The 72,089-nt window shown below is 45.9% G+C and overlaps 1 protein-coding gene across 1 annotated transcript; it reads right to left on the reverse strand.

Moving 5' to 3' along the window:
• Window positions 1-23,720: 23,720 nt before the first annotated feature.
• Window positions 23,721-57,136, reverse strand: LOC135896591 (prolyl 4-hydroxylase subunit alpha-2-like). The gene is made up of 16 exons (XM_065425054.2): window positions 56,005-57,136; window positions 54,334-54,789; window positions 44,259-44,456; window positions 42,342-42,496; window positions 41,577-41,771; window positions 40,394-40,554; window positions 38,778-38,811; window positions 38,143-38,288; window positions 37,416-37,589; window positions 36,165-36,229; window positions 34,913-35,024; window positions 32,847-32,927; window positions 30,575-30,628; window positions 29,425-29,493; window positions 28,191-28,287; window positions 23,721-23,941 (listed from the first exon to the last, which is right to left on the reverse strand). Exons 2-16 carry the CDS (start codon window positions 54,351-54,353, stop codon window positions 23,853-23,855), a joined length of 1,650 nt encoding a protein of 549 aa, XP_065281126.2. The 5' UTR covers window positions 54,354-54,789; window positions 56,005-57,136; the 3' UTR covers window positions 23,721-23,852.
• Between the last annotated feature and the right edge of the window lie 14,953 nt (window positions 57,137-72,089).

A 72,089-nucleotide genomic window follows, 5' to 3' on the forward strand; every position in this document is an offset into this window, starting at 1 on the left:
TTTTATTGACCAGCAACCATTGATAGCTGAAATATTTCAGTGATTTAGAATGCGGTCTCAAAGTTTCTGAAATGTTATGACAGCATTGCGGCAATATTGCAGTGACATTGTAACGTTGCATGTGTGCAAATAAAAAGGTGTAGCAATGTTGCATTTATATTGTCTCCAGAAGTTGCTTTAACATTGACTGAAAGTTGATGTAACATTGGAGCAATATTGTCTCAACGTTGTCTTATGTATGTTGCGTTAACGTTGCAAAAAGAGGACACTAGCCACGTTAAGGCAATGTTAGAAGCTAACGTTGTGGCCACACTGAGGCAACAAAGCGTGCTACTAGGGTTACGAAGGTGCTGGTAGCGCGCTCAAATGTGGTGCGGAGAGCCGCTACCGCCAGAGTACGGTGGCTTGATCCTGTTCTGAACATGACCTCCGCCCCGAACCCCAAATCTCCTTTACCCCTGCGGTGTTGGAGACCTTGCTTGACGCGGTTGTACGCATGATGATGGTCGGCTGAGATCTGAACTCTCAATAGGGGACAGCACTTTTTGAGCTGCCCTCTATCCATCTGACAAAGCAAGGGGGGTGAGGCGGGGGAGGAGGGGTGTTATTCTCCGGTGGCTGCCAGGGTGTCTAGATTCCTCCTCGCCCGCTGCTTCGTACAGAGTGGAGACATTGCGGCGTCTACTACGGCGTTGCCCATGCGTATCACAGACGCCGTAGTAGACGCCTTCGGTGGACGCCATAGGGACGCGTTTCCGGCGCTCGTGTGTCTTGAAAGCACGGAGGCTTGAAAGTAATCTGTGACGTAGCCAAAAACCGCGCCCTCGCGGGGCTCATGTTGAAAGCGATCTGCGATGTTTGCAGAGTGCGCGTAGTGCCGGTAGCCTCGTATGCGCGCGTTTCGACGTTTCGTTCTCGTTGAAGTGACAGACGCACGGAAGTCAAGTGACTCGCGGCTGCTGCCGCGATTCCCTAACTCCAGCGTTTTTACAGACTGTTTCCGCTGTCATTGAGCGCGGTGTGTTCATGCTTACCTGTGCGCGCGTGATACAGGGCCGGTTAATTTAGTTGAAACACGTTGACGGATTTGAATCCGTGATACAATCGGTAAGCGCGACTGAACAAGGACGTAGAAAGAAGCAGACACGCAAATGCAGCGCTGTCTCTGTGTGTCTGTTTCTTTCTACGTCCTCGATGAGTGACGCTTACACATTCTATCATTGTTTATTTAGTTCGTAAGCGAATGTTTACATGCTTATACGGCTGATAAAACCACCATTCTTACTTCGTACAGCTATCCCCTAATGTGCTATTGCAATCGGTGCTTCGCCTTTGGGGTCAAACTGTGAATTTTTTGCAAGCCTCAGGGAAAGCCCGGAAACTGCTGACGACGCAAGAGAGCACGTAGGACGACAGAAGGGGACGAAGACACAGCGCTGTGTCTCCGTCCCCTTCTGCTGCCCTACGTGCTCTCACGCGCTTTACCTCAAGTTATGCAACATCAACTAGCCCACCAGTCTGTGCTTTTGTACTGACGAAGAAATAACGTGCTCATAATTGCGGAAACATTAATGTCTTCCATAAACTGTGTCGTTAAATTAGTAAAAAATTATTAAAGGGCAACACCGTGAAGGGCAGATCATCTACATCGGGCACAATCAAATGTCGTCAACTCATTGCAATAAATAGCATGCATGAAAAATCACTGCCCAAGCACTGCGTACAGATGGTTAACCAGTGAAGCTGAAGCCTACGGCCACGGTGCTTATCACTTGTTTAATCCCGACGGTTCAATACACGACGGCTTCGTAGGTTGCCCGATCGTCGGTACGCAGTTGCATGTATGCGCTCGGCTGCACGAGCCTGTTCTTCTGCCAGGGCTGCAGTCTCGGCACCGCGTGGGCGAGCTCGTTCGCGGTTGTGCTCGCGGCGTTGCTGATGGAAAGCTGCCTGCTCCTCAGGAGTACGTTTGTCGCGTGGCCTACCTAGCCGGAGAGAAACTGCTGCGTGCGCTCTCGGCTATGACGGAGAGCAACGACGTCCCTACTGGCGCAGCCAATAGCGTGCCTCTCTTTCTCTTTTTTTTTCTGGCATGCGCATGGTGTGCCGCCGGAAGAGTTCTCGGCGTACAGGCGACAGACGGAGGGACGAATCGGATAGCCATGTATAGCTTCGCTGTAATAACCATGTGACGGAGAGTTAGAATACTGAACAGCCAATCTGTTGGTTACAAGTCCGGATACTCACGACGCAATGATAATCTTTGCTCTTTCTTTCTAATTTTCTCGCGAAGGATTTTGGGATTCCAGCGACGGCACCAAACCGAAAAGGAGAGCGAGCTCATAAGTGCGGTTGCGTTATAGGACAGAGGAGGAACGTCACGTGATAAAAGAAGCCTAAATGTAGAGTGGTGCAAGGCTAGAATCAAAAGCGGAGCTTGTGATCATCTAGCTTTTACGTGGCTTGCCTAAGTTGTTTCTAGGTTTTGCGAGGTTATGTTAGGCTTTGCTAAGTTGTTGTCTCGGCGGGCGTGACGTTAGAAGTTTTCGAGCAGTCGCAGACCGGGAGTAGTCGCAGGCTTTCTCGGCGACGTCGAGCGTGCAGGCACCTACTCTTGCGTTCCCTGGACTGAAACTTGGGAACCTCGACTCGGTGTCGCTCGCCTCTTCACAGCCGCAGCTTCGGCGCGGTGTTCGGATCAGCTCAGCGGTGACACATCGCTTCTCGCTTGCCAGTGTGGCGCTGTCCCTGGTAAGCCGCTTCTTCTTCGGGCGTCCGTACTTTCTTCGGTCTTCCCATGGCAGCAGCACGTACGCACGGAGTAGAGGGGGCGAGAGGTGTGTCTGCTCCGAGCTTTTACTCGCCTATGACATCACGACTCTGCGCTACTCGTGCAGGTTGCGCGGAGGTTAGGTGGCTCGGTGCTCTCGCAGGTGGTTGCTAGGCAACGCGAGGTGGCGCACAGCTGGGCTGAGGTTTCTGGTAACGTTTCACGGCGGAACTGAAAGCTTAAACAGCTCCGCTGTTAATAAAGCCGCTTCGATTAAAGCCTATCATAAACCAAGCATACTGGACCGAGTGCGCCGAGCGCAGCGGATGCTGAGAGCTCACGTGATGGGCCGACTTTTGGAGAGACAGGATGGAGAAAAGGCGAAGAATACGGCTTTACGCGTATTTGGCTTGTGAACATTGGCTGCGGGACGTCATGCTGCCACCTTTCCTGGCCCCATGGACGAGGACATTCGGCGCCAAGTTCAGAGAAAATGCCTTAGCACCTTTCGCAAATGGTATCGGAAATTATCAGTTTATTTACTCTTTAGACAGTTTTGTCGTAACGGAAAGATAACGTTGTCTATACGCGTATAGTACACCTCCCACGGAGAAAGGTGAGAGTTAGGAGAGAGCGTGACGCCATGCAGCCAGCCTTCACAAGCGAATGCTCCACGAAGCCAGTTCCTTTGCTCAGTGGCGGCTCAACGCGTGACCTCTTGCGTCGACATCACGGAGCAAAAATAAATATTGCTGAGACGTTTGGTTCCCAGTAGATATGCCAGTAGTTTTTATTCGGTGCGTGCTTGTTCGGCTGCTCTGCCGCGGCTTTGCCTGCACAGCGGGAACGCTAAAACCAATCTCGCATTTTCACGTGCGATTACGTGGTGGGCCGACAGGTGCGGCTTCAATGGCGTTGCGTGATGCTCCAGGGCTGGTAACTTTTTCCTCCCTCCATACTTTCCAGCAAGGATGGCTTAAATTCGCGGCGGCGATTCGCCCCCCCCCCTTTTTTTATGCGTTGCATATTGCAATCACTAAGTTCAGCCCTTGGGCGCGGCCGGGCAGCCACCAACCACGTGACGTGACGTCACGACAGCCGGAGGAAAAGCTGGGCCCCAACTCGCGCTGTCGCGCGCGGCCGCCGCCACCACCTGACTCCCGCTCCTCCCGCTAGGGGCGCTGCGCCAGCGCGTGACGCGAAAATCGAGTGCCGCCAAGCAATACCTCGCCCTCAAAAAAAAAAAAAAAGACCGCGCAATATGCAACGCATTCTTGGCTTAACCAAGCTAAGCCTGGCCATTTTTTTTTCAGGTTCTCTATATCTTGTTCAGCGGTGACAGCTGTACAACAGGCGCGGACCTATATGAGAGCGGACAACTGCACGCTTTTACCGGAGTTTGGGCCAACCCAGCCTGCACACGTGTCAGATGCGTCCCGCAGACAAGACCAAGAAAGCCCAGTTATACGAAGTGGAGCTCGTGTTAGCCCTTGCTTTGTTAACTAATGCGATGCCTCAATCGTTTTCTTTTTCGGAATTCTGCTCTTCCCATATTACTCTTTATGTTCTTCAGAAGTTGACAGTCATTTTACGCTAAAGAGGATGAAGTCGAAAGCTTGCGCACTAACCAGACATTTATTAACACCAGAGGTCGTGGGTTACTGTGCTGTAATTAACTTCGTCATAATTAACAACAAAAGCGATGGCGTCGAATCTCATCAAAGATCGTGAGTTCGAGTGCCCTAATTAACCCTATCTTAATTAACTTTGCCTTAAACGAAAGGTAGTTGGTTCGACTCCAACCAACGGTCGTGGGTTTGGTGTCGCGCTTTGGTGGCTCGCAGTTTTGGTACAATAACGCCGGACATCAGATTTTTCGACCCATGAGCCATCTAAGGTTTGCGCCTTAATGAGAGGCACACGCCATTGATGCAGACATATCACAAACGACTTGGCACAGCGCGATGCCGAGACACATTCTAGGGACCTTGCTAACGATGAATGCACGTTACTTCTCGCAACAACTGCCGTAAGTTAAGAAAAGTGATTGTGAATTGGATAATGCACATTAGTCAACGAAGTCCCCAAACGCATGGGTGGATGTAAGCGCGAGTAAGTGCTGCACCGCCCATGAAATTCCGCTGCGCACGTCGACGAATTGGCTTTCCCGCTGCAGGTTTCGCAATTTGGAATTGCCTTCGTGACCTGCTTGGAAACGTACAAAGTCAGACTATCCAACGTTGGAGTATTTCTTTATGTTACGGAAGAGTGAAAACACACGATAGATTTGAAGGTGGAGCAGTGCCGGCGAAGGTATATCGGCGCTGGCGGCAAAGCCGGGCTCCTTTGTGGCGTAGGCATTGCACTCCTACGCCGCAAAAGATAATAAAGAAATCAATTTAGTTCAAAATTTGCACATAAGATGGCAAACCGGAGACAAACAAAACACTCCGCGTGGTAAGTCTTCTCAGCTCAGAGAACGTCAAGGTGTAACTACTTCACAAACATGGCGCGAATTGTTCAGTGAAAATCGAACGGCAATGCTGCATACAGCAGCCAACAGCAATTTTCACTCACAGCTGCCTCTTTTCAAGCAGTTCTGTTCGATACATTGGGAAATCTTGGGAAATCTGTTCTACCTTGTGGTTAAGCACAATGTGGAAGATGTCCTTGGGCGAAAAGAATAAAGCTGTTAAAGAGGCACTTGTCTTTGTTCGTTCCGATAAAATACAGCGTTGTTTAAGCGCCTTACAAACTTGCCAAGGCGAAGACCTCTTACTTAAAAAAATCATCATCATTTCTGGATGGCGCTACTAGCAACAGTTCAGCATGCGCGAAGCCTCACATGAAATAGATCCAGAAACATGAACTGCGTGACAGCTGGTGCGACAATTTAACGGCCACATAAACCGAACAAGATCACTCCTAGTAAGCCTCAGCAACTTCGTCACACCACACGATGCTCTCGTACGGTCATGCAACCTAGCTAGAGCAGCACCGTAAAGAAGCTGCAAGCGGCATTCAGAACCTGAGCAAAATGCATTTAATCCGTATGTAGAGCTAAAACATGCGCAGGCCGGGATCAACTTCGTAAACGTGATTGAGTGCAATAAACACTGCGATGAAAAGAGAAAACTCTCGTGGGAAGAAGACATTTCCCGCGGAACGGCGGTGATGCATTGCAGCCATTGCTCCCTCCCATGGAAGTCCATTGGGAATGACTAGAACCGGGTCGCCGGTGGGTTATACCAGGTATTTGTGAACCTCACTGCACAAAAATGCTTCTCCGACATTCCTTGAAGCTTTGGCCGCCACACACATGCGACAGGTTTTGTTTGTGCTGCTCCAAAAAACGTGTATCAAACGGAGAATCGGGAGCAATGACGCAGAACGCTTTGGCGGGTGGCTGCTTCCTTTCCCGAGTGCACTTACGAACGCTGCCACCAGTGGCGCGTACGTCGGCGGGCACTACGCGCATAGGGCTCCAGATTTAGGAACAAATAAAAAAATTGTAGGAATAAACTTTAAAGAAATGCGGGAAAGAACTCAGTTTGGAGCCTTTGAGTTTGTCCCGTTCGTGTTGTTGTGCAGTAACCTCGCATGCGGCTTTGGCAGCCTTGGTAACTTTAGATCAACGTCAACTATTCTGAACAATAATGTACTGTGCAAAATACGATAAAAAGGGTGGAATTACAACAAGAAAGCAAATATGGATCATTCCTCACAATTGGTTGCCTGTGCGTGTTAGTTTTATAGTTGGTGTGTAGAAGGAATCAGTTTTGCCAAAATTCATATCTGTTTTGTAATCTTTGCGGCCCGCTTTTATTTCTTTTGCTCTCAGGGCTAGCATCTCATTCCAGATTATTGTTACACTCGTGCGTTAAGTTAGCAGTCAGTAACTTCCCTTGTAGGCCCTGGATCGCATCTTGGAACATATCCTCTTAACAAACCGCAAGCAATCTTGGTCATCTGTATCGCCTCTGTACCCACTGATATTGTGCCGTGGGTTGCGTTTATACTCATGATCATTTCTCATGTGGGCGTGTTGTTCATTTGTGTACCCTGCATTTTTCTTGACGCTTTAAGGAAGTGCTCTTTACCCTATGGCTGAGATCTTGCCTCCCTACAATGAATCTGCGCTACTTTCACGGTGCGAACCTAGCGGGAAGCTCTTATGAAAGCTCTAAACCAAATTGTTCGGAATTGCGACCGCAATTGACTGTAAAGCTCAAGCAACGTACAGTTTCCGCTTGGATTGTGCTTCGTATTAGAACAAGGCGTCTTAAATAGTGGATGTTCGAGCAGAGAGAGAGAGAGAGAGAGAGAGAGAGAGAGAGAGAGAGAGAGAGAGAGAGAGAGAGAGAAATAGAAGACAGGAAGGGCAGGCAGGTTAACCAGACGCACGTCCGGTTTGCTACTCTGCACTTGGGGAAGGGGGTATGGGGATGAAGAGAGAGAGAGGGAGACAGAGACAGACAGAGAGAGATAGATAGATAGATAGATAGATAGATAGATAGATAGATAGATAGATAGATAGATAGATAGATAGATAGATAGATAGATGGAGAGAGAGAGAGAGAGAGAGAGAGAGAGCACAGTTTCGCGCAAAGTGGAAGGTTCGCACCGAGTCTACACACGGTTCCCAAGATTCATTTTACTCCCTGGGGGTTGTGTTTAGTGGTTCGTCCCTGTTTAAACTAGAGAGAATTTTAGCTAAAGATAAACACGGTGCACTTCTGACGACGTCTGAGTAAACTAGGGCACTCAAAGCACAGCGTTGATACGGTTAGATCTGTTCTTTTTAATGAAGTGAAGAATTACAATCGAAATCAGCGAAATACTTCTATTTTAGGGTAACATTACCTAGCTGCTTAAAAATGATGGTAAGAAGTTTCGGCAATCGATTCTTCCAAGTGGAAATGGCAGCAATTAATGAAGAATCTGCAAATAATCATTACAATATTGAACATGCTTTCAACCAACACTTTCAATACGTTTTTAGTAGAGATAACTTCTAACGTCCTCCATTCCTTGCGTAGCACGTGCAGTCTGTGATCACTCTACATGTGTCGCTTGACGGCGTTTTGAACGTAGTTTTAAAACTCGGTAGTAGGAAGCGCACGGATTCTGCTGTCATTTGCAATGTTTTCCTTGTTCGTTACACCATTTGGATAAGCAGTTATCGCAGTTATATTTAACGAGTCGTTATCAACTGTACCTGTTTCTTCTTCGGGGAAATGGGCTAAAATCCTACCTTTATGCAAGTCTGTTAACAAGCAGATGTTAACTTATGATCGATCTCCCTAGTCTCTGACCCTTGCAAACTATACTAGAACATATAATTTATGGTCATGTCATGACGCACCTGGAATCCAAAAACATACTAAGAAATCGTAAAGGTTGTTTTCCTCTAGGTTTCAGTAATGTAACACAACTGGTTGAATTCATTCACGACATTTCTTAATCTTGAGATCTCGATATGAAGGTTCACGCAATTTCTACGAATTTGTCCAACGCATTCGGCGCAAACTGCCTCATCCTAAATAATCCAGAACTTATTGAATGGATAGCCAGCTTTCTTTATGAGTGCTCTGAATGGGTGTCCTAAAGAGCTTCTAACTCCCCTGTTGCTCATGTGTCATCTGGTGCACCATTAGAAACTGTCCTCGGCCCTCTCCTTTTTCTGCTGCACATTAATGAGTTACCACAGATTATAACTTCTAACAAAAGTATCTGATCTTACGACTGCGAGCTATACCACAAAATTACCTTTCCTGAAGAGCATGTTGCTCTTAACCATGCATTCTGACACTTTCGCTCATAGTGTGGCACCTGGCAAATGAGTGCTGACTTCAGAAAAACTGCCTTTGTGTGGTTTACTATGGCGTTTAGCTGCTTCTGTTTGCTCGCTCTGCTTCAATGATCTCCTACGACTAAATGCTTTTCAATATAAATGTTTTCCCTCCTCTTCTTTCATAATTCATCTTGGATCAAGCACATCGAAGTAATGTACGATAGATAAAAAAACTTAAATACCCTCAACGCACTCTTCGTGTCCCTCTTTAAGGAACTAAACTGCAAACATACAAAATATGAATCCAAGTCCAGGAATATGTATAGGTAGACCGGCACCCCTTCCAGAAAAAAATTTACAATAAAAAGATCGAGTCCGCACATGAAGAAGTTGTACGTTTTGTCTGTTTTATTTGTCTCAGATGTGCTAGCGTTTTCATCTTCCTCTAACGCTTCTAGTCTGATCCTAAACCCTCTGTCAGCACGTCGCCATACTGAAAGCCAAAGGTTTCTGCTCACCCTGAATGATTCGTCACTCTGCACCATCTTAGTTAAATGTACTGAATTCACTGAACCTTCCTGTACTCGGAGCTATCACGGCCCAAAACCATTCAGCGTTTTAACGTAGAACTGACACGTGCAAACATAGTTTTTTTTCTTCCTCCCTTAACAATAGAGTAACGACATGCATTGCCTGGAGGTGTTCGATCATCGCCAGTGACTAATGTTTTGCCCGCATACCATGTGTGACGTTCTCCTCACTTCCGGAATAGCCGTAGCGGGGCTTGCAGTGTGCAAAAAAGAAATAAATAAATGGATCGATAAATCAGAGTCGTGCGTCACGGCCGAAGAAGCAGATAAGTCAAGGATCGCAGCAATGCTAAAAACTACAGTACGGCTACGCGTGCTTTTGCATACCGTTGCCGACGAAGTGCATCCGCGGTGGCCGCGAACTGAACATGCGACATCGGTCTTAGCAGCGTAGTGTTATGCGGCTACTGAGCCACCATGGTGTGTGTGTAATTAGGGTTAACAAATAGTGCCACAAGCGTCGCCGACAGAAGCGGTTCTTATGGAAGGTCCTTCGTTTTCGGGTAAAACCCAATAATTACCGATTTTCTTTTTCACCTTGAATAAGTTTTACACAATATTCCACCCTTTTGCGAAGCGTAAGAAATAATGGAGGTGTTACAAAAGTCATGAAACAAACATTGCCCGCCTGAGCAAGAAGTCAAAGCATATCACGTTGCGAAAGATTTATCGCGAAAGATTCCGGGCGGAGGGGGGGGGGGGGGGGGAATGGGTGCGACAGTATGAGCAAGAATTCAGCTGGGAAATTGCAGCAAAACTGCAATGATAAGGATTACATCGAGCCTACGATCTATGGAGACTCGGCGCGGTTTTGGATTCCTGTAGGCAAAAAGCCGGTTTATTAAATCATTTATTGACTACGTCTCTTGCCGTATTTTGTCTTACCTCACGGTGGATGTACATACTCTAAAGTATGAGTTTGAACATCTGCTAGAACGAAGCGCCCAGGGCAACATTCCCGTGCTCGACTGCTGGCAGGACGAGACCATTCTCCAGACTAGCAACCGCGCCGCTTGAATTGCATTGCAAACGGCAGCCGTATTTCGGGGAGGATGTCCTTTCAACGAAAATGCGGGTACGTTGGCCCGACAACTATGGAAAAGACGCGCAACTATTCAAAGTACAAATGATCATGTACGTCAGCAAGGGCTTGTGAGATAAAGAAAAGCACCACATCTATTGTGAAGCGCGCCCCTGTGAACTTCCATTTGTGCTTTTCCTTTTTTATAGTTTGTAAAATAGGTGCAGAGAACGAAGTAAAAGGAGATGTGGCCAAGCATCTATGCAGTGTGCTTGTATTTTTTTGTGGTTTCATTAAAAAGTGCAAATAATGCCTGCCATCAAAGATTTGTATGTAGGTAAGCTTGCTAGCTTCTATACACACACACACACACACACACACACACACACACACACACACACACACACACACACACACACACACACACACACACACACAAACACACACGCATTATATATATATATATATATATATATATATAAGCAAGTATGGCAAGTCGTATTTTCCTGATATGACTTCCTAGCAGCTTTCCTTTTATAGTATCTTCCTGTGAGTGATTTCACTCGTTTAATTAAGACGTTCCTACCGAACAAGAAACCATTGCTTCTAATAATTGTTAGCCAAAAATACCTGAAACATCTACAACCTACAAAGAACAAAAACCTCGATTTCTCTCTAGCTTTTTTCTCTTCAGAAATATCACCGAAAAAAGAAAGAATATAACGCGTAAACAAAGGACCCTCTTCATATGATGTTTTCTTTACATATAAAAACGTCACATTAGGAGTATTGAGACGTTCTCGTCTTGGAATTTGTATTTACAGTCATTTAGCGTTACTTTTGTCTCTTAAACGCTTTTTTTCGACCATTGCTGTTAATGTTCATTCATTCTTTTTATGCATTGGCCTGAGTATAGAAATTTTAGTGTGAAGCAAGATGTTCATTTTGTCCGCGTTTCTGTTTTTCCAAAGCAGTGCGAACATCTGGTCAGGCTGCATCTTAGCAACTTTTTCTGCTTCTCATGGCATCCTTTCTCTGTATATAAGACAGCCTAAAACACAGTTCGAAAATTAATATTCGTCTTCAGATAGCATACCTCTGCACGTAAAGTGAGATCCGCTGTTGAAGTGAACACGTTAAAGCGAAGTATTCACGTTTAGGGCCTTCCATACCCACAAACGCTGGCTGAAATTTTGTCCGTGTACTGCACAGGCGCACAGAAAGGTGCCAGCGTCCGCAGCCACAAGCCATCTGCTGCAGAACCGGGCGATTGTGGCGAGAAAAAAAAAGATTTCACATGTGCAATAGACTTGTACGTTATTTTTAATGGTAGACCACACTGTTCATTGCACCTCGTAGAGACCAACACGAGGCACATAATTCATAACGTCTCTAAACAGAAGCCCACGTTCGGAACCGGGCGCGTTCATGCTGCGACTCACAAAAACATGACGTCAGAAAACGGGCCGCAAAAAATAAAAAAATAAGCAAAGAAAAATAATACAGACAGGAATAGTTCACAAATGAGACAATGTGCATTCAACAGCACTCCTTTCGGGCAGCCCAACGCTTTCTGAACTGTACACACTACGCTGCCCGGTAAGAGGTAATGAAACAAAAACGCTGGTATAGGAATGGAAGTTTCCCATTTGTCACCTTTGCGTCATGGCCCACGTAGTTACGTCGATTGGTCCTTCACTTGCGTTCACTTGCACTTCCTCACTTGCACTTCCTCACTGCACTTCCTACACTTGCACTTCCTCCGGGTCCTTTGGTCGAAACGGGTGTACTTTCTCTGAAAGTTTAATTTGGCGCCTGGAGTGAGTGTGCGGTACGGTTCCCGAGTCCTAGGCTTTGCAAACTGGATTTGCTCCTCGTTTGAGCTTGCCACGTATTCTGACGCCGAAAGGCATAGCTGAATAATTTTGCTACTTCGTAGACTTGCCATTTACTTGAGTGAACAAAGGAAAGCGCTCAGTCAAACCACATTCTTGTACAGTCAATAGCGGTACTTTGACTGAAGTACTTCGACAGAACAACGCATTGAAGAGAAGCTATATCGCTGAAGAAAGGTCACCTGTCAAATATTCCTACAGGAAAAAAAAACGTTATTCTGGTGCTGTACAAGGTGTTGCCACCTGCCTGGCTAGTCCCATGTCGGGACCGGGAGGTCAAGCCTCCTAGCCCTATCACGGGCGTACTGGACAGCCAGGACTTGAGGGATATGATCTGAAGATCTGATCATTCCTAAAAACCGATTCCGGGAATTGCCAGGGCGGAGCGTTCCGACGACATGCCATGTCCTTGACAAGCCTCACAATAGCCCTGCGTTTTTGGTTTTTACGTATGCTGAACTTTGAGCATCTGCTCTTTGAAACTGTTCTTTTTTGAGTATCTGTGGTCGCAACAGTTTTGCAGGTCCTACATGCCTGTTCGTGAACTTCGTTCCAGGGCTCCTTTCGGTCAGCTTACCACGTGCACTTGTCCCGTATGCGAATGGATTAGAGCCTGCTATGTTCATGTTATCTCTATGAAGTTGCCTGTAGAATTCTTCGCGCTAAGTTTCCGAAAAAATGTGAAAGATTTCGTACACGATTTGCTTCTGTAATGTATATTTTTTATTTTTTACTTTAATGGTGTGCAGCGTACTTGAGTAGTATTGTGTTTTTATTCTTTGATATGTAGTACAATAACTAATGTGTACTTCTGTGTATGTTGATATAAAAAAAAAAACATTTCTTAATTTGTTATTTTTGCATGTTTTTTTGTTTATTTTCTATTATTTTTAAAAGTGACCGGCTGTTGACCATTTTACTGTGAACGGTGTTGCCCGTTGCTGCTTGTCACCGTCATTAAAGCCACAAAGGCTTTGGCAGGTCCAAAAATGTCTCTGTACATTAACCGATGAAGATACACATTATTGTTAATTAAGAGAGCCGTCGCGTGTAGCGGTCCGACAAAGGCAAGTTTCTTTGTAGAAACTTTGGATCGAAACTGAATGTTTCTGGGTTCTGGCGCCGTTAATCAATGATCAACGACCAAGCATACCAATGTCCCCTTCTCTAAGCTCTTTCAGCGCCATTTAATTCTGTCCTTTGAAATTTGAGTCTATCCCCATTTCTTGCATCTTCCGAATCATGAAAATCACAGTGGTGCGGAACTCACTATTATCTTCAGTTCGTTAGTGACTTTTTTCCTTCACCTTTACAGAATACGGACGCAATGCGAGAACTCTCTATACGGGATACCCAGATATGAGAAAACCAACTATTTTGTATCTACCATATTCTGAAAGCAATGATATCAGCCACATGAAAGATATGCCTGGCGTAAGACTTTACAGGAAGAAAACAACACTGAAATAAGTACACCCGAGGCAAGACGATTTAAACTGAGAGAAAATACCCACCCGTAATGTCCAAGTCGTTTTTCTGCAACACTTTGCATGTATTACTCAACCTCTTGTATTGAACTGTTGCATTGATTTCTTGTCCAACCCCACTTGAATACGACATGAGCATGCTCAAACTTCTGCGATTCTTCTTTGAAGTGTGGTAGCGTTGCAAGAGTAACGTCAAGTTCCTAAATTACCAGCGCGTAAAAAACGGCGGATGAACGTAAAGAGACATCGAAAAGACATACACAGAGCTGTGTATGTCTCTTAACGTTCGTTCTTTGTTTTTCACGCACTGGTATTTGACGATCCTGAATAACAAACTAGCCTTCATTTCAGCTATAGTAATAATGTCGAGTGTTGGCAGCTTTTTTGTTGTGTGTACAACAAATTCCACTATATCTTAAAATACGCAGTAAATGGCTTGTGCATGGCTCTTTAACAAAATTTACTGACGATTATGATACTCCCTAGTGCGAAATTTGAGCGCAGCTCTATAGGAGTTTTCACTTCGCGTGTCAAAATTTTGCCTTATGATTATGCAGGTTTATACTAGGAAGAGAACGCTGTGAGTAGCTTGCCGTACAGACGCTCGCTACTCTGGCGCCATACTGTAGCCATCGTCACAGCCCGTCTTGCGCGGCCACTACGCTTTTCTTCTCGCGCTTCCTTTCCACCAACGACGAGGACGGCCCTTCGTCGTGGAGAAATCGTGCCACCAGTGTCAGTGGCGACAACACTCAAGGGGTCGTCACATTCAGCCTTACTGGTAGCCGCTCGCCACTACCCTTTGCAGGAGCAGTGATACACGCCACAAACGCTGGTACTGCGGACTGACTTCAGCAGCGTACGACGCGGACTATAGCATAGCCCTTCCCACGTCACGCCACCCTGGCTTCCCCTCGAAAGCGCAGATTAAATCACCCACGTGGCTGCAGATGCCGTGGCCGCCAGCAACTCAGAGCATGTGCAGGACGTTTACCCTCCGCTACTCCTCCACTTTGCGCCTCATGCTTTCGCTGTAGCCTCCTCCTCCTCTTTACTCCTCGCGCCCTCTTCTTTCATCTCCCGATGCGCTCCGCGTTTGCTTTCACCTTTCGCCTGAGCACAAACCCCATTCACTGTAGTGTAAGACGAAGTTGCTGCCCGTACCGGAGCGAAGGCTACATGCTACCGTAAACGGGAACTTCTTGCGGTTGAGGTAGGACTGTGAGAGTTCAGCCGGTTTGTTGATCTTTGTGTGGCACCCGTCAATACAACCTATTTGGCGCTGCGCGGCCCTTTAATCGACCTCTACACCAGGAAGACCACCTTGGTCCATTGCCTGTTCGGCCATGCAGTGACTTCTCCGCTTATGCTGTTTAAACTGTTCAACAGTCGCTCAATGCACACGTATACCGAAGATTCGGATGACTCAAACCTGTCAGCCATCCGTGCGCGCCCTCCTGAAGAATCAGAGAGGATGTACTGCTCCAGGGAATATGTGATAATAGGAACAAGTAAATTCATCAACGTTTTAACGGATTTCCTGGATCGGCACATGATGCCAGGGTGTTTCGTGAAGGCCACTGCTTTAGAGGTTGCAGAGACGAGATGTGCTGGTGGTAACTTGCTCGGATAGTCTACATGCCCCCTGCTTCCATGGTTGTTTACGCCGTACCGCGACAATGAGCACAATCCTCCGGCATGGAAGGAGCGCTATAACAAGTACCACTCTCGGCAAAGTTCTTCTATTGAGAATGCCTTTGGTCTGCTAAAACTAAAGCGTAGGCTTTATTTTGTTGACGCTGCTACGATTCAGCCATGCTGTCTCACAGTAATGGGCGCTTCTGTGTTGCACATGTGCAACGAAGAGAGAGGATGATTTTATTGAGCTGCAAGAAATTCCAGAGCTCGAATATGTTGGAAACGATGATGAATATGACATTATTGACCGAAGTTTGGCTGCCTACAGGGAAAATTTGAGGGAAGCCATTGCACAAAAGCAGTGTTAGTGTCCCGTTTAATTAAAAGAGTAAATATGGAGCAGAAACTTGGAGAGGGGACAACAAAGAGGCTTGAGAACAAGTTAAGAACCGCTCAAAGAGCGATGGAACGAAAAATGTTAAGCGTAATGTTACGAGACAGAAAGAGGGCGGTATGGATCAGAGCAAACGGGAATAGACGATATTCGAATTGACATAATAAAAAAGGATGAACTGGGCAGGTCATGCAACGCGTAGGTTAGATAACTGGTGGACCATTAGGGTTACAGAACGGGTGCCACGAGGAGGTAAGCGCAGTCGAGGATGGCAAAACAGAAAGCGGACGATGAAATGAGGAAATTCGCAGGCAGCTAGTTGGAATCGGTTGGCGCAGCACAGGGATAATTGGAGATCGCCTTCGTCCTGCAAAGGAGTAAAAAGATGACGACTCTGGATCCATTGCTCATTCACTTCGGCTCCCGCTTTCACGCTTTCTTAAGTTTTCAACGTGATATTTGTATACAACGGCATTGCAAAGACACAGGAACTTTGTGGACGCATTTTTGGACGCAGCAAGTGTTTACTTCCACGTTTTTCAAGGACTCTACGATGGTCGCTCGACCGCTGCCTCGCTAGCTAGTGCTCCGACTTGGCGCGCAGTCGCTATAGCGTGGCCCCGCAGCTGGCACGGTGCTCTCTTCCACGCTGTCGCCGCCGCTTCGGCTGTATTTTCTCATTAAACAATGGAACATCAAGTGTCGGGGGAGGACATTGCCTTGCAGAAAATCACAACAGATCAAGGCTGGCAAACAGCCGCGTCTCGCCGCTCAATATGTCAAAATATAGGCGCTAACCCCACTCCGACATATGGCCCGCTGAAACGCGGCAAGAATAAGCCCCCGCGGTTGAGAAAATGTTAAAAGCAACATCATAAGAGCGAGCAAAATACCGCAACTGCTAAAAGGCGATATCCGCATCCTTATCAGGCCCAGAGGGACTTACTATCTCCAAGGTTCGCCCAACGGCTGTCGCCGACGCCATTGCCACCTCGGCCGGTATATCAGTGCGGAACAACACTCGGACATGCTTTGCCCTAGCAGCAAATAGAACATCTTAAGTGGCGAGCAAGCCGAAAAGAGAAAACACGAACCGATTCATACGGGTAAAACAAATCTGCATCGGTGAGAAGATCTTCGAGGTTAGTGCCTACGAAGCGGCACCGCCATCTACGTGTAAGGCGTCATCCTTGGCATCCCCGTGCAAGGCGGTTCGGCAGACATTGATGCAATGATCGTCAACGACAGAAATCCACTAGTCCTGGCCGCCAAGCGCATCGGCAGTACCACCGCAGTAATCGTGGCCTTCGACGGACATCGCGTGCCCAATTGCCTACGATATGGGTCGGCGCTGGTGCACTGCACGCTGTACCGCAGGCAGATAGAGATATCTGCTACGCATGCGGTCGGCTTGGCCATCGCGCGGACGTTTGCCCGAAACCCAGTGATGCCATCTGCCGAGGCTGCGGTGCCCCGAACTTCGATGGGAGCATCTGTGTACACCAGAGTGTAAGCTGTGTGGCAGAGGCCACCTCACTGCTGACAAGGCATGTAAAGAACGCTACCATATTCCCTACGTAGTGCAACGACGACGATGGTAGCGAGCACATTCGATGCGAGACGACGACAATCGAGCTACAACGTGCATGTCTAGCGCCGGCTCCCACGGTGATGCGGTAATTTGATTGTACGTGACATCCTGTACGTGACACCGCTATTTTTTGTCTTGCCTTATAAGGTGGCTACAAAGGAGATACCTGATAGCTTCCGAGCAGTGTTATTCAATTTCACCGTCACATAGACGCTTGTGATTGTGCGCGAATCAATGCAAGTAGAACGTCATACAGGTCAATGGCTATTGCAATCTTTAGTTCGATTCCACCCGGCCCAATCTAAGCCCATGGCCGCTGGGCACAGTCGCTTGGTAAAAAGGCACACGGTGTGGCCTGCCTCGCTCCCATTACAACCCGCCTGATGTGGCAGGCCACACAATATTTTATTCAGCGGCCCTGCCAAACTAATCACGCTTTGTTTACGGCCACCGAGATTTTTGAGCACGAACGAAACAACATCCGTACAAGCTCAGAGGCCAGTCAGAGACACATGGCGCACCGGCCAACACGCGCGCGTATTGTTGTTCGGCGTGAAGTTACTACAGTCACCGGATGCATATCGCACTTATAAAGTTTAATCATCTCTCCCTCGAAGCTGCAAAGAAGCATACCACCTTTTTCATTTACAGAAAACAATTTATTTTTTTGTACCGCACATGCGTTGTGCACGTAGTACTGCGCTACCGTACCGACTCAAAAATTCTCAAGTAACATCTAAAGTGCTCGTGCGCTACATGCATACCAGGGTAGTACGTACCTTGCGTTCTGTGGGCCTAGCCATTGCCTTTCCTCAGCCGAGAAATGTCTTCGGCAGTCAAAGGCACTACTGTTTGTTCCACGCCGTGAATGCATACGACCATGCCGTGTGCTGCTATTTCGGATGCCTGCTAACAAACAATGCTGCACTAACTTGGCACTACTGACTCCGACGGTGCCGGAATTTCGCGAACCAGCCTGGCACCTTTGTGGCACTTCTTGGAACGAATGCTACAGTACGGAGGGCGCTAGGCTGCACCATTGAAATGAAGGGCAGGCTGCAGCACCTCACGAACTGCTTTCGATGGCGCAGGTGAATCGAACGGGCCATTAGTTTTTATCTTTCTTCCATGAGCACGGGTGCCGCCATGTTTGCCACGTGATCGCGCTGGTATGATTGACTTTGAATTTAGGGCCAGGGAAGCGGCGGTACGGCTGCAGGCATGGGTGACGTTTCGGGAAACGCCGTTGTTTCGGGTCCACCGATGGAAAGCTGCTGGATCGACGACGCAACGCTCTGGCCTATGGTTCAACGAACGCGTAAGTTATCCATTTTCTGTAATTTTAACGTTGTATGTGTTCACGCTTGAGTGTTTTGGCACTCGATCGGCGTGCATGCGCGTCCCACCTTTGCACCGAGTGATTCAAGCTCATGAAGACTTCGTGCGCGCCGCTCACGTCAGTTCGCTCGTCATTTACAATTCTCTTTCTTTCTGTTCCTATAGTGCGGTGTACTTACGCCACGATCTGTTTAAAGTGGTCGCCCAGCCTTTCGCGCTTTGCTTGACTGCCTCGAATGTGTGTGCTTGAGCGCCGAATGAAAAATCGTGTCCCCTTATATTGACATCTCGCTCGCTGGTATTTTAGCTTCCCACGTATGGTAAGGTAAGCGTTTGCCTCGATACTGATGCGATACTTTGTGGAATTCACCAATGCGGCGGGGGCGCAATAGTTAAGCGTAAAGTTGACTTCAGAGCTACAGATCGTGTTTGTTGGATGTACTAACTGAACGCTAACAGGCGCTTCATAGTCGTGATCGAACTGTCCAATTGCTATCGGAGATCGACATAAGCACCTTCTAGCTCAGTGTGTTAGAAAACTAGGTACAACGAAAAAGAATGAGAGTTGAAGAAGTAACCCTCTGAAGGGCCTGTTTTAACCAACAGTGTAATTTTATTTACGCATAATTTTGCAAATCTTTGTCTGTAGCGTCGGTACCATGCGTGTAGTTCTGAGAGTTGCAGATGAGTAGAATCGGCGGACGTGGCGCGCCTGTTACCTAAAAGAACGAATAAAAATGTTGTTTTTCTGAAAAAGGTTTTATACAATTAACTTTGCTACATATTAGGCAAGTTTATTATTTGTTTCAGGCTTACTCAGTAGATTTTAAGCGTTAGAGATCAACCAACACTATTCCAATCCTTGGACTGTGTACACAGGTAGCGATCATTTTCGATCGCGATCGGAAGTCAGAGCTAGATCGGGTGAGTCCGTCCATCGGTTCGTCCTGGTCCGACTACCACTACTTCAACTACTACGCCGGCGGGGCTGGCGGGGCTGGCGGTGCCTACCAACTTGAGCTGTTGGGTATAAGTCCGTGTTCCTGTTGTAGGCGTATTCGCGGCATCGTCGTCATTCGAGCTGCGATATCCGACCCTAGCCTCTGATTCTCGTGTGATAACCTGCGCCGAGCCAGCGAGGGGGCCATGGATGTGGCCATGTCGATGGGGCCATGTCGTCTGCGGAACTCCGTATGGTAGTTCCCTCCGCAAGAACGGCGATTCAAAAGCACATTTCCCACTCCGTGAACGCCAGCCGGCTCCTGACGCTCACAAAGTATTTCTTGGAAAACCATAGCTTCGTTTAGAAATATGCCAACTTGGACATTGCGTTCCTGTGAGGTTTACTAGAGCAGCTTGAAGGTGGCGTACTACTGGGGTATCACTTGGCGCAGACGAAGTGGAACATGTTCCCAATGATCGAGTAGCTATTCAAGCCCCCGTTCTTTCTGACCCTCAGCGTGTCCGAGCTCCACAATGAGCGCCTGCTCGAAGTCATCGAGACAGAATCAATGAGTTCGCCAAGGCACGCCGCCGAAGGCTCGATGTCATATAGCCAGCTACATGCAAAATGCTTCGCATAACTTCGTTTCCCACAGTAAGTGAAATCTGCATAATTTTTTTTTTTGCGTTGAACAGCTTGGCTATCCTTAGCTGTGACGCGTGCTTACGTGGCTCGTATAATCCATTTTTGCGGTACTATACCACACGAACAGTATATTTAGGTTGAATAATATGCAGCTTTATAATACATTACCTTAGTTGATTTGCCACACTTTCAAGGAATCTGAATGTTTGCTGGCATCCTTTAGAACTAGTCGTTTAATTAAGTATAGCAAGCGATTGACACGATTGAAGAGTACTATAGGGGGGGGTCAGGAGGTCCACCTGATGTCGGCCGACAAATCGAAACGGCGCTTCTGTGGTTTGATAGCGATGGCCTGTTTGGACGTTGATGCTAGAGAATCGCCTATGGACGATTTATGCGTTTTTCACTGTCCCTACCGGGGCACCTACCCCAAGCCCCAGCAATAAAGAAGCGCTTCGCTTCGTAGATTACCTAAACTGCGAGAATCGCGGCGAAGAGTATAACCACAATTTTATGATGACGGTGGTAGCGGGCGGTCGTAAATGACTGGTTTATTTTGATGATCGAGACCCACAATTTCTCCGCCTCAGCGTTCCTTACAACGTCGCTGTGGTATGTCACCTTATACCCACAAAACCTGCTTCTCCAATAGGAATGCCAGTCTTCAAGCTTCTTTGCGGGCTGTAACTGACCCCTCTGGGAGCACAAGGTGCTGCAGGCTCATAATTTAGTAGGCTCTCAGGCGGAGCATCCTTTTCATCGCGGTGTTTTGGCCAAGACCCCATGAATTGTTCAATCTCTTCTAGTGCAGTTCGGAGGATCGGCATGTCCCGTCTTGAATAGCTATGCTGGTGTATTGGCGTTTTGTGTTTTATGAGCAAGGTGTCCCTACGTCACAATACAGCCCTTCTCTCCATCGCGCCCATTGAGCGATTTTTCAGTGTCACTGCCAAATGTCTTCACAAGAAAACTAGGGAAGGCTACCGAAGAAACTTTGGAAAAGCAATTCTTAGTGTGAATAAACAACTTGGGAAGGGTCGCAGAGGACCCATGGAAAGAGCCAGTTCAGCTCGTTCTACTTATAGTATTTGTGCTGTGTTAGTAAAATTAGTGTGGAAAGCAACGGTAGAACAATCGATTTGTCTTTAGTAATTGCTCATTTCCTTTAGTCAGACAGTAAGTGGTAGCTGTAATCAGTCACATTTGTGAAAGAAGCAACCGTAATTGTTATCAGTTACTTTTTTTTCCGTAACGTGTACATGTCTGCGTAGAAACTCCACTAGCTTTGTTAAAGGTTAAGCATATATTAGCGTTATATTGCGTCAATATCCTTTTGTATTCGGTTACGTCATTTCTGTACGTTAGTGGCCCATACAACTAGGGACTTACGTCGCACGCAAGTTACTGCGGCGCGTTTATCATACAGGCTACCTGACAATCTCAGTTTAAATGAGGAAGAATACGTAAGTAGCAATGATTAGGATTGGATACCCTGAAGTTGTTTTCTTGACTGGAGCACAATGAGCGATTGATGATAGGTTGTTTTGATGGCTGATTAGATACTTGGAGTTTATACTTGTGAGACGATCAGTCTGGCTGCATCACATTCTAGGTGGCAGACATGAAAAAAGTGAAATTAAAACGACGCTTAGTATTTCTTATTAATTTTTTTCCTTCGCTTAAGAATTGCCAGGCTACTGTTATCTGTCACAGTCGTCTTACTATCCTGCATATACAGCTATTTCGGTTGTGCTTCCCATGGCGACGCAGTGTTCTTTTTTTTATACAAGGCCGCAGTACTAGGGGTGTGCGAATATTTTAAAATTTCGAATACGAGTTGAAAATATCTTTGCTTTTCGATCTGTATCCGACACAAGAGTTCCCTATTCGAAATTGTGGAAGATTTGTTTCATTCAATACTATCAAAGACAACAACATTTGTTACATTCTACGGAGAGGAATACGAACGCGAGTGGAAACGCATCTGAATGATCCCGATGAAGGAAAACCGCGGCTGTTGGGCAGGCCATCTTCTTGAGTGAACACATGGAGGAGGTCACTTACACGCAACAGTTACCAGGCGCTGGGTAAGCATACCTCACCTTAGGCCGCCTACCGATTCGCTCTCACTATTTAGACAAATCAACTTGCTATTTGGTATCAGTCTCACAATGCTTGGAATCATTTATATCGATGCGCGGCGCTGTGGTATTGCCCTTAGCACATTTAACTTGATGCACGGCCGGAATCCGCTTTCGACACCAGCCTGACGCTCTCGCGGAGTTTGCGATGGTCGAACTTTCAAGCTCGTGCTCATCTGTATTACGCCGCAGCTGCTTATGCGCCTTGCAGAATTGTATTCCGTGTGACCTGCACATCAATTAGAAAGCGAAAGATAGCCTTGATTAAGATGCGCCGCTTGCCCGGCAGCACCAATATGTGTCGTTGCTAAAGGACTGACTAAGCAGATATAATGTAGCAACAACGCTTAAACATGACGCGGGGCCTGCGAAAAGAACATACTTGCTGTGCTCCCATATAGACGACGTTTCCCTCCGGCTCAGAAGGATCAGGCAGCTTGCTGGCCATTCAGTTGTCTTCTTTGCTGGATTGTTCCCGCCTTCCGTCAATATCAGGGTTCTGTTAGTACCGGATGCGTTTTAAGCCTTGCTTCAGCCTTGTGGGGTATATGACCTGTTGACCATGGAGTGTGTTAAGTCGACTAAACTGGCAGGTGCCTAAACGAGTGTTTAGTAAAAGACCAAAATAATGCGTACAAAGCGGTTCAAGGCTACGCGAGGATTCGGTGCCACAAGGGCGGCTGTGTGCCCATTTTTGGCCGTTGTGAACTGCTCGTAATGCACGGCTTGTATCTGATGTTCAAAAATATACAAGCAGAGGAGATTAGAAAACTTCCTGGTTGGTTGGTTAGCTCCTCTTGTGTTGCGCTATCATCAAGTGAGATTATAGACCCGAATCTATTGCTCTCTGATGCCCGTTGCGATTTTTAGTGCAGGATCTCTGAGTAGTGATATTGCCCTTATTGCTCAATATGACACTTTGATAATCTCTGGTTAACTTCCCTGTCTTTCCTTTGCCTCTCTCTCTCTCTTACGTTATTCTTCACCTGCGTGCCCACACATGGGACTTTTGCCCCTTTACTGAAAGACAGCGCTTTCGGTGCCTTCTATTTTTTCTGTGTCCTCATGTCACTCGTTGTGCTTAGTTTTGTTATCGATCACCAACCAGGCCTAGCTTCCTGCCTTGTGAGTATGAGCACCGCGAGATCAAGCCCAATACTCTCAAAAGTGGGTGGGCGTAGTGAAAGTGTGCATTGAAGCATGACATCAAGCAGAAAGCAAATTTCAGTTTGAAATAATTGATGGGTGGGCGGAGGCAGTTACAAGGCAATACAGGAGGTTGTACCTGCACCTTGTTCACCGGTAAGGTATTTGCTATTTCCCTCCCCCATTCCCTTCCTCCAGTGTAGGGTAGCCAACCGGGCTCAGTTGTAGTTCATCTTCCCGCCTTTCATTTATCATTTTATCTCTCTCTGTCCGCACAGGTGTAATGCGAAGGTTCGTGGAGAGTGCCCGAATAAAACGTGATGGAAGTATCAACCATCATAGAGTTTATTGTCATGAGTATTTAAATAGACGGACAATGACACATATTCATTGGCATGACTTAAGGCGAAGGCGTAGCGCGAGCACCAGGATCCGCGACGACATCTGTCAGGGTCAAGGTCAGACGAGTGGGGCCAAAGGTTGGCTGCGATTCCGTGGGCAGGGGAGTCGGAACATGTTGCTGTTGGAGTGGAACCACTTGTTTGCAACTGCAGCGAAAGAAGAGTGGTGCGCTTTGTTATTGATCAAAACTGCGTAGCAACACGACAACCGCGAGAATGATTGAAGAAATGGTTGAGTACACGATGAAAAAACGCCCAAATTTGGAGACGGACCCAAGGAGTGACTGAACGACACAAGTACTTATCTACTGAACAAGCATTAAGTGCGTAGAAAACATACACGGTACAACTGATCATGCTTCAGGCAAAGCTAATCATCCGAAGACATTCCGCGTTTCGTCCCCCTAACAGAAATATTATTGTTTTAGCGCTATCAGAAAACGCTGTAAAGGAAGGACAGTTCGTCATCATGAACGGTGACGGATTGTTTAGGGTTCACTTTCTATTATAAGTTCGCTCAGCTGTCAGTCTTAGTGAGTGGGCGAGTGAATGAATGAATGAATGAATGAATAGATGAATGAATAAATGAAAGCATCACTCAATCAGCCATTAGCACGACACAAAGAACTATAGATAAAAATGGCTGTGGCTATGCACGACTACATCAACGAAGATATAAACAAGGTTCTCATTATTCTCAATCACTGTCGGCAGAGCATTAAAGGTTCACGAAGGAAGCTTCAACCCAGCGATGGAGACAGAAGACTTTGTCGACACGAAAATGAATACGGTTAACGTTGGCGAGAATTAGAATTTATGATTAACACGTGGCGGTTATGGCGAGAATAGATCATGGCGATGGTCTACCATAGGCGGATAGGCGGTGGTCCCGGGTTCGAGTCCCGATCCAGGACAAATTTTTTTCTTCATCTGCGAGGCTTTTCTTTCGAGGAATCCGTATGAATTTCCTCTGCAGCAACTGCCACAATTAGTTGGATGCCTCATTTTCTCATTGTTATTATTATACATATCAAGGAAGAGAAAGCAAAGGGAGAAGTGATGCTAACCAGACAAGCATCTCGTTGGGTATACTAGATGCTTGTCTGGTTAACATCCCCACTGCAATCATTAGGTTAGCCGAACTCAACACTGTTGCGGCTCTCGGTGGCGTCTCAGGTCTAACAGCGTCAAAATCAACAACTGAGCTCAATAACAATAAGACTATGTCCTCAGCTTGAGACGAGACGAAGCGATGGTTGATTTTACTATTTATGTTTCGTTGCCACGGCAAATAACAAGTTGCAAGAGCGAATTCAGATCGAAGCGGGAGGATAGGTAGCTGCCATACGCAATCAAGCTGTCCCCGGCGGATGTCACAGCGCGGACTTCCGGGCGACAAGCGAAATCTAATGGCTGGCCGAAAACCTGCGACGGGACCAGCGAGAGCGACGGATCGCCCTCCGTGACAGCGAAACCTGTCGCTCGTCGCCGTCGGTCTAAAATCGCGTGCATGTGTTTGCACCTTAAGTCCAGGTGCAAACACATGTCCAGGGGGCGACTGGCCCGTGTTAACACACGGGCCAGTCGCCCCCGTAAAAAACAAAAGTGCCTTCACAGCCTTGTGGGCCGACGAGTGATAGCGACGGCGTCCGAGTAGCGCCTGCACGGACAGCGGCCGATCGTCCAGTCACCGCGATGAATTGGAGAGTGTCTGTCTGTGCCTATGCATTATAAGACAGTGGCAGAATTAACACCCGACCTTCTCTTTGCTGCCGCAGACATCGCACGCCTCACTGTAGCTTGTTCAAATCAATGTATCAAAGTAGCACAATGAAACGGCAGTAAGAAGAAAAGAATTGAGTGACAAACATATTCGATGTCGACGGCTAGCAAAACATCACCACGTGGATCGCTTAGGAATGTTTGGGGCAGGTTAGGGGTTATCAACGCGGTGTATTCCTTTATCATCAGACTTTTGACCCTCGAAGCTCTGCATGTTTACCCATTTCAGATTCCCAGGAATGTCTCACTTTCGAAACGCTCCACCTATGTCAACTGTGACGGTAGACTACGATGTAGGCTCGATACGTGCTAAAGCTTTCTGACGTGGAGGTGTGCGAATATGTGAAACTTTCGAATAAGAATTCCAATATTGCCCTCATTCATTTGATCTTCGAATCGAGCAGCTTATATTCGTAAATACGAGTATTTTTTCCAAATCTCAAGTCGTACGAGCAACTTCATCTTGGCGGCACTATCGGACACAAACCACCAGAGATTATATAGTGCAGCACATTATAGGAGGTCACTCAGGGAGCCAGCTATGCCGCTATGTTATACGCACTCACTAATGAGCCCCGACAATGCGAATAAATTGTTTGACTGCTACTAATGCTTCATTTGAACTTCTGATTTAATTGAATTCTGGGGTCAAACCCCGATTTGATTTTGAGGCACGCCGTAATGTCACACTCAAGTAATGTGACCACCTGGGTTTCTTTAACGTGCCCCCGATGCACGGGAAACAGGCATTCTTCTATTTCGTCCGCATCGAAACGCGGCCGCCGTGAACGGGATTTGATCCCGCAACCTCGTGCTTAGCAGCGCAATACCATAGCCGCTAGGCCATGGGGAACTTTTCATGAGCAACGCTTCATAACGTGCAATGAATGACAAAATCTTGCTAACGCTGAGATTATACTCCGAATGAAGATCGGTCGTGGTAATGGCAGTTCTTTATTCAAAAACGATCGAAACAGTATTCAGTGTTCGATATGATTTGCTTCTGACACTATTTAATTCATATTAGATTCGGTCTCAAAAATTGCTATTCGCGAACCCCTGCAAGGGTTTTGTATCGCGGGTAGCCAACGAAAATGAGAATGCGTGTTTCCAGTTGAAAAAGAAACTGTTGCTGTTTGGCCCTAGATTTAAGGACTTATAACCAGTGAAATAACCTGCTTCATTCTAGAACGCGTGGGACCAGAGCCCACTATGCTCAGTGGAATTTACAAGTGTCATCAAAACTAAGACACAATTAAGCGTAATGGCGCACAACGAGCAACACGAAAGTGACAGTGCAGATCGATGCGACAAAGGTTGCGCCATCGGCGACTTACGAACTGTATAAATTGTGCGTCGGTGTCATCAGCATGAGCCAGTTGAAGTTATCAGTCCGTGCTGTTTGTTCTTACCTTTCGCCCCACTCTTAAAGGGAAACTAACAGAAAAAATAATTTAAGCTGCATTAGTAAAGCAACATTGTACAATACTAAAATGTCACTATTGCCTTCAAAAGGATCTTGGTCAACAAGTATAAACGGGAAAACGAAAGAAGGGTGGTCAAAGCCGTTTGGTGGTTCTTGCACCCGCTCTCCATGACATCAAAGAATTTGTGTACAAATCCTTCATTTCATTTATCACTTCTCTGTTACTTGGAGCAGTATGTTTGACCAGGTAAACGTCATCTCCAGTCGCACTTTAATAGTGCCTCTTTCTCTATCTACAAGGATTATAGCGTTACTGTACGGTTTGCGCTGAAATGTCGCATGGCCACAGCATTGCTTATGCGACCCGACGCTGGACACCCCATCAACGCCCTCGGTATTACCTCAACATCAAAGACAAAACAAAAATAAAAAATTACTTGAGTGTGCTCTATTAGGAAATTACGTTTCCAGAATACTTGAAAAGCCACTCGAGCCCCTCTCATGGAGAGAGGAGTCTTGCTAAGCCAGAAAGGGACGCAAAAGCGCAAGACAGATGAAGAAGACGCCATCCTTGAAGTTTCTGCGCCAGCTAGACGTTACGTCGTAGATTTTGACGGTGTCTGCTCCACTAGAGGTAATTGTTGTGTCGCTAAAGATATTCTATATGTTACAATGGAGAGAGCGAAATACTAAAATTGGCACGTTTCCAGGACTTTTTTTCTGATGCACAGCGGGCTCAAATGCGAGAAAAGACACTTTAAAATCAATGGCGTCACACTGACGTGCCGAAATGGGGGTTTCGCTGCGAAATCGACATAAGTGGAAATTCGGACTTAGGTTTCTCTTCTAAGAATGAAGTTCAGTAAAGTCGATAGTTGAGCAAGTTGCTATGGCGCGCATGCTGAATACTGAAACGGGCATTGCACGGACAGAACACAAGAAACTCCTTCTTCTTTGTGTTCTTTGTGCGCTGCCCCTCCACCGCCTCACCTCAGTATTCAATATTATCTTCTAGTAATCAACGTTATAGGATTCTGCAAAATTATCAATGTTGTGGCTTCAAACGAACATTCTGCAAAGCCAACCTAAGATATATAGATGTATACTTATGCTATAATTTGTTGCTTGAATATTGAACTGGCATTAGGAAAAGCCAGGCAGTTCGCTAACAGCAAGTCAGTCACTTACTCCACTTGGACCCATACAGGACGGGACAACCTCCGTGTTTTGTCAGCTGCTCCCCTTCCCCGTCCGCGTTCAGGTTCCACCAGAAGGCTGCGTTTCCCTGAAATGAAAGAGAACAAAAGGAGAAAGGGACGAATAAAACAAAGTCCAGGAAGCTCGCCTGGATCAGTTTCACAACAATACTTGTTCACCTGCAGCAACACAAAATTTGCAGCAGTCTACTAAACCTCTTTTTTATTCTTGAACTAGCCTTGTTACAGTTCTTCCTTCTTCCCAACTGATCATTGTCTTTCGTTCCGCGTAGAACAACTCACCTGTATAGCGAAGCACTCCGTACATGCCGACCGAACGGCCATATCTTTCATGTGTATTTCGAACGCCTCTAAGGGAAGACGCTAAAACAAATTTATCCATGATAGCAGCACAAGTTAAAACGAAGACATAGGAAAAGATGGAACGAGCTCTGTCGTTCAACTTCTCTCAACATCATTTGAAGGACAGAGCTTGTCCTGTTTTTTTCCTTTCTCTCTCTTCATTCCAGCGCGTCAAATTCACCGTCCTTGTGCAAAAAATTTGCCTGTACAGAGTGTGAATTTGCGCATCCCCACGGATGACTCGTTACAGCGAACGGCACGTAGCGGCGCCACCAGTGTCATGCCCAGCCGCCGCTGTGCTATGGCCAGCGCTAGCCCTAGCGAAGCGCTTGACACGCATGCCAATGACAGCGAGTGTTCCAGTTCTACCGCACAGCTCCAGGAATTGCTCAATCCGTATTCCGCCTGTTGCATTGCAAAACAGCAGCGGGCGTGACGGCTAACGAATATGTTGATGTTAATGACGATCTGATGAGCGTGCTTAACATGTTCCATGCCAAAGGGGACGGTGCGCGATCCTTACAGCGAAGTGACTTAGATAAAAAAAGGATTTAATTCGGAGGTCTCAAGTGCTGCGTTGTAAAGGCATTTGACTTATTTAGGATTTTCAGGCAAAAGTGCCTGAAAGTGCCTGAAAAGATTTTCAGGCACTTTCTTACGGCGGAGCCGTTCATAACAGCAGGCGCCATGAAATGTGATGTACGACATGTTATTATAGCCGAGGCGAGTGGCCAATGGGAAATCGCGCCTACGAACGAAGAACGAATTAATAAATTCCTCCAAAGATAACACGGCCCCCACTGCCTATGGCATGCTTCGCAGCTAATTACAAATTGTCCGCGAGCCCTCTGAAGTAGTCTCACCTTTTTTGGGCTTAATCGCACGCCGAGATGTGGGAACACGGTCGCCCCTCCTTCTTCGACATCACTTAGCTGCAAAGATGAAAGCATGCTTATCGCAAATGCGGTATGATACATACCCGAACTAATACGTAATAATTTCACCACGAATTGGACAGACCAAAAGGAATGAGCACGTCTGGGAAGGACTGTGAAGAAAGTAAGCGCTCATACACTATACAAACTTCCAACAGGAAGTTAGTTTCGATTTTTGAATTACCATAGTCTTGCATACACCTAGCCTGCTTTTTGAGCACTCCGGCAGTATAGCACTACATTTGATAAACTCTACCAATAAATACTGCATCCCTTTATCTTTGAACGGTGCCGCACAGAAACGAATTCCATAGGTTAACGACACCTTTGGTGCGATTGTGAGGGCAAAGTCATTCCGAAACTATGAGATATGTTTCTATGCAGCTATAAGAAATAATCTACGGAAAGTCCAGGAACCTTCGCGCTAACCCCCTGCCAGTTCGTGGCTTTCCACAATGGTTATTTGGCGAGTAAATGCGCATACTTTCGTAGTTGTGAAACAACACTGGGCGCAAATTCATATGCGCGTCAAACATTTAATAATATAGCTATTAAATAGCTCACGATCGAGTTTCATTAATTATGTACCGGCTCACATTTTTTGATGAGGTAACTTACATGCGATGCAGTACGATCTAGTGCATTTGCGGCAAAACGTAAGGAACCGCTAACGTCTTTTGGTCATGCGTTTCTCTTAATTAAAATTAATGCACCCCATTCAGATGAGAAGCGTGATGGAACACCTCAAACACATAACATACATGAACACGCAAACAAGACAGAACAGAATAAACTATAACGCACTTTCTCGTTTATGCATTCAAATGTGCGTGCGCGTGTGCGTGCATGTTTGTCTGTGCATACGTGACATAAGTTAAATTTAACCATAAAGTAAATTCCCAGGTGTGCAGCATGTAAAGAGAGCAGATACGCAATGAAGTAACCCCTCGCTGTCGTGAATTTGGTCGCGCGCGAGGAGGTTTGTAGTTTTTATTTTCCTTTTGGTGTTTCTTCTTATTATGATGGCGCACGTGATCAGCCCCCTACGAAGAGCAAGTGAGGTGCATGGTAGACTCACGTAAAACATCAGCGTGGCAACTCGATCACCAGCCGTGCGCTCGAAGTCGTCCATCTGTAATGGAAGCGAAATTCAAGATGGAACTATTACGCACGCTCAGAGTAAGATTGAAAGCTGCTGGCCTGTGACGGTTGATCGGCAGTATACGTCCGGTGGCGAACAGAATGCGCAAAATTGAGAGGGCGTACGAGAAAATATAAAATGCACTTCCAAGTCGTTTAAATCGAACTGGCTCTTCAGATATACCAGAGGGTCAGGCATGAACACGCTAATTCTGAGATAGGGTTGTTGTTGCCGGAGTGACACATAAGAGAAACGTTAAATCAGTGTAACGTTATTCTTTCAAAACTGTGCTTTATTTTGCAATGACATGTTGATTATTGTAACAAGAGATGAAAATGAAAACTTTATTTCGATTCTGGCGCCAGTACCTCAGTGTGACGTCAATGATTTCGAAGTGCCTTTTTTCGTATTTAGCTCGTTGTGGTTCGGTAAATGTTATTTAAACTGGCTAAATTGGGTCTTTGTCTATTTCATACCCATGTCACGCGAATAGTCTCAACCGTGGTCAAGCTAACACTGGTTGCGGCTGACCACGCGTTTACTGCTCGCTAAACGGTGGACGCGACCGCATATTCGCCAAACCACTGTTATCACAAACGGAGCTGCACAATCTTGGTTTCTCTTCGCAAACCGAGGACCAGACCGAACATAACTTGAATCAGCGTGAAGGCACGGTGTCAGGAACAAGAAAACAACCACGACAGGACGAGGTCTTAGAGCCAACAGAAGTTTTTTTTTTATTGAAGTGGAATGTTAGGAGAGGTTGGCGCCTTTATGGTGGCACCGGCTACTCCTTGTTACTTGGCAAACGAAATAAATTTGCGTAAAAAGGAAGAATAGCGACACAAAATGTAACACTCAGTAGAACACCGGAACAATAAAAAAATATACAGTCCAACAGTACATGAGTCGCAAAGTTCTGTGCATTAGTTCAGTCCACGTAGGCATATATAAAGTCAGATGTTTTGAACAGCCAAAACACACAACATATGTAATACAGTGCAAGTACAGAACAGAGTTATACATATTGCGTAAAAGTTGCGATCACCACATAAGCCAATTATGAACCACGAACAACGTTTATGTAACTCATTTAGCGTATTCGGATCATCCGATACTTAATATTTTCCAAAAAATGTTGCTGTCCTCTTAAAACTTTTTCAGAGGAAGAAGTGCTCTTTTTTGAAGGCCCGCAGTTGGCTATCCGAGCAAGTACTAGTAATTCATAATCTGTCGCCAAAACAACAACCACCAGGAGGATTGGCAGGCATGCGCACAGGGGCACCATACAAGTACAGGTGTCTATCAAGAAAAAAGGAAAAAAGAAACATCTCTAATTTTGATAGAGTAAGTGACCGGTACCCTGAAGTACTTCTGCTTTAGCTATGCAGTATGCCTACACAGTTTCTCTTTATTCTTCTGGTTTTGGCACATTTCAGACACCTGTTACCGCCGAGCAGTTGAGCGCATGCACATCTATTGCAATGAGTGGCTAGATGGCTACGGGCATCTGTTCTTTACGTTGTTCTTTTTTTTTGTGCTGCCTTGCTATATCGTTGAAGCATTGCCCAGTTTACCAAATGTGTATACTTTTCCACAGCTTAAATGTATTTCGTAGGCGACATTCGAAGTGCATGCGGCGTCGTGACGCGTATAGAAGACAGCCTTTCGTCTCGCTGGCGCTGTCAAGCAGAGGGTGTACAATACAAGCGCCGACCACAATACCGACATCTAGGCTGCGAACTTGTACGCGTTCCGAAGTCGAACGGAGGCGGTCCGTTCTTTACGTCTCGAAATACGCGGTCCGTTCGGTTGCGTTCGTCCGATAGCAGACGACACAGAATGATTGACAGCAGATAACACGTCACATTTGACGTCATGGCATTCGTCACGGTTCAAATTGACCAATCGTGTGCGGCTCGGTGGAACGGACCGCCTCCGTTTTATTTTGGAACGCGTACAACATCGCACCCCTGTTGTCCGTGCTTCCGCGCTCGAAAAGATCGTTCCTAGAGGACGTCGATATTTAAAAAATGAGGAGTTCCCGCCGCTGTGACGAGGTAGAAATGAACGAACGTAGTTGTCTGGCGCACCCAGTCGGAAAGCAGTGCATTTTGTTCCATATAGGCGTCAGCATTTTGCTCCACGTGTCTTATGAAACGATCTTTGTATAGACAGCCAGGCTACGCTAGGCTATACGGTCTCTCACCTGTCGGTTTGGGTCGCTGAGGATGTCGGCGAGGAAATCGTGGTGCGCAATGTACTGGCCTCCCACGCCGTAGTTGGCCAGCTGTGAGGAGCACAGAGCAGCAATAATAAAAAAATTACAAAAACAGTAAAGAACATTTGCATACGGAGGACAGCCACAACGGAATAAACTATTAGTTTTCTTTTATTGACCTGGTAAAAAGAAGATCTTGGTGGTCGAATGCGGCGCCGGCTACTTCTTGTCTTAGGAAGATTTAGTGTTTTCTTCAGATTAGTTGCTCTACAATCCAGTACTCTAGTATACACGACATAGACATGTTGCATACTGCTGCACATATATGCGAAGTGTTTCTTTTTTTATCGTGAACAGAACTTTTAAACATCTCTCCTGACATCCAGCCCTATTCTAATTGAGGTTGATTACTCTAAGGTGTGGACATTACTTGTACGAAAAATAAAATGAATATTTATTTAATCAACGAAGTTTCGCTAATGTTATCCATCTCTGTGGGGCAGCCCAAGGGACGGAGATGGATAATACTTTGTTTATTGATGGTGCCGTGAAGTTACACTTTGTACACTTTGTTTCATTTCATGGTGCTCGCTGCTGCGCCAAACCGAGTTGTGCGGGTGGCTGTGTGCGCTTGCTTTTTTCTCGCGTTTTTTCATCTCTTGTTATACGTATGTCTGTACTTGCCAACCTGGGGACCTCGAAATTCGGAAAGTTCGTCGTGGGTGGTACGACAAAGGAAAAAAAATCGTTTTTCTTTCTTGACCACAGCCACTTCAGCAACAGCTCTCAATAGCTGCGAGTACACTTATTAGACGTCTCGGTGCACGTGCTGTGATGGAAGACGGCCCATGCGCGCGTGCATAGTTCAGGGATGCACTGCGTCCCATGTAGTCACCCCTTCTCACTTTTGATATGATTTTCCGCATAGCACTTTTGTATAACACTGAAGCTGACTTAAAAAACCAGTCAATATGAAACGCGTATTCGGACTTTTTCGTCACGCGCACTCCTCAAGGCATGTCTCGATCCGAAATGCCATGTTATGCCTACACCGACTAGACACAAAAGGCTTGGATTTAAATTTGACTTCTGCTAGCTACCTAGCGCATAATGGCAATTACGATGCCGGCTGCGCTGTATGACGCGTTTTTTTTTCATTGTTCTTGCGTAGGATTGTGACACATTTCCGGGAGATTTCTGGCCGTGCACGTAAAATCTCGAGACGACTCGGTCGTAATTCGGAAGACTCGAGCATAAATCGGGAGAGTTAGCAGGCGTGCATATGAAAATTGTAATAGCATGGCACGCCTTTTACTCATCTAACTCTACCTACCACAAATATTTATCTCACCACAACGGACGTATTTTGACATAGTGGATGGATGCATACGGTTTCTTATCGATACGTTCTTAATACGCAACTTGCGTGCATTGCCGATTCACTATGTCGAGTGAACATCGCAACATTGCAGTGCGTGTTCAAGAGACTATTTCCCTAGGCTGGCGCTCTGGCATAATGCAGCACCAACATTCGTTTTCTACTTAGCTCACGGGACCCAAATGAAATATGTGTTTTGTTTACTACTGTACATATAGGCAGCATATACCGGGTGTTTCAGCGAAGACTTTCAAAAATATTTGAACGTTGCCGGTGGCAGATATCACAATTCTTGTTCATGAGCTGCTCTACTCGAAGAGGGGGCATGCAGAAAAATAATTGAAATTCATAATCGACAAATTAGAAAAAATAACTAATTAGGGGTTTAACTATTTACCTTATGGCCGACACCGGAATTTGCAAATCCTAGCCGTGGAGTTCGCGAGGCACTCGGAACGAATTCTCGGGATGACACCGGTTCAGAGATATTCCCGAACTTTCCCGAGAAGTGCATTGGCGTTGCAGTTACTTTCTTAACGAAACGTCGTTTTATCCATTCAAGCATATGCACGCTTTAGTACGCTTGTTGCACGAGCGAATCAATAATATGATCAGAGTTATACGGGGAATGCTCGAACACATGAAGAACTCCTCAGCACGAGATCCATGCACTCACCTGGTAGAACTCTGCTTCTGCTTTATGGTAGTGTGTTCCCAGACCGAGCAAAGACTCGACGAATCGGTTTAACCTCGTCGCCACCGGTGCATCCTCGTCGCCGAGCCAAGCACTGCAAAAGCAGGCGTATCGCTCAGCGTTCCCGATATACTTGGTCAAGCTCTCCACCAGCGATACCAGGGGTGCTGTTGTGGACACACTATAATTTCCGCCATGTTGAAGTTTTGAGCCAATCAGAGGGAGGAAAATGCGCCCCGCGAGGGAATCGCAGATGGGAAGATGACGTGTCTGACAATGTGGCGAAATTTGACCATGCCCACTACAGGACCCCCTACTCAAACCATTGTTGATCCCACCGTTAGACTAACAACAGCTAGCAGCTTACAGCACAGCCACGTGTTGGGATGATTTCCTTACTGATTTATTCTCAACCATATCGAGTGTCCGGCGTTAGCTGGTAGTTGTTAGTCTAGAGATCGCGTTGTGTGTACGTCTTTATCTCCGACTCCTCAGTAAATGCTTGGAGTGTATTATATATCTATATATTTGTACCCACTGCCAATCCTTTGCATGATTTTAGCAGGAAGAGCATACTTGGATAAACAAGTTCGAATGATAAAACTAAGATACTAGTGCCAGTGCAATTTCACAAAAAAATGATAAAAACGAATAGAGCATGCTATAGCAAGAGCTCAGAAGGCGGAAAAATGCATTTCGAATGAGCACTCATAGTAAACACTAGAATTCAGCATTCATAAAACAATACAACCATAGCAGGACTGGCAAACATGAAGAAATGTATAGTTATATTATTAAAAGTAAAGTGCCTGTCTAAATGCAACGAACAACCAAAATATTCGAACATGTTTTTTAAGGAGTCATTGGTAGAACAAGCACTCCCTATACAATACCCAGTACTGTATACGCTGTCATAGAGATGTAAGAAACACGAAATACGGAATAGCCTATACGCAGCTAACACAGGAAGTCATCAATGGAAAAACGTATTGGCGTTGACGCACCCGCGAAACAGCTCCAGTCGTGTAATAGACCAATGAAGAGACGTTTTCACATTCCTGTACACCATTTAGTACCAGCATGCTTTTGTTAAGCCTCTCAAGTTTGCCAGCGTTCTCCTTTTCTCTTACGTCCAGCGTTGCTAAACGAATGGCGGACGTGGCTGGTGTGGGGGTCAATGACTCCAATTATTGCAACAGCCAGAAAACACGTGAAAAATACGGCGCCATCTTACTTTGAACTGGTCCGGATCAGGGATGTCTCCATACCTTGCGCACCGTAGTGAGTGGACCGGGAAAGCTGGGAAAGGAGGAGCAACGATCACTCGCGCGACTGAAGCGCACAGTCTCGTGACGGTGAAGCATATAAATCTGAAGCGCTGATGGGGCCACAATGAGATTTGAATACATAAGCAATGAGTGATTTCGGTCATTCTTGTTTCTTTCGGGATCGGCTCTTTTTTTTAAATGCTGCATGGACGCTGAGCGGCATGAATCGGTCCAAGTAGCTTGAGCCGTGGCTTCTCCAACCAATGATGCCGAAAATTAGCTCACACGCTGACCTAGGTATTACAGTGGCACATAGAGTAGAGCTAGCAGTAGCCACAGATGTAGTACCAATCTTGCACGAACCCACTGGGAGTCAGTGACAAATATTTGCGAAAACTGTTCGCTGAGAAGGTCAGCAAGATCTCTATAGATAATTGTTAAGCTGTCCTTCTTTTGCGGTATAGCGAGGCAATGACGTATGCGTTGACATGCAACTACGCACCAGCGCAAGAAAGAGAATGCATTACAAGTGTGGTGTTTATTATTCTTCTTAAGGCTGGAACAACGTCCATTCGTAGGTAGTGCGCCATGGTGAGCTTGAAACCTGCAGCTGTCGAACTTTCTTATCTTTTTTTTTTGCGCGAGAGGAAAGATAGGAACGTTCTCAACGAAATAGCTGACACGTAGTGGAAACGGTTTAGCGAGATAATCACATCTGCCCAGAATGTTGAAGAATTCATATGTGTAATTTCTACAGCGCAGCGCAAGGATTTGACGACAGCTACAAGGGAACCCTACAAGCCAGCGTGGATACTCATCGAGTCAAAGCATTCTCCGCAAAACTGATCAACCCTCCGAGAACAAGGTGCGACGTAAATAGAAAAAAAAAAGTCGGGACTATGCGCGGCGTAAATCGTGTGTAGGCTTAACTTCTGTGCCGCTGTACCACACAGTGCTTATGAGACTAATCTGCCAGTGGGAATTCGCTTAGGGATTAGTAGGAGAATAAGCCATCTAGTCTTCGCAACCACATTTAAACGGTGAAGCAATTATTATTATACAAAATCTGTGCATTTACCTTCTCGAAAAGGTTTTTGAAGTCTGTGTTGGTCTTGCCTTTATACAGGCCTAATGCGTTACTTGCTGCTAAGTAAAGAAATAAGATTTTGTTTTTAAACGCTTACAAATCAGGCGGAACACACATAATCTTTACTCACCCGAGGCGTTGCGAACGCGATCAGATCGTTTATATCACGGTCGCCGATGATGTCGTGGAAGGTGATGATGTACGGGTTCAGGTTGGCCTCCTCGATCTTCACGGGCTGAAGGCGCAAAAAGCCATCTTTGCCGTAGAAGTACCGGCATCGAAGCTGGCTGTCCATCTTTGGAGTCTGCGTATAGTCCCGCGAATAGGTGGTTAGCTATATATTTGCTTATTAGGTGGTATTGAAAATGGCGGCAACTTGTGTCGCTAGCTTTTACACAATCGAGTGCCATACGAGCAGAGGGAAACGCGACGACAGGCATCATTGCCTTTACTAGGTGAAAGTGGTGCTAGGCACATGGTGTAATCCGTAGAACAGATACTCGGTGGCCGTCTAGAGAGGCACAATAGGCGGTAAAAGAAAGAAACGTAGTCGAGGGTCGCGGAGGTTTAGTTGGCACGACAAGAATACAAAATTTGCAGTTATACAACGGAATCAGCAGACAGAAGACAGGGGTATCTGAATATGGCTGGGAGGTACCTTCATTTTGCAGATCGACATAAGCATTGGCTGATGAGAACATTGGCGGTGATTGTGGTGAAGACAATGGGACGAACGTTTTAAACGAGCGATCTCCAACTATACCGCTGTATCGTCTCGACCGAAGCCAAAGTCGTCTCACTTTTGTTCGCTGCAGTGAACTAGTTAGGTGAATTGTGCGCTTGCACGAGTTGCTGACCCTGAGCTGTTCTCCGCGGCAGAGGCGCTTGTAGTTCTGTGCCTCCTGAGCGCTGGTGAGCTGTTCCACGAAGAGCTTGGTCTGGAACTGCAACGGCTTCTTGTACCGCTCCCTCACGGGCACTCCGTACGTCTGCCAGTGTTGTCCTACAAAAACCCATGCACAGAACAAGAAAGGGAAGGAGCGACGCATCGATCATTTCTAGGGTTGTCACCTTCGCCGGAATAACATAGATTGGTTGACTGAAGAAGTACTAGCATGACGTTTTTGAATTTTCCATTATTTGTGCTTTAAATAAAAGCCCTGGACCTCTAAATCACGGAAGAAAATAATACTTGCAAGCCTCCTAATGCCCAAAATAGTATAAGAAACCAGCTTGTCCACAAGCTAGTTTCGGTTTTGATTTTCCGGAAGGTATATAAGTATTACATCTTTTTTTATCCTTACCAACATTTTTGTTCAACGTATCAAGTGGGCATGCTTAAGACTGGGATACTAACAATCGTGTAGTTAGAATAACGAAAGGAGCGTCAAAGCGGCACTGAAAGTTTGCGCCGAAGACGAGAAAACAATAGCGTTATGTCAGCGCCAACAAATAGTTTGGAGAAGATGGACAGGTCACAGTTATAGCTCACCGGCTTTTCCCATAGAATCCAGTACGTCGTCGTGCTGTAACAGAAAAATGCGACAGGAGGAAAAAGTGAGTGATGGAAGAACGTTACGAATTGTATACAAGCTGTTGGTCCCACACCAAGCGTACCGCCACTGATGATATGACGCGTGTGTATACTTTATTCTCAAGCCAGCCAAGCGTTTTCGTACCACGCATAAAATATCAAAGGTCAACTGACCATTTGATCGAAATCCTTTTTTGATGACAGATGGTGTTGTCAGAGTTGCTCAAAGAGCATATGTCGTGGTCAGATCCGCTGGAAATGGTCGCACCGCTTTGTGCTACCTTTCTCCGGTGGATTAATGAGCCAGGCAGAGGGGCTACGGGTAGTTTAAGCCGAAACTGCTATTATGTCAGATCAACTATATGACAACGTTTTATGAGAATTGGGAATTTATATATCTTGGCGGTAAAAATTCGACAGCATGGACTCTCATATCGAAACAATCATCAGTCAGAAGTTGCAGGATCTTGGAAAAATATCGTTGTTTTTAACTTTTTGTGTTTAATCGACGTACTTATGTACATGGATTTGATGACAGTGTTTAAATGGAGATATTATCATGGCCGACTGAATGAAATTTTGCGTCATTCGCTGTGCTTTTGGCTCTAATGTATAGGGGTTGAATTAAAGACGTTTACCAGCATCTGTCCTTCTTGCGAGACAAGGGCTCATCGACACCTGATGACATCCTCCCAATCTCAACTCATAAGCGGCTCAGGCGCAAAGTTTGTCGGCTATGTATGCCAGGTTAACCCCGTCTGCTGCAACACCATCACGTCCACCACAGCCACTCAAACAACACCCACCATCACCAACAGAAAATGAAAGCAAGTTGAAAAATAAATACGTATGAGTTAAGGAGTTGCCGCCGCTGAAGCTACGTCGCATCGTACGGTCCAAAGACTAAAGCTTTTTAATAGCCGACTCGATGGGCGGCGAACTAGCACGCCGGTCCCCTACTTAGGCGACTTCTGTCGCCTCGATAATTTCCTTGCTGACCATCGTGTTGATCCTACCAATCAACGCATTTATAAAACACAGGTGACCACGGATTGAACCCCCTACCAAATATTTACGTCAGCGGCGAAATAGGATACACTTGGCAACCTGGCGGCTCAAACGGACAAACACAGAGCTAATATCGGAGTAACGAAGTACATTCTACCCCACGGTTGGTGCAAATTTTCTGTAGTGGCGTAATCATGAGCACGAGTGCACCGCTGTAGCAGCGCCAGCAGCGAAAAAGGTCATCCGTGGGTCTGCGTTTGTCTGGTTGAGCCCCACCAGGAGGCGCCACCAATCCGGCCGCTCTCGTTTACGCTCAACCGGGAAACAGCCGCGCTTTCCGGACTACCCGGCGCACTCAGAAAATCCATGTTCACAAAGTTTGATACAGTCAGTCCCAGCTCCCCCTACCCCTATATGCTCGATACCTGCAGTACATGATAGCAGGTAATTTAACGAGTGTACTTCACCGTTTGCGGTTTGCGGCCCGGTGCGTGTTTTTGACTCTGAAATTCTACGCCCAGATTTCTTAAAAACCTGAACTTGATAACTCTGAGCATATGACGCACCTTCTTTATGAGTAAATCAAGGTACTTCGTGAGATCCTCTGTGGGGATTGACGGCGGCTTCTCGTTTGCCACCTTGTCTATCGCTCTCTCCACCCACTCCACGGAGCGGTCGTAGTAACCGTTGTGCACTGCGACTTGGCCCATGAAAAAGCAGTCCCGAGCTGCGCGGGAAAACAGGGGTAATCTTAGTTTAGTAATGCACATCCTAGTGAATGCTTTACATGTTTCACTATATATCTGTAGGGCGTAGATGCATGTGTTCATACTACAGATTCAATAGTGATACGCATCATACATATCGCTCACGAGTCTTCACCTAATTCTGCACTCAAAATATGACCAAATAAAGAATGTCTTTTCGGTTACAAGCCCTGTGTTTTTATGTAGGAACGCGTCGTGACTGACTGTACGCTGAGTTGAAATTTAACTAATCTAACTATGAATGTTTACTAGAAACTGCACAGAAGAATAATCCTAAAAACGCGAATTTATGCTTGTCCAGTGCGAAACACCTAGGAATGAAACTAAGTTGGCCACATTTAATGACAGTATAGCATAATTCATGACTCAAGAGGATAAAGGTTATATTAACGTGACGTGCGGCTTGGAGCCACCTTATGATCTGGCCGCTCGCCGATCTTTCTACCTTACCCATTTCACAGCTCGGAGGAAAGAATTGGACAAAATCACGATAAGCTTACGCTGTGAGCTGATTTTTAAAACAATGTATTACCATCCACTCGATTGTAGCACGAGGCTAGAAAGGGATAATTCTTTTGCAGCTTCGTGCAGCTTCGTACAGTCTGGTAGAAAACAATTTTTCGCTGTCATCAATTTTTTTTCGCACCTTGCGGGTGAATTCATTTCCCGTATTCTTTATACCTGTGGTTCGAGTTGCAGATTAATTCAGCCTCGCTCTGCGACCTACTGGCCTCCTGATTAGTCCAGATGGTAGAGCGCCCACCCCTGCTAGGCGTTGCTCGCTGGTTGAATCCTCCGGACCAGGAATAATTTTTTGAACAGTGAAGTTTACTTTCAGAAAACCCGCGTCGGGCTACAGTACAATGTGACAATATGCCCTTTCCTGAACCTTCCTCCACCTTATGGACTTCCGATGGACTGATCTCCCTTATATTGCGCGGGCTTTCTGTAACGGTCACCGCTTCATTTGCCGCGGGCTCACCAGTGAGCGGAATGCGGCCGGGCACTGTGCGATTCCGTGGACCCGACGTAATGGTCAGGTGACCGTTGACGAGGTTTAACATGTCCAGGAGGTAAGTGTCTTGGAGGCGCGCGAGCGACACGGCGATGCCGTTGAAGTCCTCTTCCCACGGCAGCAGTCTGTTGGCCCGCATCGCGGTTATGTTAGGTAGAGGGTCTGGGACAGAGAGGAAATGGAACGAAAGAAATAGGAAGTCATTCAAAGAGTAGGCAGGCAGGACAAGCATTGTAGGACGGTTATATTTGGCACAAAGTGAAATATATACTACGAATGCTTTTAAATAATGGAGTTAGAGTAGCTTTTCACACTAAACAAGGTGCTCAAACAATGAACCGCACTGCTCTCTCTCTCACTCACACACACGCACATCTATCAACACCCCCCCCCCACACGCGCGCATGCGCACATGCACAGTCGCCCCCCCCCCCCGCCCCCCCAAACACACGATGACACATGCACGCACACACACACACATGAACGTGCGCGCACTCGCATACACACCAAGAATATTATGCAGTGATGCAACAAATCCAACCACCTCACGATATGTATAAGGAACACATGAAAAAGTTGACCAATACATGAAACGTCGCATGGGTTCCAGCTTGCTTATACAAGGCTCATAATACAAGGTATTCACTGCTGTAAGTGCGATCAAATACGGCAGCCACTCTGAGGATTGTTATAACGATGATCTGCTGTACTCAAAGGCAGCACGTTCCGCACCTGATGCGCGCAGTTCGTTTATCTGCGACTCGACGAAGCCCAGGTCAACGATCATCCTCTTCATCAGGTGGAAGGCATGGACGGGGTGTTTCATGTAGTCAGCGACCTCGGTATGAGTTTCCAGATCATGGTAAGGCTGCCTCGTCGTCACAAAACTGCGTGCCAAACACATTAATGCTTTTCACGAATCCACAGGAGATGCAGCAAGAAGTGGCAAAAGAACAAGTACGCTGTAGTCATTTCCTCATCGGTATTGATAAGCGCAACACGCCAATACTCGAAAGTGATGTCCCTTGTGAAGTAAGAAACATTCAAGCGATCATGCCCTTGAAGTATGCAGTCATTAATGCGTCCGCCAACATTATGTCAATTTCATCCCTTTTGAACAAGGCGCACACTATGCACTAGCCACGCCACCTGAATATATTTGCGAACAAGCCACAGTTTTGTAATACGTCGCAAATACAGCCTTGTGGTATTCGATTTTAGGCAGCTTAGCTTGTTACATTTAACTTGAACATGCAAGAGCGCGGCTTGCAGGTGGACATGCCAAATATTGTGAGAAATTGACATAACGCTTCTCCTGTCTTTGAGAATTATCCTTCAAGATGAAGGGCCCCGAACTACTATGTAAAGGGACATCCCAGTTCGCGAAAAAAGAAACGAAAGGCAGACCCCACTGTTTACGATAGCACTAGTATTGAAATCTAGCAGTCATACACGAGAATTTTGAGCCACAGGGGCACTGTTTCGATTTCATATATGCTTTGTAGAAGTATTTCTCAAAATCAGTAACTAATGAAGGTTCCACAACAGTTGCGCTCGGACCCAACTCCACTACATTTTTAATTCCAGACCAATGAAAAGTATAACAATGCTTTCATATATGCACTGTTCTGTTCAAGTTTATCTGGTATTACGTATGCTGTGCATTAATATCCTTTCACTAGTGGTAAACAAATGTTCTCTAGTTGACGGCTTACGAATTTCACTCTGAATAGTCTAATATATCCATTGATGTGTTCAGGCGCAGCCCATCTTTGCTCAGCTGTGATGCATAATAAGGGGACTTGCGTGATAATAAGCTCAATGGTCGAGCGACAGGAACGATGACGAATGTAACCTGGGCTGTGCCGAAATTTGAGCTCCTTCTCAAGAAAATAATGCCCACCTTTAGTCCACACCATAAGCGTACAAATGATTTGTAAATTTCGATATTAATTGATTCTGTGGTCCGGAGAGAAGGCCTGAAATGCGGCACAATGCGCCCGGTCACAGAAAGAACGCTGTCGGCCGGAACGACGGGGTGGCAGTCAAAAAATCTGGGAACAGACCAATCCGAGCAATGGTCGTTGCAGGTAAAGGTACCTGCACAATATATAGATGCTTTTATGGACACAGAATACACAACACAAATTAAGTTCTGGGGTCTTACGTGTCAGAACCACGATCCGATTATGAGTCACGCTGTAAGAGTGACTGTGGATTAACTCTGACCTCGCGGAATTCTTTAACGCGCATCCAATGCACCGATACCCGAGCGTTCTTCCATTCCGCGCCTATGGGAATGCGGCCGCAGGGGCCGGTATTTAACTAACTGCCTCGAGCTCACTCAGCAGCCACTGCATTACCGCGGCCGGTGCAGATAAAGGACAGATAGGCAAAATGCTAGACTGCAATGAATGCAGTGAAAACACGATTAGCTCAAGCAATCTTGGTGACCAGCTGTCACCGCACCGTTTCGAAGTGTATCCCAATAGAAATAATCGTTATCATCATCACTGAAACAGAAACAGCACTTTCCTGACGCGATCCTATCTTGGGATCACCCGCATGAAAGGGCGCTGGCTCCATCATCATCATTCATTGATTCATTCATTCAGCTGGGGCAAAGCTCGTGATGCGAAAAAGTGTTACCTGAGGATGTTCGAGTGCAGCGTAATGAGGCGTTCCGCGTAGGCCAGAAGCATGAGCCTGACTTCTTTCTCGTGCTCGACCAGATCCAAGAGGTTGGAAACCGAGGAGTAAAAGTCCCGCTGGTGTTGTCCGGCACTGCACAATGGCAGCGCTACTAAAACTGCGATGGCCAACAGAGCACCTGCAGCGCGATGTCGGCTGCAAAAAGAGAGATTGCTTTTTTGAAGAGAAAGCAAGCGCCGTTTTAAAGCGTAAATTAGATGCTCACGGTAATTCTCGAAACATTAGGCAGTACGACGGATAGTTCAAGCCTAAGATACATAGAACTTGCCCATGCATGTCAACATCCCCACGTGTGTGGGTGTTATACGTAATCAAACGAAAAGACACATCATTTTGCACCAAGAACAAAAAAATACTCGAGTGTACTTATGGAAATAGTGTTCGACAAGGACCATGTGACCGATCTGCGGTGACATCACAAGACCGGGCCTTAAAAGGCACTCCGTAACTGTTCTTCGTTAATGGGCGGAGCGGAATCCTAGAGATCATACCATTGAGGAACAAATTCTCGTTGTTGACACAGGCTTCCCTGTTTCTGACCACCGCAGTAATCGTTGGTGCACGAACTTTCGAGCAGCACACAAGGGCTACGGCGAACACGGCACTTGCTGTCGGTTCCTCCCCGGCTTGCCCTCGGTTCTGCAGCTGTGCATGCTCTACGAGGACAATGTGACCCATCGATCTACGATGACATCACAAGACCGGGCCTTAAAAGGCACTCCGCAACCCTTCTTCGTCTGTGGGGATCACGTCGTGGGGATCACAGGGATCACGTCGTTGACCAACAAATTCTCCTTGTTGGCATAGGCTTCCCTGTTTCTTACCACCGAAGTGACCATTGGTGCACGAACCTGTCCAGCAGCAAACAAGGGTGACGGCTTGCCCTCGGTTCTGCAGCTATGTATGCTAGACGAGGACCATGTGACCCATTGATCTATGGTGACATCACAAGACTGGGCCTTAAAAGACACTCCGTAACTCTTCTTCGTCAATGGGCGGAGCGGAATCCTAGAGATCATGCCGTCGTCTAACAAATTCTCGTTGTTGACACAGGCTTCCCGGTTTCTGACCACCGCAGTGATCGTTGGTGCACGAACTTGTCGAGCAGCAAACAAGGGTTACGGCGAACACAGCACTTGCTGTCGGTCCATCCCCGGCTTGCCCTCTAAGACAGCCCTTCCAAGTCTGCAGTCAGCCTTACGACGCAAGAACCACGAAAAACTGGTATTCGATACCAAAGAGGTTCTCCACCAAGCTTTCATAAACGGATATGACGTCATCTTCCAACGACTTCCGGGGCAGTTTGGTATCGTCGAAAATGACCTTGCTGATGATGGCATCCGTTCAGTCCATAAAGCAACCTTGACACTTATATATACCCTTATCAAGGACAGATGCTGCGAGGAGTCGCTTACTTGCTCAAACCAAGACTGAAACTGTGTGGAACATCCCGACCTTCGCACAACTGCCCTCTGCACCGGCTTGATCCTACATTGAAGCTGCAGATTCCATCGAACTTCTGCCGCCGTGATGCAACTCTACTTTGCCGCCTCTAGTTAGGGGTGGCGTTTATGAAAGCCTACTAATTCCGTATTGGAATGACTGATACACTGATTTGTGACTCATGCAACTGTGAAGAGGCGATCGAGCACGTGTTGCGCTTTGTAATCTCTACGAGATCGAACGCGACGTCCTTAGGAGGCTCTTAAATCGATTAGATAGGAGACCATTTTCAGAGACTAAGATTCTCGGACCATGGCCCAATGTGTCGCAGGCTTACAAAGCGACGGGGGCACTGCAACACTTCATGAAATCGACTGGCCTGAGTGGGCGATCACAGGCGTGAAGTTATGGACAACCGCACGTATTCTCACTGATAGTACCTTCTTCCCTCCCCTTCCTTCCTTTTCTTCCCTTAATCTCCTTCCCCTGTGTAGGGTGGCAAACAGGACGTGCGTCTGATTGATCTTCCTAGCTTTCCTTTCTTTGCCTCCTCCTACACCTCATCTTGTTGTGAGACTTCATGTCCCAAATACAGTGTCAGGTTTCAGTGGCACGGAACTTTCCGGAAAGGTGGATTTTGTGGAGATATCTCCGTATATTGTATCAGGTTATGCGTCTTTGTGTCCACTAGAAACTCGGTATCGTGTGAAATGCGGCAGATAATTAATATGCATATCTTAAATAACTGCTTAATTAGCGATTATAGAGGGAACATAGCAATTCGGGAATCGAGGATCCAGTGATTTTATTAACTCAACAAAAGCTTCCCTAAACAAGATCGTCTTGGGTGCTGAGAGCCTGCAGTATTTGGCACTGCGGGCAGCTCAGTATGGCTGTACCGAAAAAAATATGAAATAGTGCACCAGTGACGTCGATCTCTCTATCCTCTCCATTGTGATTGCAGACCAACAGTAGCGCAAGCTTTCGCTGGAGCAGGCTTCATGGCGGCCTTAAAAATTTTTGGCCGCCTGAATTGGCGGCAAAAATTGGCGGCAAAAATTGGCGGTCATGGCGGCCCTGAATTTTTTTCATGGTGACGCCAGTAATCGACGCTGAGTGTGCTCTATTCTGTTTCCAATCTTGTGGCGGTACTGCAGGTCGGATGATCACGTTTGCCAATAGCAGTAAATAAAGAAAGGCGTTATGGATCACAATGAAGAGAGCCCTCCCCTACGACTCCCCCAGAAATTATCGATACCTTGCCTTCCTGACTACACTCGGGAGGGAGGGGGGAGGTCAGAAGACCTAGCTACGTCACTGTTCATGACACTCGGGACGTGCGTGCGAAGGTGCGCGTATAAGTTGGGTCCAGATCCAGCGCCCCCGACCTGTGCGCTCGGAAGACTTCGTATTTTCTTGGAGCAGTACAAAACAAACAGCTTTACACAACGATCTTTTCGCTTTACTTCAACATTGTCAATTAAATCACGCCTGCATGCGCGAGCGACAGGCACTTCACAACCGCGCATTGGTTCACTGACGGCTCCGCTAACAGCCCGCGGTAGGGCCGGTAAGCCAAAGTTGAAGTCTGAGAGAGTTGGTATGACATGCTTGCGTCAGAGTTGGACGCCGCTTGCGGCCGAGCTGGAGCCCGTCGGAGGGCGTTTATTTTTGTCAACGCTATGATAATTTGTGCGCTTATGGCGCTCGTAATTAAACACAGTTGGTTTAGTCGACATCGTCGATGCAAAGAGCAAACGTGCAAGTCAGTCGAGCAGCCTTTTTCTTGGGTGGTGTGCTGACCACCTGCGATGTGCCCTCGCGTCGCGGTGGCCCAGCCCGCAGTGGCTTAGTACTAGGCGCTGCTTTAGAGAACCGGCGCGATTTCCAGATGATATTCAATTGGTAACTATTTCGCGTGAGAAACAAATTGTAGCCGATTTTTTTACGCCGTGAGCCGTGATGCAAGCTAACGCCTCATCCAAGATGATCAGACAGCCAGAAACTGGTCCACCGGTGGTGCCTCTTTGGGAGAAACATCAGAGAACGTCGCACGCCAGTCCTTGAAGATCGAGGCGCTGGCTGCCCGCCTCCGGTGACCATGGGGGAACCAAGCGAAGGGAAAAGCAAGATACCTCGTCTTGATGAAACAACCAATGTGCTGAACGACAGTACTTCAAACTATAACCTAAGCGATTATAAAGGCATTGAGTCTGATGAAGAACCTTTCAAATTCGTGACCTACAAAAAGAAAATAGGTGAAGGACTCTCGGTGGTGTTCCGACAATCAGAAGGACACAATTTTTGACAAGTGAATCCAAATCATGCTGCATCAGGATTTGTCTCGGCGACAAAGGAAGTGTTCAGCAGTTCTTAGTAAACTAAGACGGCAGTTTTTCAGTGAGTGTTACCTCAGTGGCATCTGTGAAAAGCCTGCTTCTACTGCACAAAGTCGCAGGACTAAGAGTTAAGGCCTACATACCGGCTTCGTATACTTAAAATGTCGGAATGATTTGTCACGTGCCACTTCAGTACACTGAAGTACAACTGCTCGACAACTGCCCTGTTGTTCAAACACAAGCATTTGTGCTCTCGCAGTAGCCAAAGATACTTCAGAATTGGTGATTATTGAGAAATCATACAAGGTTATAGCTAGAAGAAGAGTATCTATTACAAGTACTGAGTTTCAATCTTAAGTTGAAATGGCAAAACAAAAAGATCTTGTCTTGCATGCGTCTTGTAAAACAAAGAGTGCTGTAGGTCCAAATTTCATTGCATACGGCATGTTGCAAAACATGGAACCTAATGGTCCCTTGGCAATCTTGGAATTGCTCAATGACTTGTTCTTGACTCTTGGAAAACAGCACGTGTGGTACCTATACGAAGGCCAGGCAAAACACCTCCTTGAGTCTTTTCGTCCTGCGAGTCTGACGAGCTGTTTATGCAAGGTGTTTATGCATGATCACGGAGAAAATGATTGACACTATGTTACAGCGGTAGTGTAAGCAAACAGAAGCAATTCCCGATCACATGACAGGATTTCGAAGGCGACGATGCACCATGGATGCAATTTTTGATATCGTCACCTATGTTGAACACGAACAAGCTAGCGGAAATGTCACAATAGCGGGTTTTTTTACACATTAAACGACCCTTCGAAACAGTCAGCCATGCTCATATACTATGCGACCTGATAGAACCGGGAGTCTTTGGAAAGGCGCTACTGTGCATATCCAACTTCTTGAATGCCAGATCCATATTTCTTCAAATAAGTGGAGGAAAAAGTTCCTCGCATAGTATTGTTCGAAGAGTGCCACAAGGCAGCGTTTAAAGTCCGTTTCTCTTTAATTTTGTGATGGCGTACTTGCTGTGGAGATTTTTCCCACCTGCAATACACTACTCTATATACGCGGATGATGTTTGTGTTTGGGCCTCTGGTTCAAGTACATGCCTATTTCAGTGAACTTTGCAGTAAAGCGTAAGCATTGTGGACAAATTCTTATAGGAAAGAGAAATGGAACTGTCTTACGTAAGATGGCTCTGCTGCCTTTCACTAGAGGATATCTAAAGGATTTTCAGCTGTGCCTAGAGGGACAACCACTTTAGACATAGTAAAACAACACAAATTTCTGGGGGTGAAAAGAGACAGGCAACTTTCTTGGAATTCTCACAGTAGAGCCCTCGAAGAACAAATAAACTCAATAAAAGATGTTCTTGACCACGTAGCAGGCACAACATCGGGAGGGTCGCTTTCATCTTTACTAAAACTACATAACCCACTTATAAAGAAAAAAATAGCATATTCTTCACCTGCTCTCTGCGTGTAATCACCCGTTCTTCTGAAGAGAGGCTCCAACGATTAATAGCTAGGAGCCTTATAGTATGCTTAGGCGTTCCTCAAGCAACCTCAAGTTCCTTAGTAATTGGAGAGCCACGTCATCCTCCATTTCCTATTATGAGGACGATTCAAACCTGTCAACATTGCTTTCGCGTTTCAGTGCAGCACAAAAGGCACCCACTCGCAAGTGCACTTATTGAGAGAGACAGACCGAACATCATTTCGGTGATTCAGGTGCACAAAGACCTACTACCAAATCAGGAAATTTTGGTTCTCGAATATCTCTTACCCTACATGGCCACTCTTCACTCCAAAATTTTAACTTTCGCTTGAAGTAATTATTCGCGAACAAAATATGTTTATGCTAGCAGTACAACAACTAGCGTTATAACAGGTATAGTCTCGACACCCCGGTGATATTCGAGCGTTTACACATGGTTCTTGCCAAACAAATTCTTATACAGCTGCCTTTGTCATTGCAGAATGGAACCAGATACAGATGTTTAAACCATCTCAAACGACATCAACGACAACAGCAGAGCTTCTTGCAATATTGTCTTTGTCACGACACATAAATACAATACAAAAAGGAGAACAATGGGTCATTCTTTGTGATTCAGCTTTGTCTTCACTTCATAGTGACATCAGCAATTCGCCACACGTAGCGTCAGTTTACGAGACACTAAAGGAGCTCACAAAAGCAAGCGAAGAAAATCGCACAATGTTGTTCCAATGGATAGCTCGCCACTGCAATATCTCTGGGAATGTTGCAGCAAACAAGGCAGCTGGAGAAGCGCATGTTAATAGCGCCACGTATGGTCTCCCTCTAACGCGGCACGTACCAAGATCGCACCTCGTGGTTGCAGAGCGACATGGTCTGACCAGAACTCGAAATCTTTATATTTATTTCACATTGACCCATCGATTCAATTTCATGCATTTCGATTCTATGCATATTAAATACAGCCAGAGCATTGGAAACGCTCATTCACCGTCTGCGGCTCGGTACAGCGCACCCAAAACACTTTTTACATAAAATTTCAGGAGCTGATAGTCCGCAATGCACTTGTGGCCACGCGGATGAGGATGTACAGTATCCTCCAGTAGATTGTCCGCGACACGACGCATACAGACAACGATTAGCACGTCATTTAGTGGCACTAGATCGCAGTCCCTTCAGCTTCAGGAAAAGCTTAGGCCCTTGTCCAACATACTTATTACAAAGATGGGCTTTACTGGCCCTTCAAACATTTCTAGGAGCTAGCAATTTTTTAGGAAAATATAAAGTAGAGTGTTTAATTGTGATAAGCGCATTCTATGTTTATTTACCCGACTTTAGCCAATTCGATGCCTGGTTTTATGTACCTTCACATGAATCTAATCCGTGAATTCTTCTGTCCTGATTTTAGTCTAGTTATGTGACCGGACATTGAGTTTAGTTTAGTGCACATATGTCACTGCACTTTAGGTTTTTATGATTTGGAGTTGACTTTCATCTTCAGTGTGGCATTAGTGTACTTATGTGAGTGGAAATTGTGTTATTACGATTTCATTATTTTGGTATGATGTATTCTTAAAAAAACCTATGTTAAAGGGAGTAGCCGGCGCCAATGAAAGGCGACATTTCCTAAATACCGTATAATAATAATAATAATAATAATAATAATAATAATAATAATAATAATAATAATAATAATAATAATAATAATAATAATAATAATAATAATAATAATAATGTTGCTACGGCGATGGCTCGTATAAATATTTTCTTTGTCCATAGTGGCGCACCCCTGTATATAGGCGAAGCGTGGCGAATTTTGAAGTATGTTTTCGGCGATTTCGGCGAAATCACGGCCGTATATTTGGAATAGTACCCTTACATTTCACGGAAGAACTAACTCTTGTTGTTGTCATAACAAGCCGGGTTTCTTCAAGTCAAAATAAGACAATTTCTTTAAACGGTGCCAGCGAAATAATCTGCTCGGGCGTAGTCAGCTAAAACCGAGGATTCATAAGATAGAAAATTATTACGTCACCCAGATCAGCTGTGTCTCGTTTGGGAGGTTGAAATCCGTGCATTGAGTGTAAGTATAATTTATTTCGATTCATCACCACTGAGCGCAGTTGTTGCCTGGCTCCAGATAGGCATTTAGTTCTGGAAACTCTAGGCTTCGTCGGCGGGCCCGATACAACTGTGTCTCATGTCGACCTCGTGTATCATTTCGAATGACAGCGGCGTCGCCAATAGCTGCTAATGCTAGAGCGATTGCTTACGACGGCCGATCAGAAAGTTTGGCAGTTAGTAAATAAAAGAAAAAAACTACCTGTTGTTTGAAAAAAAAAAGGAATTTCTTTGTCAACGTAAGTTAGCTGCAGTGCGCTCAGCAAGCGGGCTCCTCGCAACACCCCAATGCGGCCGCGGTATCTACGTTACGTAGCAGACCGCAGCTACCAATAGCAGTAGCGTATGGGAACCCGCTTCATCGCGAAACAAAAGCGTCCAGAAGAGAATGAGGAGCAGGCTTCTGTTGAAGAGAGAGTGTTTGAGAGAAAGGTGACTTTGAAGCTCTGTTGCAGGCTCCACGAGCCGTGCACGAGTGCAAAATTTAGCTGAGATGTTGACAGCAGCATACGCTATCCGCGGACTGTTTGTTTTTTTCACCATGCTCGAGGGGTAGTTCACGAGTGCTGTGACGTAACTCTATTCCAATCTTTTCTATTCCAATTTTGCAATCAGCTCTACACGATTGGTCAGAACCTTTTCGGGCCACCCCCACTTTGCCTGTCTATATGGCGTGACACACTCGCTATGCGTGACTAGTCCCAAGGAAAAAAAGAAATTCCAATTCGACGACTTTTTTCGCCGTTAGCAGCCTGCTCTTGGTCAAAAGTTTTCGGGCTGCGCCCATTTCGCCTGACCATCACGCAACGTCCCAAAATCGGGAAAGCTCGCCGCAGCAAAATGACTTGTACACGTTAAAGATGCATTAACCTGCCGAACAAAACTGAACTGTTTTTTCTGGATAGCTTCAGGCTGCCTGATCCGGAAGGAATAAAAGATGGCTGCCCTGCCAATCGCTCTGACACTGGCTACGCGGAACTGCCGGGGAGCATGGATTTATTTTGATGTAATAAAACGTTTTAGGTGGCAGTGCAACGCTATCGAGCCTTTTCATCAGGTATAATACATCGCTCTGCCAACTCTTCTTTGATGAGGATCCGTCTTAGTGACGTTTTCAGCCTTCCGTTGCACGCCGCAGCGGTTTACGACCAGCCACCGCAAGTTGCAGCGGACCAATCGGTGGTGCTGGCACCACAATCCTGATACGGTTATCTACATTCACTGCGCTGGCTCGGCCCTGTCTAAACCCTCTCCACTCGTACGTGCTGCTTCCCACTTGTCAGCCAATGAGATGAGAAAAACCGCTCAACGTAGGCCATGCTATTCGCTTTGGAAGCATAACAAAACTGACCTCCTATAAACGAGGGGAGCGTTTGCTTTGGCTTTTCAAACAACGCTGTGGGTTACCGCCCGATGTTCGCGTCGGTGGTTATGTGAATTTGACATCAGGAGATTGGAATAGTTTCACGTCATAGGGTTCCGTCTTGAAACAAACAACGCACACAGTCTTTACTATTGTTTGGTCGTCGCTGAAGAAGAAACAACGCAGGTTGAGAATACAGCTGAACCCATCTGTTACATCCCATATGGACGCAACGTGTGGGCGATCACGAAGCCATCGTGCTTTTATCGGTCCCGGGTTTTGTGGTCGTCGCTGACCTGGGAATATAATCGTCGTGCGCCACAGCCGAAAAAAAAAACAAGCAAGTAGGGCCGCCACAGCAGCACTTGAGACTACAGTATTTCTACGCGAGGTTTTTACATTGAGCATCCCGCGTAATGCGACACTGGAGGCCAGCGGATCAACCCCACGAGTTCGTTCTCAGCAGTAAATGCTACATTCCATCTGCAGCGCAACCAAGGTGTGCGACGTTGCCAATCACAGTTACAAAATTGCGTAGTATGTGTCCTCGGCGACACATACGGTTTCCGGTTTGAGTATTCTGGCGTGGTCGTCTGGGAATTTTTATTTGCAGTCGCTTACAGTGCTCCTTTTGCCTCTGTGACATTGTGGAATTTTTATTTGCAGTCGCTTACAGTGCTCCTTTTGCCTCTGTGACATTGTTTCTGGTCATTTATTTTAATGTAGGTTGATTCTTTTTTTAATATGCGTCAGCTTAAGCGCGGAAATGTGAAGAAAAAGTGCCCTCTGAGACTTTGTGAATGCATTGAAGATATGCGCAGAAACAAGCCAGCCTCCCCAACTGCAAGTCATCTGCTGGTGAGCCAATTTGCGGGCGAGGTGAAAAATTTGCTCGCGCCCTAGACTAATATGGTCTCTTTAACAGCGGACCGCACTCTACATTGAACATTGAAGAGACCATTATCCGAGACGCAAATTACGTAGCGCCTCTAAGCCGAAGTCTGCTTTATGATCCGTGCACCTACATATCGCGATTCAGGAAAGCGTGACGTTAGGAAACGGGCCGCAAGAAAGAAAAAAAAGAGAAAAAAGAAAACATGAATCATTCACAAATAAGAGATAACGTGAAATGAAAAGCGCTACATTCGGGCAGCCCGACGCTTCTTTAAGTATACGCTATATGCGGGCGAGCTAAATATAATGAAATAAAAAGCAGGAAAGGGAGTGAACGTTTAACATTTCTCACCTGCGCATCTTGGCACACATAGCTCCGCCGATTGGTCCTTGGCTTATTTGTGTTTTACTGCCGAGGTTCTCTCAGGGTTGCTTGGCCGTAACGCGCACTTTCTCCGAGAGTTCAGTGCGGCGTCTGAAGTGAATGCGGGCCACTGTTCCCGAGTCCTTGGATTTCGGCGCTGGATTTCCTTCTTGTTCGGGCTGGCCAAGTACTTCACGTCGAACGGTACGTGAACAGTTTCACTACTGCTCTGACTTCATACTTAGTTGATTCTATGGCAGAAAAACCGTCAACTCACGCCCTTGTCCGGTTAGGAGTTGTTTAGGCGTTTTCTTTCAACTGAGATGAAATCTTTTTATGATCGAACAACACTTGGGCGAGATGCTAAATCATCGAGGAAAGGTCGAAGCACAAATCTTGCAACCACCACAGCAGCTGTACGATGCTGAAATAGTTGTTCCTTTCCTGCAAGAAGAAACGCAAGGTCAAGATTGCGATGTCGATTGCACACTTGTTTGTACAGAATTTTGACAGAACTCTTCGTATCATTTGCCTTCTTGAATGATCGTTGCCGATCGTTGTATTGAAGACGAGATCGCGTGGTGATACGCAACCAAAAAACAGCATAAAAGTGTGTCTTCTCGTCTCCAGTGTAGACGAGAAATTACTGGCTCTCGAAAAACGTCGAAACTATACTATTGCATAGATTTTAAGCTTCAAGGAAGACAGCATTCACTGTTTAAAGCAATCTAGAAACCGAAACAAGGGAACCTTCAGGCTTGAGTCAACGTTTAGACAACGAGATTTATTTTTCTCAAGCGTCTTGAAGACAAGTTTTACTAAGACAGGCCTGACAAAGGCAAGCTTTCTCGACAAAGCGATTGGCTCCAAGGTGAATTCTTTCTTGTTTGGCTACCATTGATCAGGGTTAGACTTGATAGACGAAGCAAAACACGATTTCGTTCCCTGGTTATTTGAGGCGCCAATTATTTATGTGCGTCGAAAAATTTGGTGTTGCAACGTTTCTTGCATATCCACAATGGTGACAAGCATACAGCCACAGAATGCATTAGTAATTTTCGATTCTCTAGTGAGTATTTTTCAAGCTTGCAGGATGTGGGGGCTTCATGTGAGAACTCTCTACTGGAGCACCAGGTACAAGAAAAGTAACTATTTCATGTCTTATATACTTGAAAGGGCACCTATCAAGCCTCTTGAAAAAAAAAAAACGCCTGACGTAAAACATTGCGAATCAAAAAGTGAACCCGTTACATTACCGCGTACTCATACCGAGAGCAAACACCCAGCCGTCGGCTTCAACTCGCTTTAATAAAAAAATTATGTATTGTCAAACTAGCAACATGAGTCCAATCAGAAGTGTTTCAACATGTATGCGATACAATTTCAAAATCGTTGTATTTATCAGGGCTTTTCATTTTGGTTCTCTATCGCGGTGCGTACACCTGTGCACACAGTACTAGAACGGGCTAAGACAAGTGGTAATTTGTGGTTGGGTTTCTATGCTCCTTCAATGCACATAGTTTAGGCAAGATTACTTGTATTGGAATCCTTCTTTTCATTTTTTTGGACTCTCGGGAATTTTTAGCCTTCTTGAGCCCTAACATTGCACTCACTCTTCGTATGCACAAAAATCCCACATAGAAAAAAGCTCCTCCTCACCTATTAACAAGGACGTTCTTCTGATGTTTTCTGAGGCCTACGATGCACCTGTAGGAACGGCACCAATGTTGGGAATAGGTGGTGGTTATCCTCTGCTTGAGCAATATGCGTAAGCGCGAAGCTCCTCTCGAGAGCAGACGTTGGAAAGTTGTCACAAAATCCCTTCGTAGACGCTTCGCTCTGTCGTCGCTTCGCTGTTGTCCGGCCGAGGAGAGTTCGACGTTTAGCTAACACGACGCCTCCACTACCTTCTGTCTAGTAGCCCGTAACTTGCACGTACGGCAGGGTTCGCTTTCTTCGAAGAAACAGAAGTTCCGGCAAGCACACGACGAGCGCTATAGAACGTCTGAGCAGTGACAAAGTCCCTCTCGGCAGAATAAACAACGCCGTCCCTTTAGCTCCTAGGCAAACGTTGTGCCTGGCGTGCCGTCTGTCAGATACTCATTCTCTCTGTTGCTTTGTCCGTCCTCGTCTTCCGAGAGAAGCCTGTGGCAACACTTGCGCAGGATTCGGCGAAAAGCTGGCAATCAAAATAAAAGAGACAGCCTCGGGACTGGAGATCAACGGCAAGTCTTGGCGTCGACGACACGCGATATAGCAGCGATGCCGGTTCACAAAAGCAGTTCGACCACTTCAACAAATATTATTGGAGAAAAAAAAAAAGAAACGGAACCTTCGCCCACTTCGCGGGAGAGGCGGAACTCCTCTTGGCGCCCGTTCGCCGAATAAAGAGGAACGTTTGCCGCTGCCTCGTCTCTGGACTGACCTTGCGACGCGGGCGGCAAAATGTAAAAGAGTAACGGTGTCGGGGGGTTGCTGCCTGCTCGGACCTCTTCCACTCACGCCCGATCGACAACGGTCTCTTTTGGATGTTCGGCTCTGCAGTGGTCTTCTTCTTGGTTACGCTATAGCCCTGCTGAGGTGCTTATTGGCGCGAGGCGGTCGGCTCCTGGCCCCTCCGTCTTCGTTTTCCCACGTATACGCGCTAAGGTGCCCCGGCGTCGCTTTTTGGGGGCCGCTGTCGTCACTATAGACGCTAGGCAAGGCCAGCCGGCGATCGCCACGTCGATCCTTTCGCTGCCCGGACGTCCCAAGAGCATGTGCCCCGTGGCGTACGAAAGTGTTCCGAGTCCGCGCTTGCATGCGCTTAGGCACGCAAGCGAAGACTTTCATTTGCGTTTTGCTCTTTCTGTTTGTTTCTTTTGATTTTTTTTCTTCCTCAGCGTACGTCCGCTTTGACTGTGGCGTAAATTTTTGTTTCTTTTCTTATCTGCGCTAGCGTCTTTCCGCGGTCAGCGGTTAAGCGATGTGGTCTCCCGCTGGGAGGCGAGTCGGGAGATCTGACCTCCGCGGCTGAGTCGGCGCGGTTTCAGACGTTTATCCCGCACGCGACGCAGCGTTGACGAAAGTCTTCGGCTTCATCTCTGCTTCTTCGACGTGCTTCAGTTTTCTCTGACACGAGGCGGGCCAACGTCTCCTTAGTGCAACGTGGCTTCCGTGCTGGCGGGGTCCGTGGTTTCGCGCGGACCAACAACTTTAGGCGGTATTACAAGGTACGCGCGTATGACACGGACGTGTTCACATTTGCACCCGAGGTTGCAAAGCAAGGTGCAGGTTTCGGCTAGTTGGTTAAACATACTTACACTAAGTGCACGTAGGGAAAAACAGACCAAACAGAGAATGGACAAGTGAATTGAGTGCCACGTGTTCGTCAATACCGTCTTTTGTCGATGTTCTGCCTTTGCACTGTTAGTTATAATTCGCAAGGTTTCGAGTCGCATGATACCATAAGACCCGAAGAATGGGTACTGGTTATCGGAAATGCCATTTTCAAACATAGGTACTTAAGAGGGCTTGGACGTTAGGACTTACCGACGTAATGTATAGCGCGAAGACACAATTACACAGACGGGACACAAAACACGTCACAAGCGCTATTGTGTGCCCTTTCTGTGTAATTGTGTCTTCGCTCTACGTTCTTTCGGCAAGCAAACACCCTACCAGCCCTACAACAAGTCCTACCGAATGTCACGAGCTTGCTAATATTCTTGTCACTGTGTTGGCCGTCGCTGATTTCTCCGCAGAAGTGTACAAGTAGTTATATAACATTATCTCATACGAGCGACATAAAAGAAAATTATAATAGACTACTTTGCTTCTGAACTTGCCTCTTTGGCTCTATAAGTACTGTGTACCGCTATTCCAAAGTCCGTACGCCTAGCTATTAAACAAGCTGATTTCCTAATGAGTTGTCCACAGAAATTTCACGGTCATAAGTGAACAAATCATCTGAGACCATAAGTCCATATGTAGTCCACAGAAAAACAGCACATAAGTTAATTAATCGGATGAGGGTTGGGTGATCGTCACTCGAACTTGCTCACCCATTATCGCTTATGACGCATCTGGTACAGCTGGTGCAGGCCGGTAATTTCACTGTCACCTGCAAACTCTCAACGGGTAAAGTGTGAACCGGCTTAGGCCAAGCACAAGAGTGCTTTCCAATGATTACAATGAGGGATGGTTTGCGCGTCTTACCTGCATTGAACCGGCACCTTTAGTTTCACTGTGTTTGCTTACTTCATATACCGGGTTTGTGTATGAAAGCTGTAGTGGAAATGAGGTGGGGATGGTGGCGCACAGCTAAACTGTCAAAGGTCCAAGCGGCGATCTTGGCAGGCACTTTCTGTCTAAGTGAGAAAAAGTAACGCAGAAGTAACATCATCCGAGCTGTCTGTCAACGGCTGCTTATCGCGATTCTTAGTTTTCATTTTCTAGGCGCCGCCGGGAAATATTACGTGCACGGGCTCGCTCTCTGTTATCGCTGCTGCGCTAGCGGGTGGCTCCGCACGCGTATGCGCACTCGAGAGGCAAAGGGTGGCCGAAAGGTTCGCCAGCTGTAAAAGTAATTATTATGTATTTCTTTCTTACGGCTTCCTGTCTTCTTTTTCCTTACTAGACAGCGAGCAGTGATTATGAGATAATGTGGCTTTTAACGAGCGCGGATTAATATTCTCTGCACGGATCGTGCGTCAAGCTAAAGACAGAAAGAGGGAAAGGTGAGACAGCGAAAGGTGGTGACGTTAACCGGAAGACAAACATCCAGTTTGTTCGCCTGCATTGGGGGAGGCGTAAAGGGAGAGGAGACAGAGAGATAAAAAAAGAAAGACACACACTGAGAGCCAGTGCTTTGTTAGAAGCAATGAGGCGAAGAACATAATCTTTCGGGGGCAAAAAATATACCCAGACTGATGTCAAGTATCCATACGCACGTAAAAAGAGACAGCCAAGTGTCCACTAATGTTTTGCTAAATATCTCCCGGTAGATTTCGTGGGTCTGTCGGAATTCTAGACAGGACGTTATGTTGTAGGGCGAAAAATGAAGCCTTAGCTTGGGGCCATATTCTAGTATATTCCTTCTATTATATTGATTTCTTATCATCCATTGAATTGAGTGGCTGATACTGGTGATAACGAGATGAATGGCTTTCTACAAGCCAATTACAAAATATAATAATGAAATGAAAAAAACAAAACAACTGCGCGATATGGCCCTCATTCTCCTTTTACTATATATTGACAGTTTGCAGTGGCCCTATACCTTCACGTTCGCGCAGATATCGCGTCCGCAGTGCAGGCCCATTATAACACCAAGGTCGACTGACTGGCATGTGCGTTCTGCAGCTAGCGTCAAAAAACTTTTGTGTGCAATATATTCTCCGAATGACACTAACGATGAAGTGCCCTCGCTAAGAGCGACATAGAATACGCCCGTTTGACTGGGGTTCAATAATAGGCCAGTCAAACGGGCAAATTCAGTGTCACAGTAGCTTATAGAACTACCATAATGCTCAATGTTTTGATTACCGCGCGAATCCAAATGCGCAAATTCCAGCAAGTGAAAGTAATGTATTGCTGTTTTTTCTCCACTACTGCATGTAGCAGCTTGGCGAGGCGATTGCTTTTGGCGCAGTTCAACTTTGTTGCCCTCGGAGACAAGTTTCCGGTAACAAGTATTCTACTTTGGTCGGGAGTTTGACGGAATGCCGTCTGCTCAGATAAAATCACCGTTAGCATTGAAGCAAGTCGCTGATAACATTGTCGAAACAAAAGAACTTTTCGAAATCTGTACAGGTCGTTCGTTCAAAGATATATTGAGGAATTGAGAAGTGTGGCCACGTTTATAGACTAGGAACAAGGAATCCGCACCGATCTGCAGACATAATTTTGCCTTGACTATTTGGTCAGTGACATGCTTGATTCATAACAATGGTTTTGCTTGTATATGCTTGTTCACGTTCTCGTCCTTGTTATCTCTTGTTAACATTCTTATTCAAGTAAGTAAATTGCATATTTTGATAGTAATGTGAGAAATTGCCTACAACTAACTAGATGTTTAGATAAATTAGCACTTGCATGACTACATGAGTAGTAAAATGAATGTAAAAGACGGAGACGACCTTGTTTCTGGCATCGTTGGCCATCACTTGCGCGTTCTCGTCCCAAGAGCGTGCGACTTATCGCTTTGAACGAAGTTAACAATGGGCATAATATTCAGCCTATGGAACTGTATGATATTAAAAGGAACATAAGTGCATGATATTGAATATATCCCGCCCTTTAAGCTATATACCCCCTTGCAGTAGTTTTTAAGGATCTGACCTGAATATTTATGCATGATTAGTTATGAATAGTAATAAATTAGGAGCTGCACGATTCCGGACGAAAGGGAGTAGTAGTCATTACTAGTGGCTGATAGGTCCTGCATTTCACAAAATTAAACGAAAACAAAGCGATTTTTTGCGGCTGACCATTTTTCCTTTTCAAGGCATAATAATTATGTCCCACGCTGCGTGGTTTTGAGACAAATGCCGCAGCTGCGAAACCTTGTTTACTGCAGGTGTCCACACGCGGGGAAATTATTTAACGTCTTAGCCGTAGCGAGAGAGCCCTTGGTCTTCTGCGCATCCCAGGTCGTGCCGTTCTGACTTCTGACTTCTGTCTTCTCTTTATGAGACACGAGTTAGGTTGTTTTGTTTTCCTTAATGGCCGTGGAAAAAAAAAAGAGGACCGAGCATTGTACCCGCAGCTCTGAGCGTACACTCCCCGCATATTCAAGTGCTCGATTAGCATGTAAGGTGCAGCGCCTGAGAGCGCGTGAGATGCTCCTGTCGGGGTGCAATAAAGACGGCCGCTGTGTTCGCAGGAGTTTTTGAGCGGTTGAGCACGGCGTGCTCGCTGTATACTTACAAGCCAGAGTGACAACTGTGCTGCTACGTTTTTTTTTGTGTGTGTACTCGCGGAACAGTGGCGCGTTGTGCTGACAGCTTGAGTCGCAGCTGCTTTACTTAACGTGCGTGTCACGGTGGCGCGCTGTCCGGCGTTGTCGCACTGCCGTATGTCGCATGACACTTTCCTGTGCTTCTCTTTTTTTGTCTTTTCTCCCCGTTATTCTAGCAGTTGGTGTTTTGCATGCGAGCCAGAGCGACGAAAGGAAAGCGCGTTGTTTTGCATACGATGGCGGGGTGCTTTCCCTTCAGTTTTCTCGCAGTCTTCTTTCTTTCTTTCTTTCTTTCTTTCTTTCTTTCTTTCTTTCTTTCTTTCTTTCTTTCTTTCTTTCTTTCTTTCTTTCTTTCTTTCTTTCTTTCTTTCTTTCTTTCTTTCTTTCTTCCGTGGCGTATTTTACGCACTGGACGCGAAACTGAAGGCCGAGCGTTCGCGCTTTTTTTTAATTCGCGGTGAAATTTGAGTGTTCACATGCGTGTTACGTAACAGGCTTCAGAACTTTTTTCACATTTGACAGTTTTGGCTCAGGAAACATACTTGAAACTTGCTGGGTGGATACATTTGTGCATTTAGAACACAAGGCAGTCACTTTCTGCATCAGCACACAGGTAACTATGACCCGAGTCAACATAGTCGAAATCTGTGAATTCGAGGCGCGGCTTGTGGCGAAAACGCCTTTCAGTTTTTCGGCAATTTTCTGGCTTATGCTTGCCGCCTATCGTGTATAGAGTGGTCTCTTTGACATTGCAGATGTGCAGTGGACAAATACCTGCTCGTCAAGATTTCAGTTGAGTACTCCTTAAGAGGAAATTCGTGGAATAAATATTGAAGGCACCTGGCGCAGAAGGTTTTGAAATTTACTGCCTGTAATAAGCAGATTGCAGTACGACGAGTTTCTTGTATACGATGCTATTGCTGCTGCTGCTTCTGATGATGATAATGACGATTATGATTATTATTGCCGTCCCCTTTGAAAGGAGGCGGTGACAAACAGTCACCTAGGTTGCTTGATCAAATCAGGTTTTACTACATCTATCAGAGTCTAGCTTTCTATGTCTCCTGGATCTCTGCTTAAAACCACTATCTGTATATTGTAATAAAATTGTATGCCTCTAACAACTGCAGTTCTAGCAATCGCTCAAATAAATGTTTGTAGCAGTAACTGTACGAAGAACATATTTCTTTCCTGCTCTTTTTTTTTCTCATCAGTACTATAAACGGTTGTTAATAATCTCGACAGCTAACCAGTTTCTCCTCTTTGAATTCCAGCGTTTTTGGAAGGTGAACGTTTCCTGCAGGTCTAGCTGGGAAAATATATTGTCTTCCATTATGACGTGCCCTGTCGTTTCAGGACTTTCGCTGTGGCAGGCATGTACGTGTCTCATGCTATTCGAATATTTGCTCAGGCATGCATTTTTTATATAGTAACACTAACATAGTAACAACATTAGAACCACATCTCAAGCTTGCATCTGCTTTCTCCGTCATTCAGGCAGTTTAGCTAGCCAGGGGATGACGGGCAGCACAAGGATTTGTCTGAAGTTGTGTTATGAGTGCTCCTCGCTTCAAACGGCGTTCCAGAAGATAGTTTGCCACACTGAATTAGGTTAATAGAAACGGCTAGATTCATTTTCCAACTAGTGTTTACGAGTTCGGCTGTTTTCAGAACATCTAAATCAGGGTGAACTGAGATTCAAGATTTCGTTATCGAGTGCGGGTGTTACTGGCCAAGTATCGGTTAGCTTTCGTTGACGCGTATACTCGGAAATGCGGTGTAACTTATTAATCCGGTTGGAAAAACGGGCTGGTTCATTGGCAATGATATTTATAACTTTTTTGAAGCGCAATGACAAAATGAAAGACAGATAAACGGCAAGAAATCAGCCTTGTGCTGTGCCTTGTCCTGTGCATTTGGTTCCGCTTCAGAAAGTTCTAAAGACACAATATAGTTATGAACGCAAACTCATTTTTATTTAATAATGTCTTCTAGAAAGTAACGTCTTTCTAGCTCCCTCACAGAAACAAACGTTTCTGTGAGGGAGCTAGAAAGACGTTTGTTTTTTCCATGATTTGGAAAAAAGAAAGGCCCGTCATTATCACCGTTACAGGAGAGAAATGGGAGTCAGCATGCAAATTAATGAGCAGGACCTTTAATCTGTGGTGGGTTCGAGTGAATCCACATGCTGCTTGAAGACTGTAATGCATTTTTATTTAAAATAGTCCTTGTCAAGCCCGTTACATAAGAACGTATATACATGGCAGTATATAGAAATTGCTTTTAAGGTATTCCATGAAACCACGAAATTCAATAGTTGTATCCGCTGATTGCAAGTTTCCATGAACACAGGACTTATGAGGAAGCTATAACTACGGAGCTGCTATCTAATTACATGGGAATGAAGAAATCATTTTTCTCGGCAAGAACTGCTCGATTATGATGAGTTTTGTTGCATTTGAGAGTTAAAATGAAGTGAATGTACGGGGCAGATCTTTTAGTTAGATCGTAAACTTCTTTAGAAAAGGTATTCACCAGTGCAAAATTTCAAGAAACTCATGTACCAAATTCACAACTTGTAACATAGCAATGAAAAACGATCTCCAAATTCTGTAAACTGCACCAGATGATTTTATATATATATATATATATATATATATATATATATATATATATATATATATATATATATATATACACCGCGGGAAGAATTATGTATTTCACACAGCGATGAAATATACCACGAGTTGTTGAGTAGGACTTTTGCAAAACACCACGTAATGGTTGTAAGAACTTTCCTGAAGCTGTCAATTCATATATAAAAACTGTCCAATTTAGAGGCTAGGAGATGCTGGTTACAGAAATAGCTGTTTTCGGTACAGAGTTATGGATTTGTAACGTTTTTCAATTTCCTTTTAGAGTTCCCAGATTGCTGTAGCTTCCGTAAAAACTTCCAGGCCCTAAATCACAAATATGAATGCTACTGCCAGTACAATTTCACTTTCTCTCTTGAATGTAACAAATTTTAGAGACACCGGTGCAAGTGTCGTCTCACAAAAACACGTCTTCATTTTACATGTACTTGAATGGTGAAATAGATGTTGACCCCGAGCTCAAGCTACCTCGTAAAACTTCCTCTTTGGAGATACAACTTGCTGTGCGATTTTAGCTGTGCATTGCATTTAGGCGTTATCACATTCACGGCAGCGATTTCGCTCACTTTGTTGCTGTCGCACGTGCCAGAAGAAAACGCGTGCTCACCACACCCGCGCACACACACACAGCTCCAAAGAATGCGGACGCGGACTCGCAAAACCTGTTGCCTATTGTGTCTGCGCTAACCAGGAACAACGCGGGAAAACCCCCACTCTAAAGGTCAGTGTGTACGTGACTAATACAGTCCCGGCAGCCGCTGAATTGCGATGCGCATAGGTGACGCAGCCGCCAGGTTCTGACTTGGATCGTTGCTCCATATTTTCTTGCATCACGTGTGCTGAAGATCCTTTAGTCGATATGATGCTACCGCTTTCGCGACACCGCTGTTTGTCATTACGCAGAGACAGAATTTGCCAACGCTTCCTGCAGCTTCATTCATATGCATAGAGGGAGAGGAGGAAAGTTGATGGTCCATGTTAATGGGGCGGAGAGTAAGGCGAAGGACGTCCGGTAGACGCGGGCGGCTGTGTGCCTATCAGCCGTCCTTGATGTGTTTCTTTTTTATTGTGTTCGCTTGATGTAGGGGAGGAGCACTACGCTCTGGAGAAACACTGCGAGGCCCGAAGCTTAAACTTAGATGTACAAACTCTTGCTTGTGCCGTTTATTAAAGGCGTTAACGTTGTAATGGTGTCCACGTTAATAGTGCGCCACCTGTCACCAGGGGCCACATATCATGCTAGTTAGCCATGCCAGTTATGAGGATGTAGACGGCAATAGATGGTAATAAGCTGAAAAAAGTTATGACTGATTTCTGAGCCAAACTGGGTTACCGCCGGAGACGCGGCCATTGGGTGCCATAGAAACAGTCAAAATAGACACAAGCAGATTTGCAAATATGCGGCATTGAAATTTGGATTACCCGTGTAAGAAGAGTACGTTTAGAGAGCATATACCAGAACCCGAGAAATTATTCAAGCGAGTAAGTGTATGTGGGCAAGGAGTTGGTCATTCAAGAAGTCTTAAGAAGGAAATTACGCAGCATTGACACGAAACTAACGAAGAAGGTACTCAGCGATTGCTAACAGTTCCTCCTGGCGGAGGCACGTAGAGTTCTCGCTGAAGCATTAAGTGAAGCTTGCGCTAAAAGGCCGCCGTGCAATACCTATAAAAGCGATGAACGAGAAGATGGACTCGGACGTGCCCGATGTTTGTTAGTCACGACCATATGAAGCCAACAGATAAGGAAGCCATGGAACGCATAAAATAAATTATCTGTTCGTTTTAATTGAAGTGCAGGATGATAAGATGACAGTAATAATATAATTGGACAAAAAAAATGTTGACGCGAATGTTGACGCACGAGCAACGAAAGTATGCACTGGGTGTTTCATCTTTCAAACATTCACAAAATTGTTAAAAATTCACTATGACATATATACGCAACTATACTTATTGAGCTGAGTTCTTCGAAGAAGTGGACATTACTTAAACTAGAAATGAAAATTTACAAATGAGAAAGAAGCACTAATCAACATTTAACTATTTACTTCACGGCACATATTGCTATCCACAAACAAGGCACGTCCACTTGGAACAAACTTTGAAACAAGCACTAGTTTTGAGAAATACTGAGTGTCCAAACTATCAAGCACCAAAATTTAAAGTGCCACGTAGCTGGACAGAACTAAGGCAATGTTGTTTGCCCTCGCTTGGAAATACTCAGATAATGTTTTTCAATTTCGCTAATTACATAATTAGTCTTAATTAATTAATCAACTTATCAAATAGGATAATTAGATGAAAAGTGTCAACGAGAAAATTGAAGAGCAACATGGAAAACTCCCGACACAGCTTTCTGTTGCTCAGTACGTGCTACATAAGATTGATTTTCTCAACGTGAAAGAAGCCCGCAAATACACGTAAAGTGCCTCCAGCGGCCAGTCGTGCGGCAATTTTGCGTGTATTCACCGGCTTCTTCAACGCTCGGATAAAACACCTTTATACAGCACGTATTGGTCAACAGAAAGTTGTGTCGGGAGACTGTCATGTTGATCTACAATTTTCTCGCTGACACTTTTCATCTAATTATCCTATTTCTGAAGTTGATTCATTAGTTAAGAATAATTATGTAATTACGCGGAATGCAAAACATAATTTCAGTATCTCCTAATGACAGCAATCAACATTACCTTCATTCTGTCGAACCACGTAGCATATGCGGTATAAAGTTTGTAAACAGGGATAAGGTGCCTCAGTCTGAGCCTTTCTGAGGCACCTTATCCCTGTTTACAAACTTTATACCACAGTGTGCTATTCCATCTGTCAGCCCCTTTCTTGATTTTGGACTACGTAGCATATGCGTATTTTTAAATCCAGGTGCATGATAGTTGAGATACCCTGCATAAACACAGAAAATAATGCACTAAAAATGTGCTACTGTTCCGCAAACATTTTTCACCAAGACTAATTTTTATGCCATTGAAGCTCAAAAATTTCTGGAACGCGAACGCATTTCGTTGTCTATGCTTAGCGAAATAATATCTTGAAACTGGTTTCATCCTCAGAATTCGTTGCAAGCGGATATGGCTTTCGAAGTCAATCGCTATAATTCCGAAATTGCAATACTGGCTGCAAAAGGTCTTTGTTTAAAAATTAATTAGCGAATATTTGAGGAATTAATCAAATATTCATTGGGAATTATCGTGCAAATAATGTGCGCATCTGACAGCAGTCTAGCTCAGGAAGTAGAATTGTGCTACGTGCCATGGGTGACATAATAATTTTGTAAAAGGTAAAAAAAATAAAACAAGGAAAAGGAATCGTTACGTATGTTGGCGTATGTTGCCGGAAGCAATGCCGATTCAAGGCTTGCCGATGGCTCACCATATTACCTGTGACATGCGCGGGCGTTTGTGAGCGTGAATGAGCGTTTCAATCGTCTCAAGACGGGACGTCCCGCTTGCGAAGGAAATCCGATAGTGAGGGACAAAAGTATCTACAGAAGTCTTATAGAGAAAAGCTAGAGTGGGGCCGATCGCCGCTGCCACGTCCCGCGCCCTATGGACCAGTGCCCACTGATCCTTAGTTAAATACGAACTCTCCATTATGACACACATAAATGCGCAAGATAAGCAACCCGGCCAATGCAGGAATAAATAAAATGGTAGAATCCGGTTTACGCGCTGTGGTGACATATTGCCCTTGGTGTCGCGTTGCAAAGCCCGAGGTCGCGGGATCAAATCCCGGCCGCGGTGGCCGCATTTCCATGAGGGCGAAATGGAAAAAAAAAAAACGCTTGTGTACGCTGCATCTGGTGCACGTTAAAGAAACTCCAAATGGTAGAAATTTACCCAGAGTCCCGCACTACGGCATGCCTCATCATCGTATCGCGGTTTTGGGACCTATAACCCCAGAAAGAAATAAAACGAGGGGAGTTAATTAAGAAGTCGCCCGCCTGGATGGCTACGCAGCACACTGCCAATAAATACCACCTGCGGCTAGTCGACTTCATCAACAGAAGTGCGCTCGTGCAGCAACAAGTTTCGCTGCAACTCTACTACGTAGTAACGTGAACATGTGGCTTGTATGCCTTCCTGGATTTAAAGGAATGCAAAAGCGATAACCTAGCTAAAATATATGGACTTTGGAAAACTACTGCACACTTGCGGATGTTGGTTCGTACACGCTTATAGGTGTGACGACGCTGCACGGCATAGCTACAGCACACGTTTGCTCCGCCAAGCGGACAATTTGTAATCTAACTGGGTCTTCTTCACAATGTGAGGTAAGGCTTGTTGTTTCAGTTTAATTCAATGCAGTTGAACCCGATGTCCCTTGTTTATGGCCAGCACAACATCGCACGAAGAACATAGAATGTGCTCTCAACGAACGCCCGTTTCCCAAGCCAATCAACAGAAATATATACCCGTACACCACCAGCTATTACTCGAGCATTATCCTAAACTCAAGTCTTGTCTGTAAAGCTACCGATGTTGGCTTATTGGTAGGTCATCTTATAGTTTGTTGTTCTGAAGGTAGACAGACGCGGACATAGAATACGCATGAGTGAGCACATACAGCTCCACGTAAGCCAGTTAAGGTAGGGATGTAAGAGCTTCGTTCCCTTTGCCTCGTCGCAATTGCGGCACAGTTACGAGCGCGACAATTTTTATAACTGCTTCTGCGTATAGGCCGGATCCTCGGAGCACTAAGTTCGACCTCTGTGTCAGCATAGTGCAAGGACCACTCGACGCTGTTCATTAAACCCGCCGCTGTTATGGCTTGCCGACCCGTCTCACGCGCACGCCAGTGCCATACTCCGCGGCTTTTTTGGATTCGCGCGTGTAATCGTTAGTAAACCCGGAATATGTCAAAGGTATAACACGGCTCCCCGTGTCTCCCGCCATACGACCAGCAATTTTACGGACTCTGGCCTAACTTATGTTGCAGCGCTTAGTTCTCGCAGCGCGTAGCTATAAGACGGATTGGTCCCGTGAGCGTTTGTTGATCAGCGTCCGAAGGAACTCCTGAACCCCATGCTGCTTAGTTTCGTTGATTCCGCGAGAATCTATGGATATGTGTTACTGTGACGTGGTCGATGGCCTAACACCGGCGTCAGACACTTAGCGGTCGCTGATCCTGCTTCGGATGTTGGGTGAAGTCGTGACATCGAGAGATAGATGATTACTACTGCGCGAAGACGACAGTGCAATGGTAAATGGCTCTGTACATCGTCGAGAAGTGGAGACAAGCGTTTACGGTCGTTGCACGACTGCGCGGAAGAAATGATCTTTAAAGATATGCACGGCAGTATGAGGACATGTAAACACGTATGGCGTAGCGAATGACGCGCGGCGCAATCCATACTATCCGTGGTTCAGTCAGCGTCCGCCAGGCGACTCTACTCGATCTCGTGGCTAACAGCTGTCGTGTCAATGAAACGTGTCCGTGTGCATCGCGAATAGCTGTGGTTGGGGTGGCCGCTTCTCTTCGTGACGTAATTTCATGACACTGTAAGGTTACGATAAGTCTATTTTTTTGTCAGTGACATTTTGTGTGCTTTGATGTGTTCGTCTCCATTTCGGTCGTCCTAAAGTGTTTTCGGCGTGAGCGAATTTTATTGCGATAGCCATTATAGGGACACTGCAGGCGCATTTCTGCCGTCGGCGTCGTCGGCGCCGTGATGTTCCGTATAAAATCCAAGCCCGATAACACTGTCGCCGCGCGCTGTGTGCGGTATGTGCGAGTGAAAGCGCGCGAGGGGAGCCGACTATCGTGGCTCAATCTGGCACGAGCAAGGGCGGAAAGCTGAGAGGAAACGCGCAGTCTTCCGTCCAGCGAAAGGCCGAGGAAGGACGGGAGGGAGGGAGCGAGGCGGGCAGGCGTTGTTCTCCGGCAGCAACTGCGTATTTCGCGACCGCGCGCAAGGGAACCGACGATGGCGGCTCATCCTCACGCGCGCAAGGAAGGAAACCGGTGAGGCAGCGCGGTAGGGAGGAGGGGGTGGCGTTCTACTCGGGCGGAAACTGCGTACTTTGCGCGGCCACACGCGGTAGTGTGAGCCATATCTTGAACGCGATCGTCTGCAGACGGCGCATACCTCTGTGCGTGCTGTGTTCTTGCCGCTCAGCTTGCGTTGAAGCGATAGAAAGCACGAAGGTCACTACGCTCGCTGCTGCTGCGGCGCTTGCTCACAGGAGCGTTGTGACAGCGCTCAATAGAGACGTTTAGCGTGTCCGGTATTCGGGCAAGCGCGGGCGGTTTTCCGGTTTAGCGGGGGCGCCAACCTGAGCGGCCCGATTGGTGGCGCCAGCTGGTGGCGCAAAGCTCAAGCACACAAACACAGAGCTGATTACTATATTCTGCTTAGCTGCTGGCGTAAATTTTCGACAGTGGCGTAATCGTGTTAACAATTACGCCGCTGCCAAAAATTTGCACGGGTGGCGAAGCAGGATATGGTGAGTTACTGCAGTTTTAGCTATGCGTTTGTCTGGTTGAGCTCTACAACACCAGGCGGCTTCACCGCTCACGTTTACGCCCCGACCATCCGGTAATCCGCCCAAACCGCTCCCGTTTACCGGAATAGCGTACAAGCTAAAAGTCTCTATTGAGTGTGAGATGTTTACGTTTGTCTTTGCGCGCTTACACCATGCTTGCTGGCTCAATTAGTAAGCGAATAATTCCCAGTTTATACAGCCGATAAAATCCTTACTATATATAGCTGTCTGCTAATGTGCTATCGCAATCAATGCTTCGCCTTTCGGGCAAAACTGCGAGTTTTCTGAGTCTTGTTGGGGCTGTGAACAAAAAAAATTCAGCATGATCATATGCTCGAAAGGGGTTATGCGATGGTCCGAATAATCAATAGATGAATATACGTGTGAAGTGACGCCAAGCTTATTTTTTTATTTCTTCAAAGAAAAAGGGAATCGCAGCAACAGTCAAATAGTCCTGAAGAAGATTCGGCTACTCTACATACAGCTGACAATGATCAGGAAAATAAAATTACCGCAACATTGAAAGGTTGTAACTTTGTATCATTTGTCCCTAGTGTACATTGCGGATTTATTTTTTTTCTGTTAGTAATTAGAAAATTGCACATGCACACGCACACGCACACACACACACACACACACACACACACACACACACACACACACACACACACACACACACACACACACACGCACACGCACACGCGCACGCGCACACGCGCACACTTTTCATCTATACATTTCTCTTGTATGCCGATTTGTATTTCACGACAATAACTTTGAAATAGCGGGCTATTCAGTAATCTAACTTCCGACATTGTCGCAGTTAAGGACCAACAACTTGTTTGTAATGGATGCAGGATATTTCAAAATACACCTGGAAAACGAAGAATCTTTCTTAGAACAAGTCACGATTTCACTCCGTTCGGGAAAAGCGACGACTTGGTATCGTGAGAGCATTTCGTGCAAGGCATGCATCTATACAAGAAACATTCATCGTTTATTGCATAAGGTTCTGGTATTTCGAGTGGTGGCGCGTGCAGAATAAAAGATTGTATATTTATCCGCAAAGTCACCAGCATGTGATTAATGGTGCGAAGCGCGCCTATCATGACGTGCCGAATTCTGTATACGGTGCGGGCATCGTGATGCCGGTGTGATCCCGTCAAGCCTTCCGTGAGCCTCACGATGTTAGGTTGGTTAGTTTAGGGTTAAGTGATGCTCCTCTGGTCATGGAAATCGCGGCTTAGTCGTCTCCCAAAGGAATGTAAAAGACGGGTCAAGGCGTGGATCTTCGTGCTGACCTCTTTACTTGGGGCGGAAGCTGCGCTGACCTCGTTAGTAGAGAGATAATATGGACGATCGCGTTGCGATTGGTTAAAGAACCTTCGTATAGCGAATCAATCTTCTTGCCCTTTTAGTGGTCTCTGTGCGTTTATTTTCGCATAGAAGTATTCGGGCTTGATCGATATATCGCTTTAATGAAAAGCGCATGGAACAGGTGACGCAGTGCTAAAGAAAATAATTATTTGGTATGCTTGCGGATACATTATATTTACGAGGTCCACATAAAGGACAGCATCAGCCGACAACAAACCCATAAAGGCTCGAAATACCTTCCACATGCCACGTTTTTTGCAAATTTGTTGAACGC

This window comes from Dermacentor albipictus, chromosome 6 (assembly GCF_038994185.2).
Source record: "Dermacentor albipictus isolate Rhodes 1998 colony chromosome 6, USDA_Dalb.pri_finalv2, whole genome shotgun sequence".
In the NCBI taxonomy this organism is placed as follows: domain Eukaryota; kingdom Metazoa; phylum Arthropoda; class Arachnida; order Ixodida; family Ixodidae; genus Dermacentor; species Dermacentor albipictus.

Coding starts and splice junctions, on each gene's coding strand:
- LOC135896591 (XM_065425054.2), bottom strand. CDS start 54,353: ATGTGTGCCAAGATGCGCAG. Junction 30,629..32,846: donor TCAGCGACCCAAACCGACAG/GTGAGAGACCGT, acceptor CTTCCATTACAG/ATGGACGACTTCGAGCGCAC. Junction 28,288..29,424: donor TGCGATTAAGCCCAAAAAAG/GTGAGACTACTT, acceptor CTTTCATTTCAG/GGAAACGCAGCCTTCTGGTG.